The sequence below is a fragment of the Cryptomeria japonica genome, chromosome 5 (genome assembly GCF_030272615.1).
Source record: "Cryptomeria japonica chromosome 5, Sugi_1.0, whole genome shotgun sequence".
Classification (NCBI taxonomy): Eukaryota; Viridiplantae; Streptophyta; class Pinopsida; order Cupressales; family Cupressaceae; genus Cryptomeria; species Cryptomeria japonica.
In genome coordinates this window covers 694,160,446-694,232,534 of record NC_081409.1, presented here as the reverse complement: position 1 = coordinate 694,232,534, position 72,089 = coordinate 694,160,446, and the positions used below count along the sequence as shown (strand labels likewise).

At 32.6% G+C, this 72,089-nt stretch overlaps 1 protein-coding gene and 3 pseudogenes across 1 annotated transcript; 1 reads left to right on the top strand and 3 right to left on the bottom strand.

Moving 5' to 3' along the window:
- The first annotated feature begins 35,102 nt into the window (after positions 1 to 35,102).
- On the top strand, positions 35,103 to 42,175 carry LOC131876083 (ATP synthase subunit beta, chloroplastic-like; annotated as a pseudogene).
- A 1,003-nt stretch (positions 42,176 to 43,178) lies between these two features.
- Positions 43,179 to 43,487, bottom strand: LOC131042541 (antimicrobial peptide 1-like). Its single transcript, XM_057975857.2, has one exon. It carries the CDS (start codon positions 43,485 to 43,487, stop codon positions 43,179 to 43,181), a length of 309 nt encoding a protein of 102 aa, XP_057831840.2.
- Positions 43,488 to 56,812: 13,325 nt separating this feature from the next.
- LOC131876082 (ATP synthase subunit beta, chloroplastic-like) lies at positions 56,813 to 61,512 on the bottom strand (annotated as a pseudogene).
- A 1,561-nt stretch (positions 61,513 to 63,073) lies between these two features.
- LOC131875652 (ATP synthase subunit beta, chloroplastic-like) lies at positions 63,074 to 64,017 on the bottom strand (annotated as a pseudogene).
- Positions 64,018 to 72,089: the final 8,072 nt, after the last annotated feature.

The window sequence follows — 72,089 nt, the reverse complement described above, 5'->3', positions numbered from 1 at the left end:
CCTCCAACCTTCCATGGTTCATAGATGGCTTGTATCCCTTGTCTGGCCTAAACACAAGTTTTATCAGTATTAATGAGCTCAAGTATGCTCCTCACCTATCTCTTTGTCTTCTTAAATGCCTATATTAGTGCTTGTTTCTAGTTTTTTTGTTGAGAATGTCCTACCTTCTCCTATGTTTATCACTACTCCTCTTGTGGAGGCCAATAGTCCAATTATTGTATCACCTCTTCGAGTTGAGTCACCTGCTTCCTCTACAAAGGCATGCTTGTTGGACTCTCCAGAAGATATCTCAATTATCTCTATGATCTTTACATGGTCGTTGACTCTTGCATTTGTTGAGCTTATGGACATAGATGTTGATGTTTCCTTATCCCTCACTCTCGCTATTGGCAAGGTGCTTCAAGTTGCCCTTGCATTTGTTTCACTTTGGTCTCTCCCTCCATCCCCATATGATCAAGAGTGAGAGGATGATGACCTGAGCATTGAAGGGTTCTAGGATAGTCCCTTCTTTTTCTTGTATCATAGTGTGTGCAAATGGTTGTATTCCCCTGTTCTAACTTTACATGTTTGTTCCATCTTGGAGGACCCAAGCTACTTCGTAGGTGCTTGGAAATAAGAGTTTGACTATCTTTATTTGTTTCTCTCTCCTAGAGGACCTGAGTTACTCATAGGTGCTCTAATCTAGGGACATTTATGTCATATACTTTCTTTTATCTATTATCTCTTTCTTCTATCTATCATAAATTACTTCGACATTCGAGGATGATGTAAAGCATTGGGGGCATTTAGGCCTTCTTCCATGTTGACATGAATTTTTATTTTATATTTGTCTTCATGTGCTCTTCTTCAAGTCTAAGAACTTAGGCATTACATTGAAACACCCATCTACAACTATATTACTTATTTTATTTCCCTACTATGGGTTTTAATGCCAAATAATAAGATCCCCCAATGCTCTTTCATTTTTGATGTTATGGTTCTTATGTGTCATATGCTGAAGATGACATTCCATAGAAACATCTCACTATGTTGACGTGCCACAATATTTATTCTCCTTAGAATGACATGCCTTTCTTGCATATCAATCTAAGAGGGTTCTATCATATTTTCATAATCCACATTCGACATTTGTATCTATTTATCTTAGTATTCTTGTTTGCCTTGGTGGGGACCAAACAACTTGATCTCTTTATCTTGTTTCTTTTGGTGGGGGCCAAACAACTTAATCTATCTATCTTGTTACCTTTTATGGGGACTAATTAGCTACTTATCAAATCAATCTATGATCGCCTAGTCCCATGGCTATATAGCATAATACAACTTTCTATCCATATTGGAAAAATATTGAAAATCATCACCCTATTATATGGCTATCTAGCATAACACACTTTCCTATCCATACTGGCACGATACTTTTTTTTTTTTTTTATCTCAGTAGCTGCTATTGTATGTCTTTTTTAATAGGGGTTTTCCTCCATTTACCAACATTTGTTTATATTATGCAATCTTATCTTTTTTATGTCTTGTCCCTTCTTTGCCTAACACATTAGTCTGCAACTCACATGTTTATAATTAAACAACTTAGCAAAATCTAACTCAATCTCAAGTTTATCTCGGTGGGGGGTAACTTCATTCAATCAATGAATTCTACTTCCCCTTCATGAATTTCAATAGCATCTCTCTCTACTTTAGCTTCACATTTATTAGCAAAGATATGCTCACTAAAGTGGGGAAGAAATGTAACTTCAAAAATTTCACCCATTACAATTCCACATCACATAAGAACCTTTTAAGTTGATTGAAGTCATTCGTTGACTTATTTGTCCTCTTGTCCATGTGGATTTCCTTGTCAGCTTAGATTTTGGCATTTAGCGACCATGCTGACCAGTTGACCAATGGACTCTAGCATGCCACATAGATGTTTGCGCACTGCACTAGCATCCTATGAATCTGACAGTTCATAGGTGTCCATTTGAGCATTACACCTATGCTTAGGAGAGTTCATAATGCCTCTATCTATGGTGCCCAATGCCAAGATTCTATTTGGAGTCTATATCTCATGCATTTTGAGACTTTGTTGAGGATTCTAGATCATTTTGAAGTTTCTTGACCTCTTGGTATCCATCTTTTCCTATCTCACATGGGTCAACATTGTTACATCTTCATGGAGATATCATGGTGTTGTTTTCATAGGTGTTGGAGGGGTGTTCACTCTCTTTTCTTAGTCTATTTACCCATTTTCTTTCATCCAACTTATATATTATCTTAATTATCTATCTTTTACCTTTATCATTTTATTTTCTATCATTGTTGTCTGGGTTTTCCATGGAGGTTGAAATATCAAAATGGGGTTCTAACTAAGGTAGGCCTATAAACACAACCCCCAATATTTTTTTTCTTATTTGTGTGCAGGTTTGTGATTGAGGGAAGATGCCTATCTTGCAGGAGGCTTCATTCATGGACTGATAGTAAGCTTCCTTTGTCTTTTGTCATCTTATTTTAGGGTTTAGCATTTTGTATCTATTTGTTTAGTTTATTATTGTATCATTTGTTTAGTAGTGTAGTCACACTTGTTTCTTTCATACAATTTTTGTACTTTGTCCGTTTAGGAGGTTAGTGCACCATCCTGGTGTCCCAATCCTACATGCTCATCTCGAAGACAAAGGCTTAATAGAGTCATTCAGAAGTTTTACTTATTATTTATCTAGTATTGTACTTTGCATCCCCTGGCTCACTTTCAACACCAACTTAAGTGAGGTAGTGGCAAATAGTTTATTCTCTAAGATTCATCATCTTAGAGGTAACAAATTATGTCCTCTATAGAGAGGTCCCTTGGCAAAATGAAGTTTTTATTTACTATGGTACATTTGTGAGAACAATGTAACAAGGGAGGGGAATTTTAGAATAATTATTTCGTATTACATTGTTTTTGGTAGTTATGCAGTCATTAGTTCACTGAATACAATAATTATTTTACCATTGTATAAATAGGTCGCATTAGACATCAAATAAACATCAAGCTGAAATACTAATATTTATTCAAATTTGTTGACATTTGATAAAGATAAATAATGTATAATTTAGTTGTTGATATTTTCTAATTATACAGGACTACATGGGCTCAAATCATAGACCTTCTTGGCAAAATGGATCAAATTTCTTATTACCAATATGATTTCAACTATCACATGAAGACTACATACTTTTTTATTGAATTGGGCTCTTTCATTAAGTGATAGGAAAATTAGTTAATCTTCCAATCTCTTCTTCCAAGAATGATAATAAATGGCTCCATTTACTTCAAGTGAAATCTTTCTATAATTAATCTCAAAGTGCATCAAAAGTTTCCCTTGACTTTGGTCTATCATGCTTCAACATAGATTTTCCGAGAGAAGTCTCTCACACCCCAAAATTGGAATGATATGAGACTCAATAAACCTCAATGTCCATAGAGAAAAATAATATATTTTTGAGATTCTTATAGTATACTCATTATGTGTTACATTAAATGTCCCTAAGATTGACCATATCGGCTAGATCTAAAGCTCTAATCAAATAATTAAACTATACCTTTTATAATGTCATTATTCTCCAAACTCATAGAATAAGAATCAATTATACTTTTTGGACTAAATGAATGAATAAAATCTCCTAAAAACTATCATTGCATGTGTGAACAAGATGCTCTACCTAGCTGAGCTATAGCCCTTCACCGTTTAGTCTTGAATATGTACTAATAAAATAGACCACTTCTATCAAGATAGATAATATTTGATTTAATAATTCTAATCCTAGTTACAAGGACCTATATTTTATATCTCTAATTATACCTATAATTTCTTCTAGGTACAACTTTTTTAATGATAATAAATAACTCACTCAACTTAGTGGTTAGAGTATCAATTTTATATAGTCAGAGTCATTGATTCAAATCCAATAGTAGGTAAAACTTATTTAATGCGATTTATTACATAGTTACATCAAATAACTTTTACTATATTTTAAAAATTAATTATTTTGATTTATTTTAATAATGAATTCATTGTTGGATTATTATCAAAGTTAAACTTTACAAAGAAAGATTTACTAAAGTTATAACTCTAAATGATTATTGACTAGTCAACTTTTTATAGAAAATTTATAATATCCATTATTTATTTATTAGTTATTCCAACCAATTCTTTTTTTTAAATTATATACACTTGTAGAAAAGGACACAAAGATATATTGCTTAGATCATGGGCTCATCACTAGACGTATCTTTCCCTCTAGGTAAAATGCCTAGAATTTACAGTTACTTGCTAGTTAAAGATAGGGATACAATTGGTTAGCTAATAAGTTTCACTTATGAGGTGAAATAACTATTAGGAAATAATATGGTTATATCTAGAGCTATGAATGTTATATATGGGTTGATTAGATGAATAAAAGTTATTGTTACAAGTGGTTCACTTAGTTTACTAGATGGAGAAAATACTCTTAAGAGATTTTTAAATGTCATCGGAGAACCCATTGATGAATTAGATCCTATAGATGCTCTTTGAATATCTCATATTCATAAATATGCTCCTACCTTTACACAATTGGATACCAAATTTTCAATCTTTGAAACATGCATTAAAGTAGTAGATATTTTAGATCCTTACCTTCATGAGGGAAAATTTGGATTATCCAAGGGAGCTAGAGCAATTAAAACAATGTTAATTATAATTTTAATTAACAATGCTGAGGCTCATGGAGGTGTCTATGTATTTAGTGGAGTAGGAGAACATATCCATGAGGGAAATGATATTTACAAATAAATTAAAGAATTGGGATTCATTAATGAATAAATCATATCAAAATCAAAAGTGGCTTTTTCTATGGTTAAATGAATGGAATACCAGGAGCTTATATGAGAGTAGGTTTAACTACTTTAACTACGACTAAATATTTCCTAGATGTTAACAAAAAAGATGTAGTATTTTTTATTAATAACATCTTCCATTTTGTCATAGAAGTATTAGAGGCATCTACACTATTAGGTGTAGACTTCCACAGTCGGTTATCGACCAACTCTTAACATGGAAATGGGTTTTTTATAAGAGAGTATAACTTCTACTAGGGCAGAATCTATAACATCCATTAAAATATTTATGTACCTACAAATGAATTGATTGATCTGACTCCTACTATAAAATTGGCATATTTAGATACTACTAGACTATACTATCGAGAGGATTAGCTACCAAAGGAATCTATCTAGAGGTAGATTTGCTAGATTATATGTCAACTATTGCAAAACCTTCTATTATAGGCAAAGAACATTATAAAATTGTAAAAGGATTTAAACAAACTTTGTGACATTACAAGGAACGTAAAGATATTATAGCTATTTATGGATTAGATGAAATATCAGAAGATGATTATTTAATCATGGAAAGAGTAAGAAAGGTTGAATGGTTTTTATCACAATGAATTTTTTTGGAGAAGTGGTTCCTTTCTTACCATTACAAATAATTTGTATTATTTAAATATCAAAGGGTAATTTAACAAGTACTTCAAAATAATATGAAAAATCATGGACTATGGAATGTAATCTCCAAAGATTTTTTAGCAGAATAACACTTGGCATATATAATACACCCAGTTCCTTCTCAAGGATTTTCATAACTTTGCTATGGAAAATTTTGTCAGGCATTTGCAATAGGTGTGTGAGTCATTATATATATCATCATTAAGACCAAAATTCATTGAGTTATCTAATTGTTAACCCAGCCATCATATTTGTTTTCTATTTTGCATGGTTTAATTTTTTTTATGATTATTTTATTTTAAATAAATGGTAGTAGTTAACTATTGTAGTTACCCACATACAAATTTGCTACCATATTAAACCTAAAGCTAAAAGGTAAGAAATATCACTCTCAAAAATGTAAAAAGGTTGAAAATAGGGTAGAAACCATTTGTTATTCATATATTCAATGATAAATTACTACAAGTGAAGGAGATGTATGATTCAAACAATGAATGACCAAATATTTAAAAGAATTGTGTCTAAGATAACAAGAAAAGTTGAAACAAGACCAGATATTATTTATTCGTTATGTGAAAATCCATAATTTTTGAAGATCCAATTGATCACCAGTTTCTTACAATGGGTTGAATGAAACCGAATCAATATATTCAATGATAAATTACTACAAGTGAAGGAGATGTATGATTCAAACAATGAATGACCAAATATTTAAAAAAATTGTGTCTAAGATAACAAGAAAAGTTGAAACAAGACCTGATATTATTTATTCGTTATGTGAAAATAAATAATTTTTAAAGATCCAATTGATCACCAGTTTCTTACAGTGGGTTGAATGAAACCGAATCAATATATTGGTTTCTAAAACAAATAGAAAATGTTTTTCAATGTATCGCTTAGGCTGTAGAGGACTTGTTGGATCCAAGAATAATGAATAGGTCATGTCAACTTGTACATCAATTGCTCCATTGGTTTGACAAAATTATAAGTAACACAACTAATAAGAATTAGGAATGACTACAATAATACCACAATATGAAACAAATTATTTCATTTCCCAAATAAGGCTCAAATAATATAATTTTAAAGAGTGGTCAATGGTGCAAATGGAGAGATATTTCTCAAAAAAATGAATGATTATACAAAATAATGCTTTGATGCCAATATAAAGAATACTACAACATTGTCTACCAAATCCGAGCCTTTTTTTTTTGAGTTTTATTGGTCTAATTTTATTTAGCTTATTCGTTTATTTCGTTTAGAGCTTAGTCAATATGAACTTGTGAAGTTGATTAATTTAATAATTTTTAAATTAATTACATGCCCCTAACAAGAGACGCTTCATTAAGTCTCAATTGGACTTAATGAAGTGTGATGTTGAAAGAAACTAAATTAGAATTAAGTTCAGCAGATATGTTATTTTCCTCTTAGAGATCCTCGAAGTTTTGTGCCTCTCCTTCTTTAGGGGCATTTGGAGGTCTTCCCTTTCTTTGGAAAGATTCTACTGTGGATCTCTTTTTGGTCACCTCTTCATCTAATTGGATGCTTGGTCTAGTTAAGAGTAGGTTGTCAAATACTAAATTTTGGCTTTTTAATATTTATGGGCCTGTTGGGGTAGTGTAAAAAATGAAGCTTTGGAAATATCTAGCCTTGATTGCTTCTCCTTTGTTGAATGCCTTCTTGATTGTTGGGGGTGATTTTAATGAAATTTCCTATATAGAAAAGAAAGATGGGGGAATCATCCCTAATAATTATCTATTGCTGACTTTTGCCCCTTTGTCAGTAATTTGAAATTTAGTTGATTGTAAGCCTCAAAATGGTCCTTTCACTTGGACTAATATGAGGAAATATTTTTGTCAAATTGCTGAAAGATTGGATCGGTTTTTGGTGTCTGACAACTGGTATTATTCTGGTCAGGAATTATTTTCCTCAGTTTTACCTTTTTCTGATTCAGATCATTTTCCTATAATGCTTTCTATACTTGAGGATAGGGCTCCTAGGAAGCTTCCTTTTAAGTTCGAGCCGATGTGGTTCAAGGATCAATCTTTTTTTCCTTTATTGAAACAATGGTGGGTGTTTACCCCATATATTGATGGATCAAGGATGTTTCAGATAGTTAAGAAATAGGCTTTTCTCAAAATAAAATCAGAGGTTGGAATTCTTTTCATTTTAAGAACATTTTTGGGAAAAAAGATAGGATTCAGGATGAAATAGAGCAGATTAATAAGATTATCTTGAGCATAGGTATGACTTATTTGTTTTTGGATAGGCTTAAATCTCTCACAATTCAGTTGGAGGAAGTTTTGGCTAGGGAAGAATCTTATTGGAGGCAGAAATCTAGGGATCTTTGGTTATCAGAGGGGGATAGAAATACTAATTTTTTTCATTGTTCAACTAAGTTAAAACACCAGTGTAATAGAATATCCTCTATTATTGATTCTTATTGGAAGAGTTTATCAGATGAGGATGATATTGCTTCTAAAGCTATAAATTATTTTAGGTCTTTGCTCTCAGCTGAGCTTGTTTTCTTAGACAATACTTTTGTAAATTTGGTCCCCTCTTTAGTTAGTCATGAGGATAATAGGATTCATATGGCTCCTTTCTCTTTGGAAGAGTTAAGTGGGGTGGTATTTTCCATGCACCTAGAAAAGGTGTTGGATCTAGATGGGTTTATAGCTTTATTTTTCAAAAGTGTTGGGACTTTGTGGGGAATGATGTTCTATTAGCCTTAGAAGAGTCTAGGTGGAATAGATCTATTTTGAAGGAAATTAACACTACTCTTATTGATATTATTCCTAAAGTGGATCATCCTAGCTCTTTTTCTAATTTTTTCCCTATTGCTCTTTGTAATACTTTATACAAAAATTTTACCAAGGCAATTTCAGCTAGATTGGCTACACTGCTTCCCAAGATTGTTTCCATTGAACAAGGTGGCTTTGCACCTAGTAGGGAAACTCCGGAGGGTACAATTGTAGCCCATGAGGTCCTACATTCCATTTTGAGATAGAAAATTCTAGTTATGATTCTGAAACTTGACATTCTTAAAGCTTATGATCAGGTTAATTGGCAGTCTCTTGTTGTTGTATTGAAGCGCTTTGGATTTTCTCATTGTTGGATTAAATGGGTTTTTCTTGCATTTCTTCTGCTCAATTTTTGGTTTTGATTAATGGGTCACCTTCTGGGTTTTTCTCTTCCTCTCGGGGGTTTAGGAAAGGGGATCCTCTTTCCCTTTTTTTGTTTATAATTTTAGAAGAGGCCTTAAGTAGGGCCATTTCTAATGGTTCAACAACTATTCAGTGGAGTGGTATTAGAATAGATGGTTATCCTTCTTTGCAGTCCCATTGTCTTTTTACAAATGATACTCTTATTTTGGTTCTTCTTCTTTGATAGAGGCTAGAGTAATCAAGAAGATTATTACTACTTACTCTTCTTTTTCCAGTCAGAAAATTAATGTTTTAAAATCTAAGGTTTTCTTTTTTAATGTATCCCCCTTAGTCAAAAATAGGCTTATTCAATTTTGGGGCTTTCAAGTGGGTAACTTTCCTTGCAAATACTTAGGAATTCCTTTTTTTGTTAGGTCAGATAAAGGTATCTTTTGGGATAAAGTGGTGCATGCAATTTCTTCTAGAATTTCTTCCTGGAATCGTAAATGGCTCACATTGGAAGGTAAGATTCTTCTAATTAAGTCAGTAGTTCATTTTGTTCCTACATACCTGATTTCTATCTTGAAAAATCCCCCCAAAGTTATCGAGGATCTCAAGCAATCTCTAAGATCCTTTCTTTGGAATGATAACATTGGGGGCAAAAAGAAGCTTCCTCTTCTAGCTTGGGATAAAGTTTACCTCCCTAAAGAGTTGGGAGGTGCAGGTATTCGAGGTCTAGTGTTCCAGAGTAAATCATTGGGTGCTAAGCTTGTTTGGAAATTATATAAGGATCCATCAAGTAAATGGGAATCCATTATGTTTACTAAGTATCTAAGGGGAGCTCCTAGAGAATAGATTTTTCGTAGCCTCTTCTCTTTCAAAAGGTTCAGCCTTTTGGAATTTTCTGGTTAGTTGTAGATTGGTCATCCTTCCGCATCTTTCTTGGGTTGTCGATAATGGGAAGAAGGCTCGATTTTGGGATTAAGTCTAGAATGGTCATCCTGCATTGTCTTCCATTCGTGATTGGTCTCTACTATCTGATATTCTTTCTGATCTTTGGGGGGGTTTTGTTGCTGATTATTTTATCACTGATTCTTTAGGTCCTTATCTAGTATCCTCATGGAAGTCTATTGCTTTCTTTCTAATTGAGAATGAGCTTAGAGTTTCTTTTGAGGTAGAACTTCAAAATAGAACTCTTGTGTTTCAAAATAAAGAAGATACTTTGGTCTAGATGAAAAGTGCCTTAGGTTCCTATTTAGTTAAGGAGGGGTATAAATCCTTGTCTCAATCCTCTTCTTCCTTCCATTGGCCGTATCAACTTTTTTGGCATTCAGTGTGTCTTCCTAAAGCTAGCTCTTTTCCTTGGTTGGTAGTTGAAGATAGAGTCCTAATCGAGATGAGATTGGATAGGCTTGGGATTACTACAATTTTTCCTTGTGTGTTTTGTGGTTTTTTTATGGAAACTATGGATCATGTGTTCTTGCATTGTCTGTTTTCTTTGGAATGTTGGTATTGGTTATTTGGAATACTTGGTTGGTCCTCTACTATTATTCCTAGTTTACTATAACATTTTTGAGCTTGTCCTTTGTTGTATTCATCCTCATTTTACTCCTCTATTTGGATTGTGGCACCTTCTATAGTTATTTGGAGCATCTGGCTAGAGAGGAATTCTAGAATTTTTAATCGTAAGTCTGCTTCACTTAAGGAGGTTATTGACAAGATTCAATCCTCCATTTCTAAGGTGGTTCTTTCTTATATCTCTAAGAATTAAGGACATCATCATTTAAGGGGACTCAATGTTGATCTTTCAATCGGTCTCTGCTAATAAATATGTCTCTTGGCATCTGCAGTACTTATTAGAGCACAACCTTACATAGTTGAAGTGTTTTTCTACCTTTACTATATCTCATTGTTATATGGAGATAAATGTTATTGCAGACTACTTGGCTAATAGGGCTGTTGTTGAAGGCACAGAGTATTTGGAGGTTTCCCCCCGAGATATCCTTGCCTCTTGTATTTGTATTCTCTTTTAAAATAGATTAGGCATGGTTGTAGCCTGCATTACACTCCTTGTTGGGTGTGGTTTTTCTTTCACATGTGACATTGATGAGGGTGTTGTCTGCCTTATGGTAACTGCCTTGTTAATGGCATATGCAGGAATTATCTTAGCATTAAGCAAGGAGGGTGTGGAGACTGCAATTGTGTGCCCTGCATCCCTCCTATTTCGTTTGGTATGTAATGTATTTGTTCTTCAGAGGTTTGATGTTGCCTATTTCTCATGTTAATATTCAGTTTTCTGAGTTTGGTAGTTGTATGAGTATTCGGGCTTATCAATCTTATAACTCATTACTTGTATATCTATGGTATTGTGTGGGAATATTCCTTTCATTATAACTTACTCTTTGGTGGTTTCATGTGCTAATCATTTTGTGATATGTTGGGGAGGATGTCTCGGGTATCATTGCTTGAATGTGTTCATTACTTACTATTCACTTGCTTGATTATTTAATGATGATTTCTTTGGGTTACTGTTTTGGGTAATCAATGGGGGTCATGTTTCGGTAACATCGCTTTGACTCATCCTAATTGGGTGATTTCATTCTACTAGCCTAGTTTTTTCTTTTCTGACATATGATTATGTGGAACATTCCTTATTTATCAGTTTTTGAAGTTGGTCTCTGCACATTTGAGGAGGTCTCACGTGTGGATTTGATATTTCTCATAATGCTTCCTATGTTGGAATGGTATTTATCGGGGCTCTAATGTTGGCCTTCTCATGTTTCTTTCTTCTATGGTATTGTTATTTATATGGTAAGATGTTCTGTTTTATATGGAAGATCTTGGTTAGGTTCAACGGTTGGTGGTTGTATTTAAGATCTCTGAATTTGCAGTTGGTTTGGTACATGAGATGGCTTCTCATCTTGTTTCTCTTTTCTTGGTTGCTTCTGTGGGAATTTATGTAGTTTGGCTTTACTTTGGCTCCTTGAGGTCTTCAACATCCTCTCCTTCTCCTTATTTGGGCTATATTATGTTTACTCACAATGTTTGTATTGGTAGAATCTCTTATTTTGATTTCCCTTCTACACTGTGGTATCATTCTAATCAGTGGCTTGGAGAATTGTCTTTCATAGACAGGGGTGGTCCAGCATTGAGTTTTTGGCTGATCTTCTAATTTTTTGGATGGATATACTTCTTCCTGAGTTTTCACTCTATCATGTGTCTCTCTGTATGCCTTCTCTAGCAGCTTCCTTTATATCTAATGAGGCTTATGTAATTGGGATGGGTTTTGGATGAATTATACCAATGGGCTTCTTGTAATGGGTAGATAGGCTTGTGTTACTTGAGCAATACTGAAGGGTTTTCTTACTGATTCTTTCCCTTAAGTGCTCTTTGAATCAAACACTGTAAAAAATAATATTTATTAATATATTTAAGTGATTTTATCCACTTTTATCAAAAAAAATAAAAAAATACAAAAAGATCCAATGCATCACCAAATCAATAGATAAACCAATACTTTTTTTTGTTTTAAATATCACGTCTTCAATAAATTTAATTAAAATTCTTTAAATAAAATATTGTTTTATTCTTTTATTATTAATTATTTATAAATTGTTATTTAAGTTTTGAACTTAAAACATTAAAATAAATTTAATGAACTTAACTAAAATGTATTTTTAATTTTTATTATTATTTATATGCAAAATTCTCTTTTAAGATTTTGACTTCAAATCTTCATAAATAATAAAAATTTAATACTTTTAAGTCATCAAACTCAAAATATACCTCTAAATAAAGCTTTCAATTACAAAAGTGACATACAAAATATAACTCTAAACAAATATTTCAATTACAAAGCTGACATACATACGATATAAAAGTTATCGATCAATGAATAGACCAGATGCAAATCATACGAGATTTGACTGTAAGAACACCACAGCAAAGATCAAATACTAAATTTAACAAACAAACCACACCAAAAATCAAACAAACCACACTATAAAATCCCCGACTCAACTCCTTCTATAATAGACACAACGACAGCCACACGAAACAGTGCCTTTATTCATAGTAAGCCATCGTTTCAAACTTTCTTCCTTGTACTCTGGAAAATGTGTTTTTTTATAGTTGTTTTCGTTTTAAGCGAGCTAAATTGATTATTTTTTTTCTTCCCTCAGTAGATATTATCGTTATCAACTTCTTTTGACAGACAGATTCTTGGTGCATTATTGATAACGATAATATCTACTGAGTGAACGAACAAAGTGAAACCAAGAATTTAAGAGTCCCATTCCTTTGTATCATTCGCTGATTATAAATACTCCATGTCCAAGTCAGTATTTTTAAAATGCAACAGGTGTCTCTAAAAGAATATATCTTGAGTTTATTATATATCTATTGTTAAATATATAAATTAATTAAAGATTTAATGAAATCTTATTGTTAATTAAAAAATTTCAATAATTTAATAAAATATATATATTTTTTAATTTTCATAGTTCATAAATATTGATTATGAGTTTCCTTTTAAATCTAATTTTAAGACTAATTTTTGTTCCAATTTTAACTCTAACTATACTCTAATTCTAATCTTAAATATAGCCCTCATTGTAGTATAAACATAAGCATAATTCTCAAGGTAAACCTAGCATCAATTTTTATTTTTTTTCAGTAATGGCAAAGATAAATTTTTTTATAACTTTATAACAATATATTCAAAAGATAGGCATCTGAATATGTCCATATTATCAAAATTAATAAAGGGGCCAGATAGGAATCAATCCCTTACAAGAAAGAAAGCATTCAAAAGGAGGGTATAAAGTACATTTTGTAGAGTAGCAACGGCTGAAAAAGAAAAGTAGTAACATAAGATAACAAAACGTACCAAATTCTCCCATACACTATGTAGAAGGAGAGAAGGTAGAGCTAGTAGAGCTTGAAATTGAACTTGATCCCCCTTCGCGACCACATCCCCTACCACGACCCCTGCCCCAGAGATGACCAACACCCCTACATCTTTCTCGAGGACCTACTGGTCCCCTGCCATGAATTGGACTTCCACTTTCACTGCTGTCTGAAATAGGCTGAATATTTGGTTGAGGTTGACCAGATAGAATCACCGTATCATTTGGCTCTAGGGGAGGGATGAAACCATTGCTAGTCACGTATTCCTTAAACTGTTGCTCCATCATGATGTCCTTTGGTTGATGGTCAAGAACTCTCCACCTCATGAACTCAATTTCTTCCATTACATTATGTTTATTCTTTCCCAAGGTTTCATCCTTAAGGTCCAATATTAGAGGATAGAAATTGAACGATTCCCCATATTTATATTTTGCAAAGACATCCTAAGGCCTTGGTACAATAGAACATGACAATTCATAATATAAAACCTTCTCTAACCCACCCAAGAGCAAAGGTGACAACCTTTGAAAATATTGCATCAAGAACCGAGGTAACAAACATCAAGGATATCTATGTGTTGTCCTTGTAATATTCAGACCTATCGAGATGACCTTGCGCCAATATCATCTTGGTAGCCAAGAAATTAAACTAGAAGGGTTGATTTCCCATAAAGGGCTATTAATTCCATCCTTGGGTCTAATTGGCCATCCTTGAAAAATTGAAATCATATCATTAGGGAGGTTACTGATCGATCCTAGTTTAGCACAGAGCCACCTCCAACACCTGGATGAGAAATGGAAATTGAGAAGGAGATGACCTAGTGTTTCCTCATGAGCCTTGCAGAGTACACATTCTTGAGGGACCTTTAAAACCCATTTTCTTAAATTTTTCTGCTATTAGAATTTTATTTCTTGTGGTAATCCAAGCAAACACCCTAGCTTTTGGAATGATCTTCCTACTCCAAAAGAGTTTATGATTAATTTGGTGGTCAAAAGGTTCCATTTGGCTATTAAGAAGGATATATCCATCATTGGTTATATATTACCCTGATTTGGAAGAGTCCAAATAAGAGAGTCTTGGCCATTTCTAAAAAACCAATAGCCTATTTTTTAAGATATTTATGAGCTAGTAAAATTTGTTTGTGGGGAGGGGAAGTCCCTCAAATATTTTCCAATGCCATCCCATGGGGACATTACTTGAGAAAATAACATAATCCTTTATGAGAGCTCCCCAATTGTGTATTAGCCAAGCTCTTGTGGTATGGATATCAATTTGGCTATCAATACTTGGGTACCCACCCCATGAATCCTCCTAGAATAAAAAAGAAGAACCATCATGGACATTCCAAGATATGTAGTCAACCACTATAGGTTTTCATTTGGTAATGAAAGTCCAAATTCTTGACCCTTTAGGCAAATTATTCATTCTCAAGAAATTGGAGGAAAGACCCACCTCTATATATTTTGCATGCATTAACCCAACCCATCTAGCTAAAGGATCTTTGATTATCTTACACACTAGCTTGGCTTCTAGAGTTTGATTATGCAAGAATTGATGTTTGATACCCAGACCAACCAAATTATTTGGCTTGCACATTTTATCTCAGACTATAAGAGCAATTATGTCCCTATCTTCTGAGATTTACCAAAAAAATTCCTCATTTTCTGAATAAGAAAGGAGTTCATACTTGAAATAAGGGCAAGGTAAGGGAGGAGATATATGAGAAGGGTTGAGATGGCTTCCTACAACATAAGCAATTTGCCCGCTCAAGACAACTATTTGCCTTTCCAAGAGTTTGTGCTCTACTCCAGTTTAGACTTTAAAGGATCCTAGAGCTTAGAATTATGCAAAGCTCTATCTATTGTGGTTCCAAGATAGGTGCAGGGAAGGTTTCCCTTCTTGCATTTGAAGATATTCATAATTCTTATTTAAGAGCTGGAGGAGGTGGAGAAAAAGTATATTTCTAACTACTTTGCATTGACCAACTGACCCAAAGCCTTGCCACAGGAAGATAAAATTCTTTGGAAATGAGCAGCTTCCCTAGAATTTGCCTCCCCCAATAGGATATTATCATCAACAAATTATTGGTGTGTTGCTGAGAAGTTTGTAGTTATTTTGATGAATTTTATCATACCTTTCATATGCATGTCTTTGATAGTCCTACCCAAGGCCTCTACCATTATTATGAAAAGAAATGGAGAGAGGGCATCCCCTTGTCTAATACCTTTAGAGGAAGAAAATTATTCCTCTAGATCACCATTGATAAGGATGGAGAACCTTGGAGTAGAAATACATTCAAAAATCCAATTGATCCACTACTTGTTGAAGCCAAAGGCCTGCATGACCTTGCAAAGAACTCTCCAACCCACATTATCATAAGCTTTATTAATGTCCAACTTGATTATCATCCCTAGTTTGTTAGTATTCTGGATAGTGTGGATTGCTTCTTGAGCAACCATTGATCTTCTTGGTGAGAAGCCTATTTGTTCTTCAGAAAAAATATTTTCTATAAGCGGTTTAAGCCTATTGGTGAGAAATTTTGAAAGGATTTTGTAGATTGTGTTGCATAGAGAGATTGGCCTAAAGTCTTCTAGCTTAATCATGCTCTCCTTCTAGGAATTAGAGCTATGAAGGCATTATTAATTTCCTTCGAGATATGACCTGAATGCCTTGCCAATTCAAGTGTGTCTACTAAATCATCTCCAAAGATATTCCAGAATTTCTTAAAAAAACTCGAAGGGAACCTATCCGGGCCAGGGGCTTTGTCAGAAGGGACCTGACTGAGGGCCAATGAAACTTCTTCCAATATAAATATTTCATTAAGACTTTGGTTCTGATCACTTGTGATGACTTTTGGGACAACCAAGAGAAATCTATTTCGATCTCCAAAGCTAGAGCCTTCCACATTATTAAGCATATTGAAGAAAAAATAAAAAATTTCTGACCAAATGGTCATTGAATCCTTAATAATTTGATTTCCTAATACCTCAATCTTAACGATTCTATTAAGGGACCTTCTATGTTTGGTGACATCGTGGAATAATTTCGTGTTCCTATACCTAGCTTCTAATGATTTTTCCCTTGATTTCTATTGCCAAAAAAAATCCTCTTTAGATTAAATATCTTCATATTCAGCTAGCAGCTCTTTCTCTCTCACAATATTTGTCTATTTTATATTGTCTTCGATGACTTTTTCATTCAACTTCTCTAATTGGGATTCTATAAGGTTTTTGGTTGGAAATATGTCTTTGAAATGATGAATGTTCCATTGGAGGAGTTTCCTCTTGATGTATTTCATCTTGGATACAAAACAGTATAATTTGGACCCCACAAAGGTTGCTTCCTTCCACCATGTATCAATAAGAGATAGAAACTTAGGATCCTTCATCCACATATTCTCAAACCTGAAAGGGGGTTTGGCCAGAAAACTCAACAACAAAGGATAATGTTCTAGACCTAAAAAAGTATGAATATTTCAATCGAGAGAGAAAGGGAGATTAGAGAAGTCACACTATCAGAAAAGCCTATCAATATTCTGAGCAATATTGTTAAACCCTAACCTTTTGTTATTCCAAGTAAATTTGTTTTCCCTAGATTCCACCTCAAGCAGCCCATTTCGATCAACCCAATCGTTAAAATCTTGCTAAGATCTACCAAGTCTAAGAAGACTCGCTCTTTTATCAGACAAGATTCTGATAGTGTTGAAGTCCCCTCCAATAAATAGATTTCCTCCTTGGCAACGAGAAATGATGCTATCCAAAACCAACCACAAGGCCCATGTCAGAGTAGAAGACACAACACCATAAACATTGATCAGGAAAAAGGAAAATTTGGGATCGAGGAATTTAACTTCTACAAATAGCCAATGCTTATCTGAGGTAAGTCTTTCAATTTACACCACAGATGGCTTCCAAAGGATAAGTAGACCACTAGATGCACCTTCTGCTCGAGCTAATTCATGTTTAAATTTTTTGAAATGATTAGCAAATGAGGCTACTGGATGGGAGTCAATTTTGGTTTCTTGTAACATTAAGGTATATGCATTAATAAAAAGGAGTATCCTTTTGATTGAGTGGCCTTTGTTACAGGCATTAAGGCCCCTAACATTTCAGGATAAGATTTTCATTTTTGTTCAAGAAGGGGGTTTCCCTTCCTTACTCTGAGAATGTCTATGATTTTCACTTGGCCCTCAGCTACTCCCTCCAAAGATCCATCGTCACTAAGCTATTTCTTTCCTCTCTTAGGAGAAACAATGCCAAAGTTAGGTTTTGGAATGCAATCATATAGCTTCTTGATCCCTAATTTTCTTTTTTCTTTAACCTTGGAGTACATGGTAACAAGGGGTGTTTCCATAACCTTCTTAACATCTTCTTCATCTTGGAAATAATTATTAAGTAGTGACTAGATATTTGAAGTAACACCATAGTCATGAGAAACAAAAGGCAAGTTGGGAGAAGCATCCAAGGAATGAGGAGGCTCAAGCAAGAAGTTAAGTTACCTGGGATTGGGAGATGCAGAGGGAGGAGATGAATGCCAGTTATCTTTATGAGTGGAATAGTCCTCAAGGATCATGGGCATCCTTAGAAACCTCAAGTTCTTAGATAATATCCTCTCTTAAGATTTCTTCTTCAGAAAGAAGGTCCGAGAGAGCTTGAGCTGAGGAAGGATTCTTAGATTTCAGAATGCCAACTTCAATATTTCAGGCTCTTTTAGTTTTTATTAACAATATTTTTTATTTAGCTAGAAAGACTTTTTTGAAGCCCATTTTAGGAAGCTTTGATGTAGGAGTATCCCTGGTTCTTGGCAATCCTGCATCAACCAAAAAGATTTCCTTTCCAGTTTGTTTTCTATTTTGTAGTTTCAACATTTCTTTCTATATTTTTGTTGCATTGGCTCACCGGATCTTGTGGAGATGGATTTTTCTTGAGGACATGATCATCTTTGTTATTCCTAAACCATGGAGCATTTGGATCATTTACCGACAAGTTAACGATTCCGGATTCTGAGACAGTTTTCTGGCACCAAAACCGTTTGGACCTATTTGCATTGATAAATCTACCAGATCCTTTCAGTAGCTTGCAAAGCTTACTTCATTGATTTCGATGTTCAATGGCATGTGAATGACCTTCACTTTCATCCACACATCATCCTTTATATTTTACAGAGGAATCTCTTTGGCGAAGGCCAACCTGTTGGTTTTACATGTTTGATCTTGTTCTTCGACATTTATTCCCTTTTTGGCCGACCGAATTCCCTTGGATCATATAAATCATTGTAATTGAGATTTTAAATTTTTTTCCAAGGAAGTCATATAGAACATAGAAAATAGATATTAATATTTAAAGATCCGGAGTTGACCAATTCTGTACTTGAGCATGTATGTAGCATGCCAGTGAGCCGAATCTTGTAATCTAGATGTTACTGCTTATCTGTAATCAGTTTTCATGATCTAATTCATTCAGATATGCATTGTCTCCATCATATCCTCTTGTTTCTATCATGTTTACTCTTGCTACCCATTCCAAATTCATCTCTTTGAGGTCCGTCCTAACTAGTGACTGCACCAAGATTCCTCTTTTTCCTATTCATCTTTTTATGAACAACTGGAGGAGAAACATGACCTTCAGACATGATAGGGCTATGGGGATAAGATGAATAATTGGGTGCCAACTTGGAATGGGCGGGGGCTTCAATTTTCACAGTAACATCTTTCCCAAGATCCCTCCACACATTTGTCACTTTCACTTTAAGAGCGACAGGCATAGTCATAAATTGCACTTGAAAAAGAGAACCTAAAGAACCATTCATTGACATGCCAGAGGTAATTTAGTTCCCCAGTAAGCATTTCCTTAGATACCTTCTCATCAATATTTGAACTTTCTTTCCATCTACCCACCTTAGAAACAATTTATAATTCCCCATAAAATCCTAAATCCAAATCTATGTCTACATAAATATTAGCAACATACCCTTGAAAGCCATTAATAAAATCATCTTATATACTTAGGAGAGAACCCAAAGCATCCCCAATTTTTAGAAGGGCTTCAGCACACTAAAAATCTGAAGGAAGGCTAGCCAAACTAAAGCACATAGCAGATCTCTTGATTCTATAAGCAAAGGGGTTGAAACAAGGTTTCTAATCTAAGAAATGAAATGTTCATCCTAGATAAAAACTAGGACTACCGTGGAGAATGGTTGGACTCATTGGTTAGACTCATTTACCTCTATTGTAACTATAATTGTAATGAATTAAAATTGAATGGTTGGACTCATTTACCTCTCATAAAATAATTAGCATTCATAAATGAATATTTTTAATAGAAGTTGGTGATATAATTTTTCTTTTTTATTATTGATAAAATTTTAATTAAAATTAATAAGAATTAGCATGTTTTATTAGGTAGCTTGTTGTACTTCTTTAATAATAAAAAAATATGTTAGTACTATTTGATCATTAAAGATGAGAGGAAAGGAGAACTAATATTAATGACCCACATAAACTACTATTTTTGTTAAAATATTTACCTTATAGCCAAATTTAGGTGCACTATTACATGTGAAAATAATATTTTTAAGGCTTCGATGCCTAGCAATAAAATTAAAATAGATTCAAATCATTTGTCTATCAAAATAAGAATAGATTAGAATTTTAATGTATAAATGAATAATTGGACTCAATTGTCTTTGATCAAATAATTATGCATTATTTTTTAATAAACATTTTAATTATTTCTAATTTCCTCTCATCAAAAATTTTTGCATACTTTTAAACAAATAAATTCTTCTTTCCTTATATACAAATTGATTGGTCACTTCTTTATAGATTTTGTATGTCTATACATTTTTTTCTACAACATTTTGACAAATGTAATATGGTTGCAGGCAATCTATTCTCAAATGTTACAAATCACGAGTTATAAAAATTTAAGCCAATAAGGATAAAATAAGCAAGAAAATCCAGACAACATGAATCTTATTTTGCTTTCATTGATTTTAAAATATGCCCCTCAAATAAATACATTAGCAATGGTCAAGTCTCACATAAAATATTCTTTTTGTAATTCTTCATTAAAAAAAAATTCTTCATTCTTCCTTAATTGATATATCTAATTATTGAATTGTTCTAATTGATTATTTATATACTTGTTAGCTCCAACCATTATAGTGTAAGAAAGTATTTAAAATTAATATTATTAAAAAGTCTTCCCTAATGGTTATGCATAAGATGAGCACATAAACAATTTTGATACAACAAAAGATGAATACATAAACAATTTTGATACAACAAAAGATGAATACATAAGCAATTTTGATATAACACGAGTTAATATAAAAAGACTACTCCATTCAAAATGCTTAATAATTTGGCCACTATAACCACCTCATATATTTTTAATGAATCTCAAAAGAAAACTAAAATAGGCTGGATGTTTGGATAAACTAATTGCTCATACAATTCTATAGAAAATAATTTAAAAAAAGCTTCAAAAAAGTAATAGGTACCCAAGACTATCTTTGAAAAAACTAAGAAATTCATTGCACTTGTATACAAACCAAAAGAAATAAAAAATTTTATGAATAAGCCAAGGTGCCAATAAATAGTCATATTTAAGATTTTCTAAGTGTAGAGCTTGGCAGTATTTAAATACTATCCCATGAATAGATACATCTTTTCATTAATGTATGAAATTTGTAAAGCATGCCCAATAAAATATTTAGCTTGGGCATGGCAAAGAAAAATATGATAATTTTTTAATAAATTTGCAGAAATTTAAATTTTAATGTTACATGTCATAATTAAAAGCTTTAATTTGAATTTCACTAATGCTAAGGACTCGGTAAGGAAGCAAGACTTTGGCCTTCGGCTCGTTAACTCCAACTTGATTTGCAATTTTTTGAATAGCGATCTACTACCATGGATTATTTAAACTAAGCGACCAAATTTTCTTGATTAACTAATAATGCTAGCTACGAAAGCCTGTATGAAAGAATGTTTTGTAACATCCATAATGTTGTTCATTTTAGTCTTGTAGAAAATTACTAACTTTTGAACCACATTTCAAGGAGGTAACAAAGTAACACATTAAGGGAATATAAGATGGTGCTTATTAATTCTACAAAATATTATGAAACCTATTTGATGCTCCTATTGTCTATCTGATTCATGGGCAATTAGCCAGAAATGAGACACCTCGTGAAATATCTACTTTGTTTTTCTTTAATTATTATTTTTATTTGAATTGATACTTAAATAAAATAGGTTAAAAAATTAGAGAGCAACATTAAGACAATTGAATCATCATATAAGCAAATAGACTTCCAACGAGAAGCCTACTCTATTGGCCATGACAAAAGAATAAAGCTCAACCAAATGTTAGATGAAACTGCAAGGAACGAAAGATTCCTCCCTGAAATGCTCGCCAGTGTATCCAAAATGAGTATCATCATCTTCTTCTTGTCATACATTCCCATGCCAGATAGATATCGATCCAGATTCATGGTGAATTTCCTAAGCAAGAAGCAGAAGCAATCACTAGATTATTACAAATCCTTCAAATTTAATGGTGAGGAAGTTGCATCTTTGCCACAAAGCTGTAATCTTTCTTGTCAGAGAGAATACACATCAAATCCCACTAAATACATTGTAGGTAAGGGCTACCATACTTGCTTCAACATTTTAAATAGACTCAGTCATACAAAAGAATGCTTTCTATCTAAAAGAGAGCAAAGAAAAGGACACGACATGGGCTTTCCCTGTGAATAGATAGATAATTACATAAACAAATCATTTTCCTGCATATTGAAAACTAATAAATGTTTATATAAAGATATGTTCCCATCTTATATGCACGCGATAAGGAAAGTTTCTCTAGTTGAGGTTCATATTTTGCTGTCTCTTCTATATATTATAATACTTCTTTTAATATAATTTTTGATTAAGGATAAAACCTGTTTTGAGGGGACCCAAAACCCCATACAACAGGTTTTGAAGGGACCCAAAACCTTCAGATTTTACTAGGATCTAGAACCCCAATACTATACTACTAAAGGATACAATCTAGGAAAATCAGCAACCCAGGCTCAACCAAATCACAAAAGAAAAATCATTACAGTGCTAGCTGAAAAGAAAAGAAAGCTAAAGCCTTACACAAGAGATGACTAAACAAGAAAGTCCAAGGGTTTTATCAAGGGTCCCTTAACCTTTAACAAAAACCAGAGGATTTTTCAAACCCCAATATCCAAAACCTTTGCAAATAAGGATCCCAATACCAAAACAAATAGATCCACGACAATAAGTATTAAGTAACAATCTGGAACCAAGGAGTTTCGAAAGGCTCCTAAAACCTTCATGTTGGGTTTTGAAGTGGCTCCCAAAACCAATAAAAATAAGCCAATAGGCACTAGAATAGTTGAGTTTTTAAAGGTTCCCCAAACCTTCAATTAGGGTTCTGAAGTGGCTCCCAAAACCAACTGGATGAAACTCACAAACAAAAACCAACTGAAAGTTAGTACCTTTCTAGCAAAGCTCATCTCCTCCTCAATAGGACAAGGCCCCACCTCAATAGGGGCAGAAAAGACGCAGACCTTCCTCAAATAACACAAAGCTCCATCCCATGAAACAAAGTCCAACAACTAAAAGACAAGACCATACTGCATAGCTAGACAAATGGGTTTTGAAAAGGCTCCCAAAACCTTAAGCATAAAAAGAGTCATATGCCAGTCAGACTCCAAGCAAGCACACTCGATCGAAATCTCCACCTCAATAGGAGAAAAGGGACAAAAACCTAGCAGCAAGGAGATAGGAGCTATCTTTCATCTAGCCTTAGAAAATAGGGCATCCACAGCCCCCAAAACGTTCCATCTAATAGTACTCAGCCAACAACTCTTCCCCTTAATAGAAAGGTGCACCACCTCCATAAGATAGGTAGAGAAGAGCGAAAAGATGAAACCCAGACCCATGGAAGAGCTCCTCTTGAGAAACATAGGAAGAATGAAACACCCACAACCTTCAAGAGGACACCCAAAAGAGCAAGAAAGCAGGGTCAAGGAGACCCTCAAAATAGACAACGCCTTTGAGGCAAAGACCTCTAAAACAAAATAAAATGAAGTGGGAGATGCGCATAGGAAGCAACTGGTCCATTCCCACCAACAAATCCAGAAGCCAAGGGCCCAATGAAACCACCACCATGCCAAAAAAAGAACAAATCTTCCACAGCCGCAACATCAACAACAAAGAGATCCCTAGACCGAGTGTCAAGCACAACTACCTCACTCTCCTACCAAACCTACAAGAAAAACCCACCACCACACCATCAATCCAAACTGCACGCCAAAATAATAGCCGCAGAAAAAGAACGATGGTCGAACACATTACCACAGGGAAAATTAGGGTTGCACGCTTCACCCATGAGGATGAGGAGCAGGTCAAACCCACGAGGCTCAAAAGAAACTCTAACACCGACCTCAGCTGAAACACCACCATAGAGACCAGTTTCCCCAAAGGGAGAACAAATAACGTAGAAAACCCTACAAGCACCTAAGAATGCAGAAGGGAAGGAGAAAAGGGGCCACATAGGCCAAAGAAACTCCGACAGTCTCCACACAAAGAAGACTAGCCATCACTTCCAAACATCATCATCTTCATCTTCACCTTCACCGCCATCTTCTGCAACCTTTCCTACCTCACCACAACCTCCTGAAACTCTAGCGCCACTTCCACTCCTTCTCCCTGCCATTCCTCTAACTAGTTAGATCTTACTACTTTTAATATAGTTACTTTATATATATATACTTAACAAAGGTGTATATTAAGATTGTTTTGGATTTTTTATATATATTTTCTTTATTAAATGTTTCAAATCATGTTTCTCATGACTGATCATAAATGGTAAATGGTAGATGAAAAAAATAGATGGATAGTTTTGAAATGATTTTCATATTGGATATTAAAAAATTCAGGTCAATTTTATGCAAATATTGTTCTTAGGTTGTGTCATTTTTTTCTCTAATGAAAGGTTTCGTTTGGTGAATTAAGAGAGAAAATTGTTTTATTTAATTTTAATTAATTTTACTTGTTAACAAGTTTATGTTATAATTTTAGTGAATGCTATGATATTTTAAATAGACGAGGATGAGATTTGCTTTATGTGATTTTTGCAAAGAGATTATATATGACTCCTATTCATGCCCAACATTAATATGATGATATTAAAATAAAATGAAAAATCATAGTATATTTGTTTAACATGATAACATTGCAAAAGAAACTCACTCTCCCATCCTTAACATTTTAACTAATTTTTTGTATTGATGTAGCTTTGACTCTTTCTCTCAAGGCCAAAAGATTAAATAATAATCATAAGGCCTCTCAGATTAGGGAAATCGATTGATAAAAGGAAATAACAAGTGAAAATCTAACAATAAAAATGGGAATGTATAAACAAGGTCTTTTGAGAGAATTTTTTTTCCAAGTATACATTTCATCATATGATACATCATTGAAATACTTCTTAGATTGTGATAAATTATATAGTTTTAAGATACTTTGTCAAATAGAACAATTGTGTGAGGGAATATTTAATTAAATCAAATAGAATTAGCTAAAATTAGTATATATTTCTTAAATATATTTAGTTTAAAAAATGGAGATATTTATATTAACAGTTATTAGTTTTTTAGTTATTTTATTTTAAATTTTTATCTTTAAGTGTATATTTATTGTGTCTAATTTTTATGTACATAATTATAATATGATGGTTAGTATGTGCTTGTGTAATACTCATATTTCATCTTGGGTATGTTTCTATTTAAAGTGTGATATTGCAAATAATATTAATTATAACTAAAATATTAGAAAAATATAATTATTCTCACTTGGGTACAACAAATGATGATATTTGTTCACTTTGACTCAAGGTACATAAATGCCATCATTACCTCATCAGTTCTTGATTATCAATAGTTGTCTTCTGCCTTTGTTTAATCAATGTTACCTTTATCTTAGTCATATTGAGTTAAATAGTCTACTAGTTAACAGTTAAATTCATTATTTATAGACTATTAACTCATTGAATCATGCATTTAAAAGGCATGTTATATGTAGTTCATCCATCCATGTGATGAGGTTAATCTATTATTAATTTTCTCAATTTTGAAATAGCGTTATATGTTGCATGTTAAAAACCTCATTTCCTCTATGTTTTATACTAAATTTATAACTTTCTTCATTCAGCTAAATCCAATCTCATGTGATTGGAGTCACATTTAATATGAAATTATATGAAAGCCTTATTGAATTTTGGATCTTCTGCATATCCACTAAGGATTAATAAATTTTATTTGAATTTTCACTTAAAAGGATTATTTTTGGTGATTTTTACATTAAGGAAAAGTCCATTTTATCCAACATAGCTAAAATACTAAATTATTTTATTTCATCCAATTTGGACATGAAAAAAATAAAAATTGTTGCATCCACTCTCTTTCCATTTGTGAATAATGTATTTTTAAAATAAATTTAAGCAGGTAATAGCCTTGTGTTCGACATTAGGGGTATGGTTTCTTATCTGCATTTAGTATCTGTAATGGATAAAAATTGAATCGGGTAGTATTAGGAGCTAACATCACTTTCATTTATACATTTGAATATGAAAGCACCTAAATGAGTAGTCCTTCTTGGCTAACTCTTATGAAAGAGAGTCAAGTACTTCTAGGGCTTCTAATCTTTCGCTACTATGAAAGGGAATATGCAAAATATAAGATAATATAAAACTATGTTGCGAAGATGAAAAAGAGTGATTATGAAAACAAGAACGATAGATTGATAATTAATAGAACTGAGACAACAAGTATAGACCTCAGACTATAATTCTAATTTGCAATGATAATAAAAATAACTCATCTTGAATTGATAGGACCAGGGTTTTGTATGCCCTGGTCTGCGAAAGAGTGGAGACCTACAGACTAGAGATCTGATTCTTGAGACTAGCTAGACTAAGATTCAAGAAATTGACGCAAAACAATGAGGATCAGGGAATGGAGTGCGCTTGTCTTGGAGGACTAGTGCATGGGGCACCTTGGTCCTTGAAATCTAGGCCTAAATTATGAAAACTTGTAATTGCATACATGAGAAAAGAAAGTGGGGTTATCAATATGGGTTTTCCTTTAGGTCAAATCCTAGGTTTGCAATTAGGCCTAATTAAAATAGAAATTGAAGTTAATTAGGAAAACTTTCTTTTGAGGGCAAGGCTGAAATGCTTGAATGCAGATGATTATACCTTCAATAGGTGATGCAGTTCTTTTAGGATATGTCCTTCATGTGTTGATGCAGTAACATGATAAATCACATAAAATGCATCATGCCTTGATGTAGTTTTGTACTCCTTGAATTAGAATTTCTCTTAAGGAAGAATAATTTTTTATTGATTTGATTATGATGTTAGCATAAGATAAGATTATGAAAATGAATTAAGAGGAATGCCTTATATAGGGATTTCATAATTAAAATCAACATTATGCTAACTTAAATTTGATATATTTTTGTATGGAGTAGGATTTTCATTAGATAGTGTAATGGGTAGAAAAATTAGGGTTAGGGTTAAATTAAGATAATACAACCACTAAATGGCCTAATTAACCCAATTACATTGGGGGGGAGAGGAATCTAATAGATCTAGCCTTGAATGAAAAATATTTTGATAAAATTCTAGGCCCCCTTGATGGGGATTTCTCCTCCTTGAATTGAATTGAATTGAATTATAGAAGATTAGATCAACATAGGTGAATATTGAAGCATTCTGATAGAAACAATGAGCTACATATGTATAGAGCCACCAACCTAGATCTGATTATAAGAAGATGTTTAGGTTCTATTCCCAAAAGTTCAACCTGATTTTTCAGGACCAGGTAGTATCAATTCATCATGGTCCTCCAAATTTTTTTGTTGTCGATAGCTAAACCTATTCATCTCTATGAATCTTGTTGATCCTCCCAAATGTAGCTCTATGCCTATTCTTTTACATAGTGAAAAGGGGAAATATGTTAGGAATAGTTTACCTTAGGTCAAACCTTAGTTTTGGAATTAACAATGAAACTAAATTGAAAGATGTAAATGAAATATTGTAGTAATGTACTTTCCTTTTGAGGGAAAGGCTGAAAATGAACAAAAAACTAATGATATAACTTTAATGAAGTTTTGTTTGTCTCCACAAAGAAATTAGGTTATCATGTAGGTTATCTTCATAAAATATAGAACATGAATGTCATCGCCAATGTTTGAATCTTGACTTCACGTCTGCTCCAATGCTAGATAGAAGATTGATTTCTTTCTCACTTTAATTTTCTAGATTGTAATCAATATCTTGAATTTAGATACAAATTGAATTGCGGTTAAAATGAGAGGGATAGACCTCTTTTTTATACTTCCTAGTCAAAAATCAAATTGAATTTCTGACATGAGCTAACACGGGATCTAGGTCCCTACTAAAATTAGTTGTCCATTAGGACCATGGTGCTAGCGCCATGGTCCTAGAAATTAGGGCTCTAGGATCAAGGGAAGATACTGTAAATAGTGAAAAAAATTGTTTGATATCTGGTGTGAGTAGAATCAGTGCTTTAGTCAGGCCTTGGAAGTCATAACACGTAAAGTGAGGACAAAGTAAGGGCAAATTATAGATGAGTACAACTTAGGAGACTACATTTAGCCCCCACTTTAGAGGGAGTATGAGACTAAGCATACTCACGGTAAATACAAAGGTCTGCATTGAAAACTTTCATCAATAAATCAAAGAGACAAGACACACTAAGCCCCTAGGGACTTTAGGCTACTCTAATACCAAGATAAAAGGGGCATCATAAAAGAGTAAAGGGAGAGAGCACATGACTACTAGCCTAGTAAACTTTTCTTACTATGAGTCATGAAAACTAAAAATATTAAAATACAAAGCAAAAGGCTCAGTTTGCAAAGCAACTTGAGTATTGAAATATACAGTAGTCTGTGCATAGAGTGTAACATTGAGGGAAGTGTATGTGCCCACGTTAAAGCGATTGCATACACCTTATCAGGAGAAATTGATTCAAGGTAGAATGCATCCAAAAGAAAAGCACGCTACCGCAATGAGATGCCCTAAAGAAAGGACAAATGAAAGGATAATGATCACAAAATATAAAACACACATAAGGGATCGACCAACTCAAGGGTCGGGATTCTCTTATGATAAATAATTTAAATCAAATATATTTATATGGAATTGACCTCATCTCCCAAAGATAGTGGAACTACAAGTACAATGGAAGAAGACCACATGCATCTTTTGAGTCAACATGGAAGAGACCAAAAAATTTCTCAATACTTTGCATCATCCCCAAGTGGACAACACAAGGGACAACATGCCTCTATTATAAAGGGTTTAAAGTCCCTTCAAAACCCATTCATCTCTCTGAACTCTATCGATCCTCCTGAATATAGCTCTATACTTGTTTCCTTCCCATATAAATAAAGTAAAAATTGTTGAGAATATGGGTTTGCTAGGTCAAATGCCAATTTGGAATCAACCTTGAACGAAATTAATGCAAATAATGAAATAATTATTTAAGGGAATATAGCTCAAATCTGTATTTATTATTGATGATGCAATTCTCTTTGAATGTAATCACAAATGTTGTATGAAATGGAATGGCAAATACAAAACCCTAATCACACACACATATATGCTTGCATGAAAATTGACACGACTTTACTCCACAATGCTTGATGATGAATATGCAGCCTTGAAGATCTCTAAAAATGCTTGATTGTGGATTCTTCATAGGTGCATGAATACTTTAGGTAGGGTGTAGATATAAAAAATAGTTAAAAGAATAGCTTTATATTGGGGTTTCTAGGTAATTTACTAATTAGGTTAACCTCCAATAGCACCAAGAGTCAAATTGGTACAGGAGCACCTTGTCACCAGTTATGTCATGATTAATTTAATAAGTTTTTGAGTTTATGATTGTCTTTAATTTAATTTGGATGTAATTCAATGCATGATGAGTCATTTTGTAAGGCAATGTCACTCATTTGTAACAAGTTGCTCAAGTTGAGTATTTGGGTCCTAATATGGTCAAGGAGGTCAATCCTGTGTAAAAGAGCCATTTAAGGGTAAAGAGGAAGTTAAAAAAAAATTTGACTCTATCTAAATGTATATGAAGTGCACAAGCAAAGATTAGGGGTCATATTTATCAAAATGTCAAAATTGTCAATTGTGTCAAAAATGTTGTCAGACACAAATTACATTATAAAGTTGAAACCCAAGGATATAATTGGTCTTGAGAAGTTTTAACTGCTATATGGATGTGTGGGGGTTATAAAAACCATCATTTGGTCGAATCCAATGGGTGTGTGTAAGATTGGAGGAAGGAAATGAATAACATTTGAAGTTTTTACACACTCCACATTGTTTTCTGGGTATTGCAATCTAATCATTCATGTTTTTCTTTATGAAAAATCATTTCTCTCCATTTTAAATTTATTGGATATGATAATGGAATGAGTTAACTTTTTTTTCCATTTGGTTTCATTTAATTTCAATCATTTTCAAGCAAGTTATGCAAGATTTATTGCACAATTTTTGCAAAGTGTCACTAAAATATTTTAATTGGGGTTTGTGCAAAGTGTCACTAAAATATTTTTATTGCACAATTTAAAATTGTTGTAAATTTTGCCTTTTATAGAGGATTGAATTATATTTCAAATTAATTCAGTTTCAATGTGATTGGTTAAGTATTTTATGAGATATTTGATGTCCTAGCAGGCTAAATGGTGAATTTTTCTGAGTTGAATATGAAAGTAAGAATAGGTCTCAGTACGGTGGGCATACATCCAAAATTAACTGTTGGATTGTTTTCAATTTTAGATATGATTTTACAAACCTAATTGCCTACAACCTCAATATAGTGATCTTCAATATATTTTTGGGTTTGAAAGTTATTTATAACTGAGTACGGGTCTATCAAACTGTCATTAATTGGGACAGCATAATACATTGTTTGGGTCTTGAATAATGTTTAAAGGGTTATAAATGATATGAAAGATTTAATATTGGATTGGTTGGTTGATATTAATCTTGTTAGATGCCTCAAACATATCAAGGTTGCATATTGATGATTATTTTTGGTCATTGAGCACCCTAGGATTGGGACTCCATGATTGATTTGGGGTTCTTGGTTGGTTTTTCATGATGCTCTACATCAAATTGGTATCAGAGTGCAACAAAGTATTTGGGCTAGGAAAGTTGTTTATGTTGTGTTTGGTTGTAGGTGTTGGATCCACCTAACTATAGAGGAACAGGTTGAGGAGAGAACCTGGTTGTGGTTGCCAAAGGACTAGGGAGAGAGGAAAAAGATACTCATAGGTGAGGCAAAGGAAGTATGAGTTTGTGTGTGTGCAGTAGGAGAGGTGGATTCCTGAGCAACATTTTGAGTTGCAGCCATTGGATATTCCATGGATGGGAGTAGTTTAGAGATGATTACCTTTTTTAAATTGGTAGCAGCAACATGAGGATAATGAGAGAATGATGAAAGGAAGAGGCAGAGATAAAGATGAAGATGAAGACAAAGACAAAGTTTCAGTCCAAGACACAAAATTTTCTTGCAAGTTGTTTCCAAGAGACTTGAAAAGATTTTAAGGTCGACAGTATGGTGCAGGAGTACCTTGTCACCAGTTATGTCATGATTAATTTCATAAGGTTTTGAGTCTATGATTGTCTTTAAGGTCATTTGGATGTAATTCAAGGCATGATGAGTCATTTTGTAAGGCAATGCCACTTATTTGTAACAAGTTGCTCAAGTTGAGTATTTGGGTCCTAATATGGTCAAGGAGGTAAATCTTGTGTAAAAGAGACATGGAAGGGTAAAGAGGATCTAACATTTTGTTTTGAGTCCATCTAAATGTATTTGAAGTGCACAAGCAAAGATTAGGGGTCATATTAATCAAAATGTCAAAATTGTCAATTGTGTCAAAAATGTTGTCAGGCACAAATTGCATTATAAAGTTGCAAACCAAGGATGTAATAGGTCTTGGGTAGTTGTAACTACCATATGGATGTGTGGAGGTTATAAAAAACCATCATTTGGTCTAATCCAATGGGTGTGTGTAATATTGGAAGAAGGAAATGAATAACATTTGAAGTTTCTACACACTACACATTTTTTTTCTAGGTATTGCAGTATGATCATTCACATTATTATTTATGAAAAATAATTTGTCTCCATTGGAAATGTATTGGATATGATAATGGAATGAGTTAAATTTGTTTTCCCTTTTGTTTCATTTAATTTCAATCATTTTGAAGCAAGTTATTCAAGATTTGGTGAAAACTGTCAAAAACCCCTCCAAATTGGGGTTTGTGCAGAGTGTCAATAAAATATTTTGATTTCACCATTGAAAATTGTTGTAACTTTGGTGTTTGATAGAGGATTGAATTATATTTCAAATTAATTCAGTTTTAATGTGATTGGTTAAGTATTTTATGAGATATTTGATGCCCTAGCAGGCTAAATGGTGATTTTTTCTGAGATGTTTATATGAGTAAAAAAGAGGTCTAAGTACAGGGAAATAAATCCAAAATGAACCGTTGGATGGTTCTCAATTGTGGATATGATTTTAGAAACCTACTTTTCTACAGCGTTACTGAAGCGATCTTCAAAATATTCTCGGGTTTGAAAGTTATTAATAACTGAGTACGGGTCTATCAAATTGTCATTAACTGGGACAACATGATGCATTGTTTGGGTATTGAATAATATTTTAAAGGGTTATAAATGATATGAAATATTTGATATTGGATTGGTTGGTTGATATTAATCTTTTTAGATTCCTCAAAACATATCAAAGTTGCAAATTAATGATTATTTTTTGTCATTGAGCACCCTAGGATTGGGACTCCATGGTTGATTAGGGGTTCTTGGTTGGTTTTTCATGATGCTTTGTATCACAAATCTTAGTGAGGAGACATAGCACCTACCCCATTTCAAATTTGGGCCACTTTAAGGGAGACCATGGCATTTTATGGTGTCATGGTCGAGACCAAGACATACCACACTGTGGTACTACTACAAAGGGGACCAAATTAAGGTACCAAGGATGTGAGTACCCCACTATGGGATCCACAATAGGTTGTACATGACATCAAAGTTCGGTGATAAGCATTAATTAGACCTAGAGAGGGGATGAGGATAAGACACACTAAAGTAGGGACACAAACATGAGGTATAAATTGGACTGTTGATGAGTTACAATGCTACATTTAGCACTAACTTGAATGGGAGTATGAGGATATGCAAATATTTGCGGTAAAGTATATAAAAAAATGAAAGAGAGAAACAATTAGGAGAGAGATCAAAAGGAGATAATAAATCACCAATTTTGAGGAATAGAGTCCCTAACCTCACATAATCTCATGCAGGGACACACATTGCAAGGGGTTAGCACTAAAAATAAGACCTCAAGTCAACTAGGTGAAGAGACTTTGATATTAAAAGTGCCTCAACCACTAATAGAATTCATGAAATGCCATCACAAGAACACAAGCGATCACATAATAATGGAAAGGGAATGCATTAAATCATGAACTATAAATAGAAAAGCTATGAGCTCCTGATGAGAATAAACGAAAGGAGAATAGATATCACACTCTAGTTATGTTTTTCTAGGTCATCCAAGTTATGGAGGAGAGTGAGAATTGTATAGCTATGGTTTACTAGTTCCATTCATCCTACTCTCTATGAAATTATCTTGTTTCAGGTGTTAAGCATCCCATATAAGATTTTATTTTCTCTAGTTTCGAGCATACAACACCTATGTAAGACATGAAATGGAAATTCAAATGCGTGTCTTCTATTGAGAACATCTCATGTAAGATTTTGTTTTCTCTAATTTTGAGAATGTATAATCCCATGTAAGACATATATAAATGTTGTGTCTAGTTTCGAGAATGAATCATCTCATGTAAGAGTTTGTTTTCTCTGGTTTTGAGAATGCACGCCCTATTTAAGACATGTAAAAATATAGTATAATATCATACAAAGAGGGTGATATGTATGTCCCCCTTAAGATGTTAATAAAATACCCAATAATACCCAATAATACCCACCTTCAACACCAAGGAGATATCCTTTTAGGAAAATACTTGCAATAAAGTAGATGAAAAGATGAAAGAGAGGAGCAACTAGGAGTGAGATCAAAAGGAGATAAGAAATCACTAATTTTGAGAAACCAAGCCCCCAATATTATGATCTCAACTCAACAAAATCTCATGCAAGGACACACGACACAAGGGGTTAGCACTAAAAACAAGACCTCAAGTCAACAAGCCAAAGACATGCCAATAATCAATGTGCCTCAACCACTAATTTTATTCTTGAAATGCCATCACAAGAATACAAGTGATCACATAAAAAGACGAAGGGTGCACATCAAATCATAAACTACAAATAGAAAAGCTATAAGATCATTATGAAAAGAAAAGAGAGAAGACTGGATATCACACTCTAGTTATGTTTTTATAGGTGATCCATGTAGCAGAAGAAAGTACAAATAGTCTAGCTATGTTTTACTATTTTCACTCATCATATTGCGTATGCAATTATCTGGATTCAGGTGATAAGCATCCCATATAAGAGTTTTTTTTCTCTAGTTTTGAGCATGAAACAACCTATGTATGACATGAAATAACAATGCAAATGTGTGTCTCATATTAGGGACATCTCATGTAAGAGTTTGTTTTCTCTAGTTTCAAAAATGTATAACCCCGTGCAAGACATATATAAATATTGTGTCTGGTTTTGAGTGTGACATATAGATGAACAAGATATATCTTGCACTAAGTGTAAAGGAAATCCTTGGGGGAGAAGAGATATTTTCTCAAAAAGCCTCCAAGAGTAGATTTTGAACAAGCATAGTATCTTTTTCCAAAAGAAGATAAGGAGAGAAAGAATGCCTACCTTCTTTCTTATTGCTAAGTGGAAGGGATTCTTGAAAAAGGATGGAAAACTTCTGACCTAAAGTGAAGTGTTTGTTTATAATAGATACAGATGACCATGTGAAGAAGAGGTTGTAGTCAAGGATACACACCTCTTGAAGAGATAATCCTTGAGAAAACAACAAGTTAACACAAGGAATGAGGTCAAATCATAAGCAAACAACACTCAACATTGGAAAAGTGGATCCTTAGAAAGGATAAGAGAATCTATACCCTTTAAGTCTAGGAACAATATGAGGTATTATACAACCTCCAAAGAGAGATTTATTCATAAGAGATGTAACATTTCAAATAAGGAATAGATCCTAAAGAAGGAACACACATGTAATAGCATGAAGTATAATTCTATGCAAGAAAGGACATCATGTTATGAAAAATAGAACTCATAAAGGAAAAAGTGAATCCTTACATAGAGGAAAGAGAAAGAAAATTATGATTTCCCCCAAGCATAAAGACAAGAATATAGAGAATATTATGTTTCTAACTAAGTATAATTGTACCTAAAATTATACCACCATGAATGACAATGAGACCCCTAAAGGTAAGCTAACAATGTCACATAGTCAGGAGCAACATAATAGGAACTAGAATGTTTTCAATTAAGTGAAAAGCTGGATTTGAATGGGTCCCAAAACCCTATTACATAAAGATAATCAAAAGATAAGATATTAAAGACCAGCTAGATAGAGAAAAACACAAAAAAGAGTCAGCTGGAAAAGAAAAAAAGCCAGAAAGAAGACAAAAGAGGCAAAGGGACAACACATAAATAACTAAAGGACAACCACAAGCAACAAACCCTAAGAAAGGTTTATGATAAGCTCTGCTTCTTCTTTCTCCAACTGGACCATAGAGGCAGCAACGCTCTTCAGTTCCTCCAGCTCCTTGGCATGTTGGGTCATCTTCCTAGTACTAGCTCAAGTTCTTTTTCCATGACCAGTAGTCCCCCCTCCAAGAGTGAGATCCTTATCCTCGGTAGCATCAATAGTGTTTTTTTCCTGATGGGTCTGCTCCAGTTTGCTAATCATCACACTGAAGTTGTCGGCAGAGGCTTTCAAAATTTTTCAGCTTTCTTTTCCAATTTTCTTCACGGTGTTCTCATGATTGAAAACCCGCTTCTCCCGATCATTTAATATAGCCTCCACAACCTTAAACTGGGAGCCATACAATAGGAACTAGGATTTTATTTGAAATGATGATGGGAAATATGCCATTCATTATCACATGTTACTTTGATGAAACCTAAAACAATATTTTATTGTATTTTAGTTTGCAAAGCTTAACATTCATTAGTAGAATGGACAAGGGTTGTATGATACACAAAAAGCATAATTCTAAGGATGTTGTCTATGTTTCCTTCTTCGTTTAAGCCAAAGAAGAGAAATTAAACTAGCGTGAAGGAGGTCATCCAAAACATTATCTTGTTGTAATGCCGTACTAGAATGAGAAGACATGGATTGGTGAGACAATAGAGGAGAGGATGTTGACAAAAGAAGAGGCCGAAAACCTAGACATTGTTTGGAAAAGTGTGATGTAGATTTCTTATGATCATAAAAACTTTTTTGCACACATCCTAAACCATGTCCATTGTATCCATGTGTAGATGTTAAAGTTTATAGAGGAGAGGGTTAATTATTAGCATCAAAATCTAAAGATCCCCCATAACTATCAAGACTTGTGTTCAAAGTATAGGTGGGATTTTTTATAGAAAAAGCATAGATAAAAGACACAAAAGGCTCCTTCAAGGCTTAATGGTCTCTTTTTGCACCAAAATGTCCTCATGGGTAGGAATATCTTTAGGAGAGAAAAAGAGTGAAATAAGGGAGCCTAAGCCATTATCACATCTATTTAATAAATGCATCATGAAACTAACTAAATGAACATACAATGACAATAATTTTCTTTTTAGGATTTTTAGGATTTTTTCAATAATGTAAGTATATAAACAATGATTGAATGCATATAAATTTTAAGATAACATGTCATAAAAATCAAATCTGAAAATGTAATTGAAAAATTATGCAACCCACAAGTCAAATTTGACAAAATAAATTAGGGTTTTTATGAAATTAACTTCTAAATATATGTAATTTAATTGCAAATAAGATATGTGAGTCAAAATTTTAATTTCAAAATTAAATGAAAATCATATCTAAGATAATAAATAAAAATTAAGAATGAAATATGTCAAGTTCACCAAAATGTAATGGTGAAAATTAGGGTTTTACCAATTAAGGTAACAAAACCACTAATTTTACTTGAGAGACCATCATATTGAAAGGGTGATGGACCTAATACATCTAGGCTTCCTCTCATATTTTGATTATTACTCTAACTCAATTTTTTATTCATCTTTGTAACATTACTTCAATCAACGAACTTCTTGAATTATTATTTCATTTCTTGCTCTTATTTTCCTTTCAAAGCACAATGCTTTGAAGGAGTATAATAGGTTGCAGGGAGTATTGTAGCCTATGAAAGATAAATTGAAAGGGTACAAGATTGGAGATGTTTTAAAATTAATAGGTGAATAGAAAAATGAGCATGAAGTTTATCATAAGGAGCTTGTTGATGATTTGAGCGAGTATGATTAGATGCAAGGTACACCTCCCCCATGTTTCTTTAAAAATGATGACAATCTAAAAGAGCGGGAGGAGTCAAAGAATGAATTAGCCCAAATGTTGGCTAAACTGTTGAATTTTATATGTGATAAAGACAAAATTATAAAAAACATAGATATTCAGTTGTAATGGGTGTTTTCACTAGAGTTTAGAATGAGATATCTCAATGCTTCAAATGGTATGTATTGCTATTAGGAATATACTGACCACTTGTCTTAGTTAAATTTTTTCTTGGCCTGATCTACATGAAGAATTGATGTAATTGCCTGTGTTTATTGACAATCATAGCATCTTGCTAGACCTATAAGTCACGGGTATCTATCAAGACATAAAAGGAAAAAGAGCATCGTCAACATGCATCTATCACTATGAACATTCACTTTGTTGGTTTTTTAAATTATCTCTTATGTAATTATAAAAGTGTGTTGATTAGTTAATCTTATATTGACTCCTCAAAAATCATTTCCTTAGCACTTAAGACTAATTTCATGTGAGGGAGAGTCAAAAAATTATGTAACTAAAGAATGTGAATGGTCTAAAGTTCTCCTTCAACTTTTTATATGAGGGAAATCAGAATCATGTAGAAAAGATTAGCAGTTGTTGTGGCATGCAATATTATGTAAATTTCTAATACAACAATGGAAAATGTGCATTAATTTGGTGTTCTAAATATGGTATCGTTTGTTAATATAAATTAAGGAATAAATTGAATTATCTCAAAATTGTATTTTTTTTCATCATATGAATCCATATATCAAAGGTATTTTTGTTTACCATTGTGCTTCCATTCTTCTAAGTAATCTACTTAGTGGGTTTTCTCAAGGAATAATTTAAATCTAGTAGAAAGATTGCAATGATGTTGAGGAAATAATTAGGATAAATTAGTAGAATTTTATGGTTGAAATATTTACATGTTTATGCAATTGATAAACAATTAAAGTGATAAATAATCTGAATTTAAGCCATTAGATGAACACATATTAGAATTAATAATTTGACTCTGTTTCCCTAGACTAAGGCACCTATCTATATTTTGCAAAAAAAAAAGAAATAGATCAATTAATATTTGTATTTAAGCTGTAGGATTTAGTTTTATTTTCAATTTTGTGTTTCAATTCATGCTAGTGCCAAATACAAAACAAAGCGGATATCGAATTTAGGTTTCAGTCAAATAAACCCCTAGTGTAATGTGTAAGGTTCTATCTACTATCTATCAATATTGTTTAATATTGTAAAGAAATCAGATGATAAATTATAGTTTATCTGCCAAGGTTTTGCAGAGCCTAAAGTGTAGGGAATGTTAGCAACCTTGGTTAAATCGTATCAATTGGCCAAATCAAATATTGAACCTAAGCATAAAATTTACCTTATCTTTAGTGTTTGATAATCTATTGTTTTGAGAGCCAATGTAGGGATTGTAATTTACTATAAATTTCTAGTTTTCATCCAATGATGAAACTATGCTCATCTATTTTTTTAAATGTTGGCAAAGAATATTATATTTCCCTTCCAATCTATTGTTTTATTTCTCTCTTTGAAAGAAGCTTTTTCTTTCCATAATGATTCAGTAAATTTATATTAAAACATAGATAGAATTTAAGATGGAGTATTGATCTAAATGATGATTCATGATACAAAAAGGACATACCCTAAGAAGAGATAGAATGGAGGTTCATACCCCTTTATTAGGGCCATATAAATGATTAATAAAATTAAGATTATGAGGAAAAAGATTCCACATGTAGCCATAAAGATATTTTGTAACCTCATAAGGGCCCATTTATATAGATTGGACATAGAAGCTTTTACTATGTCTTAACATGCTCATGAAACGCTAAATTAGATCAAGTATCCCATTTTTGGGTATTTAACTATTATCTTAGCTTATGATACATATTAAATTATTCCCTACCCGTATATAGCTACCAACTATGGTATCATATGTGAATTAGTGGATTTCTCATAGGTCACACTATTGCATGTGCAACTATTTTTATGGTAAGAGACTATAATTTGACTACTGAATACAACAATCTTGTATACCATGTTATGAGGCATCATGATGCAATTGTATGACACCTCAATTGGGTATATGTTTTCTTATGTCTCTAGAGTTTTTGTCTATATATGCATAATGATATTATGAGTTCTTGAGGATGTCGTGCAAATATGTTTATAGATAGTTTTATCCAATTATAATTAATCCTTGCCTAATGGATACAAAAACTCATACTTTAGCACCAATTTTAATAGATCTCGACACAATATAAAGCACTAACATTACTTGGATGGTGCTAATTTGATAGTAGTAGGTGTTAGACTTCCTTTGTTAGATAGTCCATTAGGAACTATGGATTTTTTAGTACATCATATTCATTCTCTTACTATCCATCTGATTGTATTAGTATTACTTAAAGGTGTTCTATTTTCTCTCAATTTTCATTTAATTCCCAATAAAGAGAATCTTAGTTTTCGTCTCCCTTGTGATTATCCTAGTAGTGGAGAAACATGTCAAGTATCTACCTGAAATCATGTATTTCTAGTTTATTCTAGATGTACAACGTAATTTTGGTAGTAATACTTTATTTTAGTTGAAAAATATAGTCTGATGTTTGGTGTTGTATAAGTGATTAGGGAGTGGTAACTCGTACTATAGGAGGAAACTTTGCATAGAGTTCTATTATAATTAATAGGTGGTTACATGACATTCTACGGGCTCAATATTCTCATGTAGTCCAATATTTGGGTTCTTCATTATCTGCATATGTTGTTTTATTCTTAAGTGCACATATATTTTTAACCTATTGTTTAATGTTCATATAAAGTGATCATGGATATTGGAAGGAACCTATTGAATCTATTATTTGGACCCATAATAAATTAAAAACAAAATATTGCTATCCAACTTAGAGCCTTGAGTATTGTCCAATGACATGTTGTAGGAGTATCTCATTATCTTCTTGATGGAATCTCTACAACAGGGCTTTATTCTTAACAAGAATTCTTATAGTTAGATAATGATTAGGAGGATTTGAAAAGTATTGTACTATGAAGATCTCTAAAGTTATTATAGTTCATAGAGTCCAAAGAATCATTTTTTGAGATTCTCATATTGTACTCATTATGTGTGACATTGAATGTCCTAAAGATTGATCATATCAAATAGATCTAAAATTCTAATTAGATGAAATTTAAGCTTTACAATTTCATTGTTCTATCCATTCATAGAGTAAGACTCAAATATATTTTATGAACCAAATGAACCAATAAGCTCTCCTAAAAACTATTGGTACATGTGTAAATGAGGTGTTATACCTAGTTGAGCTATATCCATTCATAGTTTAGTCTTGAAAATATACAATTAAAATAGACCACTTTATATCAAGAGATAATATTTGATTTAATCATTCTAATCGTAGTTAAAAGGACACACTGTTTATAAATCTAATTATACCTATAATTACTCATAGATATGACGTTCTCTATGATACAAATAACCCATTTAACTCAATGGTTAGAGTATCAATTTCATATAGTAAGAGTCATTAATTGAAATCTAATAGTAATTTATTTGATTCAATTTATTACTCAATCATATTGAATAATTTTTACTATTTTAATAAATTAATTATTTTCATTTATTCTAATAATGAATCTATTTTTAGATCAGTATCAAAGTTGAACTTTATAATGAAAGAGATTACTAAACTTATACCTCTAAATGATTATTGACTAATCTACTCATTTCAAAGGATTTCTATATTTTAACCTATTTTTACTACTATTAGCAACTGGAATCAATATACTTTGTTTATTTATTATGCTAACCAATATTTTTTTTTCCAATTTTTGCACTTCTAGAGAAGAAGGCAAGGCATATTGCTCAGATCATTGGCCTAGTACTAGATGTATCTTTTCCTCCACATAGAAGATAAGCATGTAATTAGTCAACCAATCATTCTGACTCATGAGGTAAAACAACTATTAGGAAATGATAAGGTTAGAACTATAGATACAAATGATATATAGATTGGTTGATAAGGGGAATGAAAGTGATCAATACAAGAGGTCCACTTAGTGTTCCAATCGATGAATCTATTCTTAGGAAAAGTTTTAATATCCTTGGGGAACCCATTCATGACTTAGGTCCTATAGATGCTTTCATAACATCTTGTATTTATAGATCTATTCTTGCATTTATACAATTAGATACCAAATTTTCAATATTTGAAAAATACATTAAAGTCGTAGATATTTTATCTTATTGCCTCCATTAGGAAAAAATGGATTATTTAAGGGAGTTAGAGTAAGTAAAACAATGTTAATTATAAAATTAATCAACACCATTGCTAAGGATCATGAAGGTGTCTATGTATTTAGTGGATTAGCGGAACATACTTGTGAAATAAATGATATTTACACTAAAATTAAAGAAGTCAAAATCATTAATGAATAACTTGCTTCAAAATCTAAAGTGGCTTTGGTCTATGGTCAAATGAATGAAACATCACCTGAGCTCATATGATAGTAGGTTTAACTGCTTTAGCTATGGGCGAATATTTCCTAGATGTTGAAAAACAAGGTGTACTCTTATTTATTAATAATATCTTCCACTTTGTCCAAGCACGACTAGAGGCATCTATGCTATTTGATGGAATGCCTTCTGTAGTGGGTTATTAGCTAACTATTGGCATGAAAATGGGTTCTTTATAAGAGAGAATAACTTCTACCAAAGAATGATCTATAATATCCATTTAAGTTATTTATGTACCTTCAAATGACTTGACTAATCTAGGTCCCAATACAAAATTTGCATAATTAGATGTTGTTCTTGTACTATTGAGATGATTACCTATGCAAGGGTTTTATCTAGAGATAGATCTACTAGATTCCATCTCAAGTACGCTCCAATCTTTGGTCATAGGCGAAGAGAAATATGAAACTATGCAAGGAGTTAGACAAAATTTGTAACATTATAAGGAGATTCAAGATATTATAGCTATTTCTATATTAGATGAAATATTAGTACATGATTATTTCATCATGGAAAGAGTCAAAGAGATTGAACAAATTTTGTCACAACCATTTTTTGGATTAGTGATTCCTTTCTTATCATTAGCAAGAACTAGTATTATTCTATTATCATAGGGTAATTTAACAACTAAGTCAAAAATAGTATCAAGAAGCATATATCGTGAAACTTCAATCTCCATAGGGTTTTAAGCCAAATAACACTTAGTACATACAATACACCTAGTTACTTCTCAAGGATTTTCATAACATTGTTGTGCAAAAATTGGATATGTATTTGTAATAGATGTGTGAATCATTATATCTATCATCATCAAGATGAAAATTGATTGAGTTATCAATTTTTTTTCACTCATCATAAGTCTTTGTATTTTGTATGCTTCAGTTTTTTGTTACAAGTTTTGCATTTAAAATAAATGGTAGTAGGTAACTATAATAATTAGCTACCTATAATTATTGTACTATATTAAACCTTAAGCTATAAAATAAGAAGTATCACCCTTAAATATATAAAAGATGGGGAGATAAAATGAGGTAGAAATCATTTTTTATTCATTCATAGATTGATAAATGACTATAAGTGAAGGATACGTACGAAACATATGACAGAAGATTAAATATTAGAAATTTGTGTCTAAGATGACTAGAAAAGTTGAAACAAGACTAGATATCATTCATTCGTTATGTGAAAATCCATAATTTTTGATGATCGAATCGATCACTAGTTTCCTACCATGGGGAAAATGAAACCCAGTCCATAGATCTATTGCTAAAAGAATAAAGATCAAATACAAATCTTACTGAATTTAATAAACAAACCACACCAGATAAAAATCATGACTCAACTCTTCCTATAATAGACACAATGAGAGGCACACAGAACAGTGCCTTTATTCATAGTAATACTCATCCTTGGATAGCAACAGTTGTTAAGCACACATTATCAGCACCCAATGATGAAGCTATTCCACCCAAAACTACTGCACTCGCGTGTATTGACGGCGAGAGTAGTATCTACTTGACCCGTGCAATCATTAGAACTATAAAGATACACAGTCTGTCCGCTGTATTGAAAATTATATCCTGCGTGGTAGCCTATGCCATAACACTCACCACAACCACCGAGAGCCTCACCCGGGACGTCACACCCAGGTCCTCCCCACGCACTAAAAGTACTACCCACACAAGGCTTTAAAATGAAGAGCCATACAAGCACTACTCCAACAAATTTCAGTACGCTAATTTTCTCCATAACGTTACAAAGCAATGTATTTGACAGATCAAATGTTTACATGTGCTGCAGAAGAAACTGTGCTTTGTATTTATAGAGGAACAGTAGCTTAAATTTTGTTGTTTATATGGTCAAGTTGTTGCTTGGCTACGGGAAACGTCTCTAGTATGGTTCCTTCTGCGTTTCCAAGGCCTGCAACTGACTTTTTTCACTGCATCGTATCTTCCTTTTATTCTGCAAAATGTGTTTTTTCATAACTGTTTTCATTTCTAGCGAGGTAAATTGTTTTCTTGCACCTTCTGACAGTAGATATTATCCCTCTCAACTTTGTTTGACAGACAGATTCTTATTTTTCTTTTTCGCATGACAGACAGATTCTTTTTTTTTCTTTTTGGCATGACAGGTAGATTCCTATTTTTCTTTTTGGCATGACAGGTAGATTCCTATTTTTCTTTTTGGCATGACAGAGAGATTCTTAACGTATGTAAAAATTTAATACGTAAATTTTTAATCAAACTAATTTTGGTAGAGTGCTGGGACTTCGTGTACGTCGTCCAGATAATATTATAAATTCAGTACATTTTTAAACAGTAAAATATTACAGATAATAATATTATTAAATTTAATGGTTTCATAGGCATCTTCAACAGCCACAAAGTGGTAAACTACGTCATCTTCAATAACAACAACTGTCGTAGACATTATCGAAATCGTTAGTGATGCTAAATTAAAAAATTATCAGCACTGCATGAGGTAAGCGTCCCCGGTCCCAGCTTCGGTACGAAGGTAAGAAAACAAAGCCCTTTGAATAAGATGAAAATGGCGGGCTTATAAAGATTGAAAATGTCAATCTGTAAGGTCAACTCGATTTAATTGTAAACAGTGAGTTATAGAATTGCCAGGCGGATATAGAATTTGAGTCGATTATAAATAGTTCAATAGTTATATTAATATATATTTATTTTATAATAAGGGAACTACTAATTAAAAGCAGTCCCCTTACATTGAACAGGAGCCAATCACTTTTGACTGGAGCTATGAACTAATGAAACCACTTTTTGAAAAGCTCATCTTCAGATTTATCTATCATTGAATCCATCTCTTGTCATTCCTCCTTATCACTCCAGCTGCAGCCTCCTTATAGCTCCATAGTCTCCTTATTCCTCCATCTACAACCTCAACCATGTGTCAATCTCCTTATCCCTCCATTATACTTATCTCTCCATATTACTCCTTATCCCTCCATTGCGCCCTAGGGACAACCCCATTATCTAAATACATTATTGTCTTTTAGCAATTAAAGTAAATTATTTATATATTATGTACAGGTATGAATTGGCTTGGCAAAGAAAATTTGACAAGTCTAACATCTTACCAAGAATTTCAGTCCTCCATTTTCGTCAAGCCAGTCTTTTTAAAATTTGACAACTGTTGTATCTAGTTTTGTGATCTACAACATCTTCCCTCTACACACCACTATTGCATAGTTTACCTCTCAAGTCTTGTATTTGTGAATAGAAAATCCTACTTCCAACATACTTACATCATGACTAGGCCTGCATATGCTTTTAAATATGATGTGAGTAAGATACTATTAGTATATGACCATATAGGTAGATACTCACCATTATTTGACACTCGTTTTTTATTATTGATTAGAAACCTATTTTTGTTTCCAATCATAATAATTTCCTTCTTCTCTAGATGTAATAGCTACATTTTGTGTTTTTTTCAACAAGGATTCGTACTTTTGAAATTTTAATAGTATTATTTGTTTATTTTGAGTGTTTTATTGTATGAATATAAAATATAATAATAAATATTTCAGTAGCTACATCGTTAACATTATCAAAGCATGTATCTATATACTTGAATGTTTTGTCTTGATTAATAAATTTCCAAGAGATTAGTTATCCTATGGTAGAGGGCTAAGACAAGCTAACTCTGTGTCTTCTTAGGTCTTGAAAAAGAAAATAAAAAAAAATATTAACTCTAGAGATTAATTAAAGGTGTCAAGCCTTCTTTGTGTCTTTCCCCTACTACCAATCAATAATTTGTTAATTCAATAGTATCTTTTTTGGATTTTATCTATCTCAAAAATTAGACATTGGATTATATGCTAAAGCCTCTTGGAAAAATGTTAACTATAACAAAAGTAAGTTGTATTTTATTCTATACTATGAAGCATGTGATTGAAAAAGATGTTAGGATATTATAAAGCTAAAGGGCATATTTTTCTTATACCTATATTGGCATACCTATGATTAATAAAGGCCCACCTAACTACTCTATAAGTATTGTTGAAATATTTAATAAGAAACTTTTTTGGTGGAGAGGAATAATTCTATGTTAGATACACAAGGTGATGCTCTTGAAATCCTCCCACCATTATATCCCTATTTATTATCTCTTTCATTTTTAAGTCTCCTTTTATTTTTTATAAGATTGAACAAGTCTAAACAAAATCTCTATGGATGGGCGCTAAAGAACACTCTCGTATGTCTCTGGTTAGTCACAAAACAATGTGGCTCTCTAAAAGGATTGAAAATCTAGGAATCATGAAACTTCAATTCTTCAACAGATCCATGCTTGAGAAGATAGGGTATAACTATCTTGACGGTAAAGATTATGGGAAGAATATCAAATCTAAAATATCAAATCAAATTTATGCTTCTATCACAGACAACCCTTTGGTATCCTTCTTCCTAATTTCACAATATTTCTCATTCAATGATAGAAATGTTCCCACATCTAACTAATACTTAGATTATGTTTCAGGTCTTCTACATAGAAGTAGTAGGTTCTTGTCTTACCACCATCAAGACTAGATTTACCCTTTTTGACAAACTTGGCAATATAATTGTTACTAAGAGTTACATCTACACCTTCAAATTTTATACAATCTATAAATTTACTCTTATGTCCATTCATGTGACTTGAACATTTGGTAGTAGCGATCACCAATATCTTTCCTTTTGGGCATGAAGTCTAGTCTAAGCCACTAGAAAAATCTCATTCTTCAGCTTTTGTGGTTTATTCTTCCAAAACAATTTAGAGTTACTATTCTAAAAAACAAGATTGTTTATTTTGATTTTCACAATAAAATAACTCAAAAAATTAATTCTATGGTTCCTTAAAATATGAACATAGTTGTTACACTTAGAAAAAATGATATTAAAATAAAATAGTGGATAAAACCCATTTTTGTTAACAAAATTATTCCTTCTAAATGGACCTTTCATACAATAAACAAACTTGTGGAAAAAATGAGTGCAATAAACATAGTAACTAGATAACTAATAATCGAACCTATTATGGAATCCTTGTCATCTTGATTCTTTCTTCTTGGATATCTCTTTCTATCTTGAGCCATGAATGAAACCATCATTTATGTTTCTACTTTCTTCAGTTGTGACACCTTTTTCTAATTTTGAACCTATAGACCTTTTTTTTTCTAAATATAAAGATTTTGACATAATAGATCACTCTACACTTTTCATTTTTGTTCTATAGTAAAACCAATTCCGATTTTGATATGGCGTGATCTCTTAGTTTCAATAATCTAAACCAATATCTTTGTACTCTTAAAAAATCATCTTCATTAGATCATTCTCTTTGCCAAGATCTTCTTTCAAAGCAACAATCTCATCTTCTAGTTTCTCATAGTTCATACCTTTATTTAGTAGTCTTTCTATTAATACAACTCTCTAATCGTGTTTCCTTATTCTATCTGAAATTTGAATTCAGTGATCAGACTCTCTTCTTTTTCAAGTTTCTCATTGAAATTTTGATTTTTTTTTTAATCTTCAACTATCCTCTTCTTTATACCCTTTAACTCTTACCTTGTTCAAAGTGGTTCTCTCACAAGATTAGTTTCATCATCATAATCATCTGGCCTAATTTTTGTATATTTTTTTAAGTAGGTTACAAACTTTGTAAGTTACAAATAGGACCGAAGTAGGTTGGTTGGATAAGTTTAGCTATATAATTATACTTTACATTGTTTAGATGAATACATGGACCCATAGGGCTATGCAATTAAAACCCTCATTTTTATCATACAATTAGAATTTTTTTTCTTTTGGCAAAAGACATTAGGTGTGTATATAAACTTTTATAATAGAAAATGCATACGATTAAAGAGTAGCTATGATTTTGATATTCAAGAGAAAACAACCCAAAACTACTACGAGGAGTAAGATTGTAGCATAATTTCTTCATGAGCTATTATAGTATGATTTCTAGGAGAATTCAATAGATATGTATTATAGCCCTTATTTTCTATCGTCATCTACAAAGTGAGGATCATTAACATATACACAAGATAAGAAAACATAGGATAAAAGTAGTCTTCCATATAAAAAATAGACACATGGAAGACTTGCATCTTTTGCCAAGCTTCCTAGAAATAATGCAGAAGACTAGAAATAGAGAAAGGCAAACCAACTTAGTAGGCATTGAATATCATGGAGGATATGCATTGCCATGAAACATGTGATTTGAGAGCCCAACACATTAGTGTTGATACAATTATAATATTAAAATAACTCTTTTATTAATTTGTCAATCATTATCTTTCTAATTATTATTTGTACACATTTATGGTGTTGGGATATTTTATTTATCTATGAATTTGAATCAATAATAATAAACATATTTAATTGAGTTGTATATTGTATTTAGTATACACTCATGATAGGTAGACATATGTTTTATGGATTATGGTCACATTAGAATATTACAATTTTAAATTTTAACATTTTGTGAATACTATTTTTTTTAAACATAGAAGTTTATGACATGTTAATTTAGCATCTCATAGTTTCATATTCAAGATTCACTTTTTTATACTTTTTTGAACAATATTTTTTAAGTTAAATAGTGCATTTTTTTTTTTAATTAGGGTAAAATGGGTTTTACACGGACCTGAAACCCAGATCCAAACAACATAAAATTAAGTTAGTAGCAAAGAAGACAAAAAATAATAGCCAAACAGTATGAGAAACAGGGGAAACACCCAACAAAAAAAGAGAAACCTAGACAAAACAACCAATAGTACAAAGAGAGGACTAGCCAAGAGCTTGGATGAACTCAAAAAATTTTTGGATTACACTCTTGTTAATTTCCTTGACCTCCTCTATGATGAATCTCGTGGCGCTCCTCTCTTTATTCCTCTTCTAGTCCTTGTAGAGGGTCCAATTGAAACTTGCATCTCCACCCCTTGATAATTTTTCTCCAAATTATTCTTTGATGACTTGGCAATTGAAGGTAGCAAACTACTAGGGCATGTGATGGGACACTCGACTAAAAAGTCCAAAATTCCCTCATTCTCAACAAATTGAATTTTTCCTCCACACTTCTCTCAAGGGTCAATGTGAGCATCATGACATGTGGCTCTTGGTTCAACTTATCCTTCTAGCTTGTAAATGTAGGAGGAACATCTTCAACCTTTCTCTCCCTCATCTCAACTAATTTAATATTGACAATTTAAACTATCATTATCAATTCCTAACCATTGATCTTTGCCACCTTGGATCTTAGACATGAAAAATCTATTAAACAAAGCTTTGTATCCTCATTTCAAACTAATGTGATAAATAAGAAAATTAGAGAATCAAACTACAATCTTAGAGAATCCAAACATCCATTAGCAATCAATAGTGTCTTTGGGTTTAGTATAATATCATTTAACAAATTTCTGTAATTGCATCATAATATCATAGCTTTCATCATCTTACTTTTAGTTTCATCCTTGCATATCACTATCGTCATAGCAGCAATATAAATTAATATTCATTGCATTTCATATGCCACATAGTCCATTCAGCTCATTGGCATCTTGAATCAATACTTGTGCATTCAAAGAGAAATCATCAACAACAACATATAAGGTTAATAGGACACAATGGAACATGCATAAAGGTATAGATTTTATAGCTTACTTGTTTTATTTGTTTCATTGGTGATTTGGTTACTTTGTAGGATTTTAGTCTTATGGTAGCTTGTTTATTAATCTTATAGCCTTTACTGATTTCCACATCACATTTTTGGCACCCACTATGGGGCCTAGCTACAAATTTTACATAAAAAATAGAGTTTTTAAAGTGTTTATAGGCATTACACGCTGTTTTGGTGCATTTACATTCCATTTTTGCACATATGTTATAGAGAGAAAAAGTCTTAGACTACAAAAATTTTGTTTAAAAAAGCTCTATTTTAGTGCATTTATTTAGTCTTCTAGTGAATTTGTTCAGTATTTTAATGCAATTGTAGCCTAGTTTAGTGCAGTCATAATCTATCTAAATGAATTTGTAGTCTATTTTACCACATTTATAGTATTTTCTAGCGTATTTGCTTTCTATTTTAGCACATCTAACCTTTTTGTAGCACATTTATTATAGTTAGTAGTATATTTTATCTAATTTTATATTTTTTCATCTAACTCTTCTTGAAGTTATTCACAAACATTCAAGACATCGCTTTGAAAATATTGACAATTGTTTTATAGGGTTTTTATTGTATTTAGATCATAATTTTTAATATTAATACTTGTATAGTTAATCTAGGCACCTAGTATAATTAGGAGGAAGTAATTTGATCATTCATTCTTACATCTATTTTCACATAGTATAATCTAGGGAGATAATTTGAATTTTCTTTTCCTTTTGATTTATCGTAATAGGGCTTTTGTATATTGTGTATTTGGTTTTAGCATAATCTCATCTAGCTAAATCTAAGAGGATTAATAAATTAGTATATTTTGTGTTTATAAGGTGGCAGGTGTATGTTCTCCCATTGAAAAAACTTGGGTGACCAAAAAGTAGACCCATATATTTACTGTCCTCTTAAATACCATTTAGAATGTTTGCCTCCTATGGTGTGCTACACCTAGTGAGAGGGAACGACCTAAGAGATACTAATCCGAGCATATATAAAAATAATTGTTGGGGTAACAAAAGTCATGAACCACCTAATTCCTCTTTCTATATCGACCAAAGTTTCCCTTAGTATCCTTGTGAAGCATAAAAACCCTTGTTCCAAGGGTTGGGAAAACTCTTAAATGAGCGATCCACCTCATGTATAGACATTAGATTACCCTCACTTCAAACTAGACACTTTTACTTACAGGCCCCCTTGACTCACCTCTGCAAAGTATGATAATTTTTAGTGCCACATACCCATCTAGGTGTGGTGGCATTTGAGTTGAAGTAGATTCCAAGAGTGGGTTGATATATTGTAGTTAAGTCATTTACCTTAGGATAAAAAGTGTTTGATTTGTCTCTTCTTGTGCTATACTAGTGAAAACTTGAGCTTGCTTTTTAGCCATGAACATACACTCATTGTTTAGATTAGGAAAAACAACTATTTTGCCTTATTAAATATTGCATACATTCTTTTCATAAAATAAAAAAATCATCCAAAAATATAAAAAAAAATAAAAACATTTGACCAAAAACATAAAAAATACTAAAAAAACAAAAATTGAGAATAACAATGCATTTAACATATCTTTTAGCACATTTGATAAGTATTTTAGTGCATACAAAGTCTACCATTTTAGCATTTTTGAACCTTGTTCAGGTGCTTTGTGATCACTGAACTAGTGCATTTGAACCTTGTTCTAGTGTTTATGGTTTAGCACATACACAACTGTGAGAATTAAATGAGATTTTTAAGGAAACAAGATTCACAATTTTACATACCCATTTCTACTAAGAACTAGTTTTTGACATCACAGAGCTTACATAGAGACACTTAGGTTCACTTTTCAACATCTACAGATTCAAATCATACCTAGTTACATAAAATATACAACACGGTTTTAAAAAGTTCTCATCATTTCAACACCAACTTGGTTAGTTGCCCCTATCAGGTTTTATCATCTTTCATCTAGGAGCTAAACTAGAAAAATCTTGACAAGATTAGTCTTATCTTCGAGGGATCTATCATTTCACTTGACTCGCTTTGGATCAATCATTGATAAATTTTTATCATTATTCAAGGTTAACATTTTCACAATACATTGAAAAACACTTTTGATATCTTGTCTTTCACATCTTCGTTACATCATTCTTCAAACTACATTTTGTTAGCATTATGTTGTGTGTTCTCATCGATGTCAAATGTTGTGTTCAGAATGTAGTATGTTGAGAAAAAGTGTTTGAATAAGGTGTGTTGAGTGTTTGGAAGTTTCCAAAATTTACTGGGTGTTATGGCTTTTCAAAATATGTTATTTAGAGCTATTTTTTTGTCTAGATTGGTCAAGAGCTCAAGGTTTTTGGACCAGAAATTGAAGTTGTGTAATAGAAGTTATATAGCATGCATATAATATTTTGGGTCTAGCTTTGGTGATGTATGTAACGTGTTGTCATGTTTCATGAGGAACAATGTAATAAGGTCTACTTCTCATTCCTTCCTACCAGTGAAATGTTTAGTGGAGACCTATTTTAGATCTCTATCTTAGCCAACATTGAGGATTATGCTTTTTTGGAGATAGTATATATAGGTGTATGGTCTGATAAGTTGAGATGTGGTGTTTTGTGTTGAAGACATGTGAGATTGACAAAAGCTAGTTATTATGTTAGTATAGTGTTGCGGATTGTTACTAGAAGAAGCTTCGATTGTGAAAACTATATTTTTTTGTGGTGGATTATCTTTATCTTTCTGTGTTCTCTCATAGTAAGCCTTTCTAGGCACTGAGCCTTTTTGGGCAGTGAGCCTACCTATAGCGAGCACCTTGGTGGTGAGCCATCCCTTTTAAAAATCACCTTAACCAGTGTCACCTTAATCATAGTTTATATATTGAGAGTTATAATTCTCCATGCATTTTCCCTTCTTACGTTTTCCACAGAATTTATGATGTCTCGTATCTAATCTATTATGTGTGTATGCTTTCATATTTAATCTATTTTGCTAATTGTTTTGGATTTTTGAAATAAGATTAACATAAAATTTTACTGTCAACTGATTTAGCCCTGCCTGCCCTTTTAGTTGCCAGATATTTAACACAATTCATCCAATCTATACACACTCAACTTTACATAATAAAAAAAAATCTTGTGTGGTTGAAACTAGGGCTCAAAAGAGAAACAACAAAAGAATGGATTTATTTGGAAAAGGTTTAACACATGTATATGATCCAACCAATATTTTTTAAGAAACTTCAAAACAAGGACATGAGTCTTGTATTGATGATGATAGTGATATATATGAAGAACATGTTCTTGAGGCTTCACGAGGCCCAAAATTTCATAGGCTAATGGAAAACATTATGGAAAAAGATCAACAAAAATATCTCCCTATTCTTAGTCAACAAGGGGTAAAACTCCCACATAATTTTGATGTCTCACAATTGAAGGGAACAACATAAGATGAAATAAATAAAAACAAAAACACAAACGCAAATAAAAATACAAATGAAACTTCGACAAATACCAAGAACAAATTTAAGAAAGAGAAAAATCCTTTTTCTAATCCTCTACGTACACTTGTGCAACAAATCCAAGATTTACAACAACTTACAAAGATACAAACTAGATCATCACCAAAGAAGTACTCACTAGAGGATACATCTCCATTCCATTTTGATATAAGTTTAGTTCGGTTTCCTTTTCTCCCGAATTTTGAAATTCCAAAATTTGACAATTATAAGGGGAAAGGTGATCCACGTGACCACATTAGAGAATTTTGTGCTACTTGCTTAGATGTCACTCATAATGAGATGCATATAATGCAATTTTTTCCAAAGAGACTAAGAGGCCAAGCTATAGAATGGTTTTATAGTTTACCACGTGGAATCAAAACCTTCAGTGAACTAGTGGACAAATTTATAACTCATTTCTCCTACAACATCAAAAAATGGCATCTCAATGTTAGATATTTGTAATAATAGATATAATAATGGAGAATCTTTTACTAGCATCTTTCAAGTAAGTGTCCTTATGACATACCCGAACAACAAAAGATAGATATGTTTGTCCACAACTTGAGCATTGAATTAAGTTATTAACTACAACTTCAATGTCTCCCTTATTTCAGCAAGGTTATTGAGAAGGGACTTATTATAGGAAAACCATTGATAGCTAAAGGACAAATACAAATTTACATGGAAGCCACTAGTTCAAACAATAATAACAACAATGAGAAAATAAGATTTTGGACTAAAAATAAGAATATTGTGAATGATAGTGTGTACATGTTCAACATATTAAACCAAAACAACCTATCTTCAATCTATCAAGTCCACAAGGCAATAAAAACAATCAAAACAACAATACGTTTAGACCAAAAGCTCATGATTCTCTTCATAGAAAATTCACATTGTTGGGAAAACTAGTTGAATCTAACTTGAAGAAGCTTCTTTCAAACAATGTTATCACACTTCCTAAAACAAGAGATTATGAACTCATCGTTAAACCATCATTATGGAATAATTGTGATTATGAACCCATTGTTAAACCATCATGATGGAATAACTGTTAAACCATCATGATGGAATAATTGGGTAGATCTTAAAAACCATTGTGTCCAGGTCCATGCAGGAGCTATAGCAGGGTACTATGGCTAGGTAATGGAATCCATTGAAAGCCTCATGACTAGAAAGGGGAGAAACTGTGATAATATCAAACAAGTCTTCATCCTTGCAATCTCCACTTTTGCTAGAGGTGGGGTGGAAAAAATCAAGAGGTCCAAAACACTGGATATCAACACCAGAGGCCACTGCATTGCAAGGCTGACTAGGAGAGGACATTTGATTCTCCTCAAGGGGAGAATTTTTAGTATTCTCATAAAGGTTCAAAAAGAACACTTAACTTTTTAGATAAATCTAGAGCTTTGGTTCTCCCCTTTCAGTTAGCGAGACTGTTTGTCTTATGCAACCTTTTAATAGGAAGTCTCTTGGTCTTAATATCCTTTAGTATGGAATGAACAAGGGAAACATTACCATTTTTAATTCCACTAACCACAAATGGCATAGGTTGAGAGACAACATTCTCCACTGATGAGGAAGGAAGGACAACTTGAGAGTCATTGGATGAATTAGCCACATTTATCCCAACAATCTCAATCCTCCTAAAATTCTCCAAAGCCAATTTCTATGTATTCTTCCTTCTAACCTTATGAGCCTTAAGATGAATAAATTGGTCCCAATCCGCCTTCTTAGACTCCCTAACTCTAGACGGTGAGATAGTGATGGTGGAATGGAGGGGTGGGTCTACATTAAACCCTCCCAAATTCAGGGAACTATCCAAAATATGGAGATCAACAATTATGATAATGGTTGTAGCTAGAACAACATCCTTTGGAGAGTTGAGCCACTCAAAAATTGGCCCTTGAACATTGTTATGAATCTCATCAGGTGCACTTGAGAGAGAATAGGCCAGACCAAAATGGGGGACCCCTAAATTACCAGAGTCTGGAGGGATAGCATTAGGGCCTCCTGTGGGTTTGGTAGGAATTGTCCTTTTAGCAAGAAGAGGGCAATTCCTATGGATATGCCCATCCCATTTGCATTAAAAAAAGCATTGATGCCACTAAGAGCTTTGATGATACAGACAAAGCACTCATCATCTATGTTAATCTTAATGAACCTGGGAGGGCCTTTCCTCAAACTAATAGATATGAGAACTCAAGCATTCATGTGAGGGAAAAGTGTCTAGCCCTCCCCACCGATTCTAGCATTTGCAGAATAAAATTCCATAGCAAGGGGAAGAGATTCTCGACCACAATCCACCCAGGGCAAGATAAAGCCATAATTTCGACCTCAGGCGATCACTTGAGAGCCCTAAAACTACAGTTCTCTATTGACCAATATTGTCTGAGCCCTAAAGGTACAGTTTTCTATTGACCAATATTGTCTCTCTACCATCACCAAAAATAATGAAAAATTCTTTTGAATCATACTACAAAATGAATACTAGAACCCTAATTTTTTAACCCAAACATTTTTTAGCCATTAATGTAAAAATCTATGACTGAGGCATTTACCAACATTCACAGTTACAAGAAAGATAGCAAGATTCTTTAGACAAGTTTTCTTTTCATTAATTATAGAAACCATTTCAGGGTTAGGACAAAGCCTTGAGACAACAGTGGCAGGTTGCTTATCTCCTCCTGCGTCCATTTGTCCATTACGTTTTGTTTAGGCAATAATATTGGATTCGAATTTTGCCAACTCGGGAAGAGAAATCGGAGCCTTAACCAAAGCCGCTTTGAATGACTTAGAATCTGATGGTGGGATATCATTAATATTACAAGCCCCTTCAATTAGGTTACCGTCCATTCTAGACAGCATCTTTCAATAGGATATGACACGTTTAATGCCCCGACTCCCGCTCACGTGGACTGAAATCCACCCCAACATAGAACAAGAAAGCAATAAATGCTGAAAAATCAAAGGGAATGACAAGCATATTACCTGGGTGGAGTCTAAAGACCTCCTTGGCAGTGAGAATTGACCCCTACAATGGGGTTTCCTCGCCCTGCTCTCAATTGATTAATCAAAGTATCATTTTAAGAAAATGACATGTATAGTAGTTAATATTCTTGTGCAAATTTACTTTATTTCGTAATAGGACAATAATGTAATTAGATAATATATAATATAATATAAATATACCGATGTTTTGAACTATGAATCAACGGGTCAAAATCCATATCCAACTGCCAATTGCGCAGACAGTTATAGATGGTAGATACATGTTCTCTTTGTTGACAATTTGATCGTGCTGCCTTTACAGATTGACATCCGAAAAACCCGCCATTTCCTTTTTATCCAAAGTGTTTCCTTTATTACCTGAGACGTTGTACCCGATGCAGTGTTGATCCATTGCCAAGCTTCTAACGTGGGAATGAACATGGACAAAGATTTATGAATAGATATGAATAGCTCCATTAACGCTTATTATCATGTCTATGCCAGTTTTTGCTATTGAAGATGACGATTATTTTGGCTAATAAACAACAACGAGAGCGATAATATCTACTCAGGGAAGTTGCTAAAAAACAAGTTAGCTCGCTACCAACGAAAACAATTGTAAAGAAACATATTTTCCAGAATAAAAGGTGCATAGTTTGAAACGATGGCTTGAAAAGATTTGTTTGCAAGCCTTGGAAACGCAGAAAGACGTTACGCGTGGCTAAGCAACAACTCATCCAATTTTTAACTTGACCATAAAAACAACAAAAGTCGAGCTATCGAAACTTGCTCTTCCTCTATAAATACAAAGCAAAAATTATTCTGCTGCACATGCAAATACTTCGATCTGTGAACTACATTGAATTGCAACGTTATGGAGAAAATTAACGTTTTGAAATCTGTGGCAGTATTGCTTGTATGGCTCTTGATTTTAAAGCCTTGTGTGGGTAGTTATTTTACAATGTGGGAAGGCCCTGGGTGTGTTCTCCCGGCTGAGGGTTACGCTGGTTGTGATTGTTTTCTCATATCCCAACACGGAGGATATAAATTTGTATACGAAGGACAGCCTGTGTTTCTTCATAATTCTTATGATTGCCAGGGTGCAATACATACTACTCTCGCTGTCAACACAACCGACTGCACAGGTTTTGAGTGGAATAGCTTCATCATTGGGTGCTGATGATGTTTGCTTAACAACTATTACTGTCCAACGATGAGTATAACTATGAATAAAGGCACTGTTTTCTGTGCCTCTCATTGTGTCTATTATAGGAAGAGCTGAGTCAGGATATTTATATGGTGTGGTTTGTTTTGTTAAATTTAGTAAAATTTGTATTTGATCTTTATGATTGTAATGTGTTCTTAGGGTCAAATCTAAGTAGGATTTGCATCTGGGATAAACTAAATTTGATTTTTTTATAATTTTTTTTAAGTTTTAAGTTTAAATCTCAAAAGAAAATTTGTAAATAATTAATAATAAAAAATTAAATTGAGAGAATTTTTAATTAAATTTATTTAAGATTGATATTTAAAATAAAAAATTCTACTCGTTTGATGTGGTTGCATTGTATTTTATTATATTTATTAAAAATAATTAAATTGATCAAATTTATAAGCTCATGTTGACTAGGCTCTAAATTAAATAAGAGTATAAGCTAAATAAAACTTAGACCAATCAAACTTGAGAAATAAAACTCACACTTGGGAAGCAATGCTGCATTGTTTTTGTACAAAATCATTTTTTTTTTGGATAAATATTTCTTCATTTGTACTGTTACCAAACTTTGACACTAGACTATTTGACCCATATTTATGAAATGAGATAATTTGTTTCGGATTATGGTATTATTAGAGGCATTCTTAATTCCCATTAAATGTTTAAATTATAATATGATCAAACCAAGGAGGAAATTCATTTAAAAATTGACACGACCTATTCATTATTCTTGAATCCAAGAAGTCTTTTGCAGCCTAAGCAGTAGAATTAAAACCTTTTCTATTATTTTAGCAACTAATATATTTATTGGATTTTATTTGCCCCATGGTATGAAATTGATGATCGATCGGATCTTCAAAAATTATGGATTTTACCATTATGAATAAATAACATCTAGTCCTATTTTAAATTTTCTATTTATCTTAGATATAGTTTTTACATATTGGATCCTCCATTGTTTCAATCAGAAATCTCACTCACGTATAGTAATTTACCATTTTATTAATGAATAACAAATGGTTTCTTAACCATTTAAACAGTCCCTATTTTTTAATATTTTCTAGTGTGACACTTATTATTCTTTATCTTTATATTTCATATAGTAGTATAATTGTATTTAGATAACTATTATACTTACCTACTACCATTTATTTTAGACAAAATAATTGTAACAAATTTGTGAACCATGCAAACATATGATGACTGGGTGAAAAAGTTGATAACTCAATCCATTCTTGTCTCAAATTCTGGAGAAGCAACTAGGCATATTGTATATACCAATTGTCATATGGCTAAAAAATATCTGAAGATTGAAGTTCCATAGTTTGTGCTTCTTGATACCATTTTTGAGGTAGTTTTTAAAATACCTATGATAAGAAAACAAAACAAGTTCTTGCTAATGGTAAGAAATCAACCTCTACAAAAGGGGTTGTGACAAAAATGTTCATGTTTTCTTCTGCTTTCCATAATTAAATGATCGTCTTCTAATAATTCACCTAATCTAAAAATACCTATAATATCTTATTTTTTTTATAAGATTGTAAAGTTTGTTTAATTCCTTGCATAATTTTACAATGTTCTTTTCCTACAAACAAATGTTGGAGCATATTTTACATGCAATCTAGTGGATGTACGTCTAGATATATCCCCATGGTTTCTAATCCTCTTTATAGTATAGTAGTAGCGTCTAAATATGCAAATATTGTAGCATGAGCAAGATCACTCAAGTCATTTGAAGGGACATAAACTACTTGAATATAAGTTATAGATCCTTCTTTGGCAGAACTTATTCTATCATATAAAGAACCCATTTTTATTTTCAAAGTTTGTTGATAACCAGCTATGAAAGAAATTTTGCCTAATAGTAGAGATACATCTAATATATCTTGGACAAAATAGAAGATGTTATCAATAAATAAGAGTACATCTTATTTATTAATGTCTTGTAAATATTTAAAATAATTAAATCTATTCTAATACAAGCTCATGGTGGTTCATTCATCTAACCATAGACCAAAGCTACATTTGAATTTGATTACTCCCAATTCTTTCATAATTTTCTTGTGAACATAATTTCCTTCATGGGTATGTTCTCCTACTCTACCAAATACATAAACACTTCCATGAGCCTACGAAATATTGTTAATTAATTTCATAATTAACATTGTTTTACCTACTCTAGCTCCATTGAATAATTTCTGCTCCACAAAGGTAAGGACCTGAAATATCTTCTACTTTAAAGCATGTTTTAAAAATTTCATAGAGACACTGTTTTTTGTGCCTCTCGTTGCGTCTATTGCTATCCAACGATGAGTATTACTATGAATAAAGGCATTATTTTGTCTGCCTCTCATTGTGTCTATTATAGGAAGTGCCGAGTCGGGATTTTTATCTAGTGTGCTTTGTTTGTTAAATTTAGTAAAATTTGCATTTGATCTTTATTTTAGATGTGTTCTTATAGTCAAATCTAGTAGGATTTGTATTCGGCCTTTTGACTGATCCATAATTTTTGTTTAGTGAAATGAATCAAATTTGTCTGATATAATATCTATGTCACCTTTGTAATCGAGGTATATTTTGAGTTTAATGAAGTAAAGGATTAATTTTTTATTTGTGGAAACTTAAAGTTCAAATCTATAAGAGAATTTTGCAAATAATGAGTAATAAGAAAACAAAAATATATTTGGTTAAGTTTAATTAATGAAAGTTGATTTTTTATTTGTTAATGTTTTAAGTTTAAATCTCAAAAGAGAATATGAAAATAATTAATAGTAAAAATAAATAAATAAAAATTGAGATAATTTTTATTTAAACTTATTTAAGATATGATATTTAAAATAAACAAGGGTATTGGTTTTTGTACTAGTTTAACAATACGTGGGGTTGCTTTGTATTTTTGTTATATTTATTAAAAATGATTAAATTGATCAAATTTATAGGCTCATGTTGACTAGGGTTTCAAATAAATAAGAGCATAAGATAAATAAAACTTAGACCAATCGAATTTGAGAAATAAAACTCAGATTGGGTGGACAATGTTGAACTATTCCTCATATTGGCATCAAAGCATTATTTTGTATAATTATTTTTTTGATAAATATCTCTTCATTTGGACTATTGACCAGTGTTTAACACTAGACTATTTGGGCCATATTTGTAATATGAGATAATTTATTTCATATTGTGGTGTTATTGGAGGCATTCATAATAACTACTAAATGCTTTACTTATAATATGATTGAACCAAGGAGGAAATTCATTTACAAATTGACATGATCTATTCATTATTCTTGAATCTAAGAAATCTCTTGTAGCCTTAGCAGACAATGAGATCCTTTTCTATTCTTTTGAGAAACTAATCTATTTACTAGGTTTCATTCACCCCATGGTATGGAAATGATGATCGATTGAATCTTAAAAAATTATGGATTTTCCAATGAATGAATAATATCTAGTCTTGTTTGAACTTTTCTAGTCATCTTAGATATATTTTATAGGTATTGTATCATCCATTGTTTCATTTGAACATCTCCTTCACATATAGTAATTTACCACTTGATGAAAGAATAACAAAATGATTTCTTACCCATAAATGTTTGAGTTAACTACTATCCAATAGAATGACTTGAAAAAAAATGAATGGGACTGGTGGGGGAGGTAGGGTTTGTAGTAGTGAGAGTGATGCAAAGAAGTAGAAGATGATGGCGATGATGGAGATGGGGAGGTTGCCCATGGCCACTTCACCCCTAGGTGTGCTATAGTTTTGGCTTCTCAATGAGCTCTTTCTCGGCAAGGCCTATTGGGCCCTTTTGTTACCTCCCACTATGGAGTTTTGTCCGTTTTTTGTGATTCCAATGATGGCGGGTACTAGGTGCCCTTTTTAGAGTTTCTAAGTGAGGTGTCCTGTACCTTCGATGAATGTTTGAGGGTTACTTTAGTAAAGTGCGTCACAGAGGTTGGGACTCTATGTGTGTGGGGATTGGATAAACCTTAGTGTTTCTCTGCCCCCCTTAAGCTATGTTTCTTTGGTATGGCTTGTCCCCATGATATTGGGTGTTTCCCTGATGGAGGTCAAACACCCTCGTATGACCCTCTCTATGGACTAATGCTTTCTCTACTAGGTGTTGATACCCATTGTTCTCTTGCTCAACGTTGTTGGGGTTCGAAGGAGTTCTTTTGACCCCTTTTGTTTTATCCTCTTGCGATTTGCGATTTTGTTCTATTAATAGGTTATTTGGGTCTATGACCGAGTATGATAGGGTTATTTTGATGGCAAGGCCTTTCTTGGTTATACCCATGTTGATGGTTGGACTCTTTTCTTTGGCCTCTACCCTGCTTTGTGGGGGAGTTTGTTTTGGCCTATATACCTTTCTTTGAGAGTTTCCTATGTTGAGGTGATTACTTGGTGGCCCCATTTGTGTGATGGATCTTTCAATTTAAGGATCCTCACTCTATTGATGTGGATCCTATTTCTCCTGCATGTGCAATGTGGGGCGTGCTCTTGGGAGATTGTTTTCATACCTCTTGTACTTTCTTGGGAAATGTTTTTCTTGGATGGTTTTGGGGAGTGGTTTGTAGAGTACTACCTTTGGATATTTCTTAGCTCTATAGTTTGTGTAGGTCTCATGTTTTCTATTTTTGTCTTTATTTATGGTCACGCTATGGACTTTTCTCCCTATATGTGCTAGAAGGATGCTAGCAGTTTTAAAGGGCCTATCCTGGCCTTACTCTATTTTTGGTTAGGGTATGGTTTTTTGGAGTCCTTCTTGCCCTTTTTTTTTTCTTTCTAAATGGACTCATATTCCTAGTTGGGTTCTATCTTGTTTGTCTTCTATGGAGGTGAATCCTACCTCTATTGAGGTGGGTTGTATGTTAACAACTTCTCTAAGGGGATGGGATATTTGGCTAATGTTATTCTCTTTCCTGCACATCATATAGGTTGGGGAATCACCTATAGAGGAGGGGTTATTCTTGTAGAGGGAGGATAGAGGCTTCTCTTTGTGGTATTATTTCAACGATTGTTGATTGACTACAAGATGGAGGTTCATTTAGGGTAACCTTTAGTCAATATTCTTCTATACTACTTCAGAAGTTTGGTTTTGGGCACCTTGTTTTTTCCCTCCAAAGTTAGGGGATCCTTTTGAAGATCCCTGAAGGTTCTAGGTTCCTTTTAAGAAAAATCTCATTTGTAAGTTTCTTTGTATTTGGGTTAGGGCCCTTTCTCTACTTACCTTAATAAAAAAATGGTTTCTTACCGATTTAACCTCTCTTTATTTGTTATATTTTCTACGGTAACACTTCTTATTCTTTATCTCTATGTTTCATATAGTAGTAGAATTCTATATTGATAACTATGATACTTACGCACTACCATTTATTTTAGATAAAAGAACTGTACTAAAAACTTGAACCATGCAATATAGAAAAACATATGATGGTTGGGTGAAAATTTTGATAACTTAATCAAGTCTTGTCTCAATGATGATAGACATGATGACACACAAATCTATTGTAAATGCATATTCCTTTTTTGCACAAAAATGTTATAGAAAACCTTGAGAAGCAGTTGGGAATATTGTATGTTCCAATAGTCATTTGGCTAAAAAAATATTAGACTATTGAAATTCCATAGTTTGTGCTTCCTAATATTGTTTTTAAAGTAGTTGTTAAAATACCTACAATAAGAAAATAAAACAAGTTCTTGATAATGGTAGGAAATAAACCTCTACAGAAAGGGTTGTGACAAAAACTGTTCAATTTTTCTTCTTCTTTCCAAAATTAAATGACCACTTTCTAATAATTCGTCGAATCCAAAAATATCTATAATATCTTTTTTTTTTTAATAACATTGCAAAGTTTATTTAACTCCTCGCATAGTTTCATATTGTTATTTGCCTACGAGAAAATGTTGGAGCATACTTTACATGGAATCTAGCAGCTGTACCTCTCGATAAATCCCCTTGGTATCTAATCTCTTCATAGTAGAGTAGTAGTAACTAAATATGCAAATATTATAGTAGGAGCAATAGCAATCACGTCATTTGTAGGAACATAAATTGCTTGATATAAGTTATAGATCATTCTATGGTAGAAGTTATTCTCTCTTGTAAAGAACCCATTTTGATGTTAAGAGTTGGCTAATAACCCGCTAAGGAAGGCATTCTACTTAATAGTGGAAATACCTATAATGTTGCTTGGGCAAAGTAGAAGATGTTATCAATAAATAAGAGTACATATTTTTTATTAATGTCTTGTAAATATTTAGCCATAATTAAAATAGTTAAATCTATTATAACACGAGCTCATGGTGGTTCATTCATCTAACCATAGAACAAAGCCACTTTATAATTTGATATATTTTCTTAATTAATTATTTCTTATTCTTTTATATTTTCCTTGTGAAGCTAATTTACTTCATGGGTATGTTCTCCTGCTTTGCCAAATACATATACACTTCGTTTAGGCAAGGAAATGTTCCTGATTAATTTCATAGTTAAATTTGTTTTACCCTCTCTAGCTTTGCCAAATAATCTAATTTCTCCTTCACAAAGGTAAGGAGCTAAAACATCTACTACTTTAATGCATGTTTCAAATACTAAATATTTGGTATCTAGTTGTGTAAAGGCAAGAGCAAATCTATTAATAGGAGATGTTGTGAGAACATAAATAGGACCTACACCATCAATGAGCTCCCCAAGAACATTGAATATTCTCCAAAGAGTAGTTTAACAAGCTAGAAAACTAAGTGGACTTCTTGTATGAATTATTTTTATTTCTTTCATCAAACCATCTATAAAAATTATATCTATAGCTCTGACCTTGTTATTTCCTAATAGTTTTTGTAGATCACAAGTCACACTTACTATTTGACCAATTGTATAGTTATCTTTAACTATCAAGGAATTGGAATATCTAGGCATATTACATCAAAACAAAGATATGAATAGTATTGAGCCAACTTTTGCACAATTCATCATATGTTCTTTTCTACAAGTGTAGAAACCAGAAAAATAAAATGATAGGTTCTCATAAAAATAAATTAATAAATAAAGGATATTGATTCGAATTCCTAATGCTAGCAAAAAAACCTTAAAACTACAAATGCTTTGTAATAAGTTGATCAATAAAAAATATTTAGAGTTATAACCTTAGTAATCTCTTTCTTTTTAAATTTCAAATTTGAGAATGATCTAAAAATGGATTCATTATTTCAATAAATGATAGTAACCAGTTTATTAAAATATAATAAAAGTTATTTGATGTGACTGAGTAATAAATAACATCAAATAATTTTTACCTATTGTTAGGTTTGAACCAATGTCTCACTATATCAAAGTTATACTCCAATCACTAAGTTAAATGGGTGATTTATTATGATTAATAGAGTCATACCAAAAGATAATTTAGGTATAATTAGAGATATTAACAACATTCCCTTAACTAGGATTCCAATGCTAAATTATATATCTTCAAGAATAAAATCTGAAGGGCTATAGATCACCTTGGTAGAACACCCTGTTTACAAATGCACACATATATTTTTAGGAGAGTTTACTAGAGAATTTGGTTCATAAAATAGATTTGAGTGATGTTTTATGAATTATGATATAACAATGACATAACAAAGATGAAGTTTCATTTGATAAGAACTATAGATCTAGTTGATATGGTCAATCTTGGCAACATTCAATGTCAAACATAATGATTACAATATGAGGATATCAAAAAATAATTCTGCTCACTTTATGAGCTTTGAGCTATATGAATTATCATCTTATTTCATTTTTTTTGGTGAGAGACTCTATTTGGAGAGTCTACATGTCTATGTTTGATAGACAAATGTCAAGAGAACCTTTTGAAGCACTTTGGGATTTCTTTTGAAAAAATATCATTTGAACAAAATGGAGCCATCTTATTATCTTCTAGAAGGAAGAGATTGGCAAAAAAAAACCTTTTTTTTTGTTTTAGTTAATCAAAGTGTGTAGTGCAATAAAAATGCATTATGGGTTCTTGGAATAGTTCAAACTATTTTGGTTATAATAAATTTGATTTGTTCAACTAAAAAGGTCTATGATTTGGGACCGTATAGCCCTCTATAATTAATTTTTTTTATATATTAATTCTCTCTCATAGTGTCTCTCTGATCTAATGATAATTGTAAGTTCAAAGGAATATAATTTATTTTGTTTCAATCCAAAAAATCGAAGATATTTTTAAAGCTAAAGAAAACAAGAAAATATGACCGAAAGGTAAGAAGAATTTTGAATTATAAATAGTAATATTCTTTTTACTATGACATAGAGTCTTATACGCCAATATCTCTATTATATAGAATAATAAAATAGAAACTATGTTATAATGTCGGCACATAATAATTTTATGTGACGATTTCATATGTTCCATGTGTTGATTGGTACCTATGGATTATAATTGAGCTCCATGATATTTTTTTATTTTTTAGAAAGACATAGCATCCTTTGATTTCCCCTTAAGCATTTTAGTCCAATATTTGTGTGTTGAGGACAAATGAAACCTCCATACTATTTAGTAGAACATTGTAAATGTCACATGTCTACCATTTCACTACCAAGATATGCATAAAATGGGAAATGATAAATTTTTTTCCCTTTTTTGAATACAATATCAAACTAGATATTTTAGTTTTATCAACTACATTATATATTAACTATTGGTATATTTCTTATTGATTGGATTTGGAATAATTCTTCCAATGATAATCTTCTCAGTGGGAATTCTCTTTCCCCTCACCTTTTATCTAAGGAGTTGTGGTGGCAAACCTTTTTCTACACTTGGTGGAGTTTATAGAAAGATAACAATAACAAAGTTTTTAGAGAAAGAAGGCATGGGTGGGAAGAAATCACCAACAAGATTATCTCTAATGTCAAGGAGAATATGGTTTATTTTATAAAGAACAAGAATTCACATTTACCAATTCCTATGAACTGGGTAATAATTAAATTGTGGGACATGAAGCTGATCCTTTTGTACTTTATTGCCCTTCCAAATTGGTTTCTATAATATTATCAATTGGACCCTCCCGATAATAGTTAATTGAAGCTGAATTTTGACGGGTCATCTAAGGCCAACCTAGGTCAACATGGGAGGGGGTGGAGTGATTATAGATTCACATTGCAACCTCATATTTTCCTATGTAGTAAATTTTGGATTTAAAACTTTAAGAATGACTGAAGTGGCAACTATTTATCATGGGTTAATCATAGTGAGGAAAAAGGTGCTTAAGCGTAACATTGTTTAAATTGACTATAAATACTATCATGATTCACAAAGTGGTGGCAAAAATGGACAAGAAATATAACCCTCTCATTTCAAAGTGTTATCTTCTCCTTCACTGAGAGAATTCAAGTTTTTACACATGAAATGGGAGAGAAACTATGTGGTGAACAAGTTGAAGGGCATGGGTAGATATGCTAATGATTTTAAAATTGGGTCAACTTGCACAAAATCTGAATTAAGGCTCGTTCCATTCTTTTGAAGGACTCGTCACTTAAGGATGAATAATTCCAATGTTGTATTTTTTTTACTTCTCTTTATTTCCTTTTCCTTTCCTTACTGGCTCCCTCCAATTTGGAAGGATGTGACTCTATTAATGATGAGGTACTTCATCTTGGATGGCAAGAAAAGAGCATTCCATATGTAGATTTTCCCATGTTAAATCATCTTCAACATGGAGTAAGAATGATTTCCCCTTTTGAATTATATTTATTCTTTGTCTCAATCTATTTTCAAAGCCATTGAAAAGGGTGTTGGCATTTGAATGAAGATTGCATTAATTAAGTTTAAGTATTGTCATTTATGTCAATTGTAACTAGAAATGGAATTGTTTTGGAATCGGTAGTTGAGTAAGTGATGGAAACTAGTATTACTATGGAAGCATTGAGATGAACCAGTAAACCTACTTGTTGATATGCCAAACCCTAACCGATGGATCTTGGTGAATCGGTTGTGTTAATTTATGATCAAATGGTTATTGGAGATGACTATGCCATGTATGCATGATGCATGTGATGAGTTTCAAGTGGTTTTTGGTGCATACAGATAATTGTTTTATCTTGGGAATGAGAGAGTACATTGCATGCAGTAGAAACCGCATGATCAGTTACAAGAATCGATGAGTCGTGATCAAGGAGTGGTCAAGGTTGTCTTGTACAATGTGTTGATGATTGCTATGTGATCTAACGATCATATTTGAACCAATTTTTTTGTAATCTCTATGAGATCTTAGGGTTTTGATGTGTTCCTAACATATTATTTTCCTTATAAGGTCGATAAGTTATTTTTTTTTAGTCTTTGAAATTTTGGTTAAGTGTTAGTGTGATTGATTGTTGAACCAGAAGGAGTATCTACAGTATGTTTGAAGGAAGATAGGAGCATGAAAAGGATTAGATCAAGCAGAGTAGTTCTATTTACCAGATCAGCAAACCCTTGTTGTTCTCTAACAATTAGAATAGTTAAATCCCTTTATGAGGTAAGATTTAATAGGATTAGTGCTATCTAAATCCTCTCACCAAGTGATCGACTAGCTTAGATTTCAAATCCTCTATCGAGGTTACTCCTAACATGGTATTGCTTCTAATAGGGCATTATAGTCAATACCTTAACCAAGTGGTCCCTAATAGCATCTATTCCTAATGGGACATTTTTGTAAAAGATTTAGCAGGCTTAGCTCCTAATAGGGCTTTTCCATGTCAAACATCATTGTGTCAAGTGGTGAATGGTTTTTTTGGTTATGTTTTTGATATGGTTAATTTCATTAACTAATAAATCCACTTAGATATATTCAGATGACCGATAGTGATATGAAAATTGCTTTAAGTGATGTTAGTAAAGTTATTGGATGTTTTGGCTAAATGGTTTGAGAGTTTCAGATTTGTTATTCTATTGGTTTGTTATGCCAGTCAACCACTTAGCTTGACAGTGCATTTACAGTTTATTGCTCAGTATTTGAACTAGTTAGTTCAGTGATTGATTTGTGAGTTGGCTTTTGAGTTTGGTGAAATTTTAGTCAGTTTTTCATCTACTGATTCACCCCCCCTCAGTAGTTATCTAGGTCTGTATTGATTCATCATATCATCAATTGGTATCAGAGAATTCCAGGTCCTCTAGTATCTAAGCCTAATAGCTTGAGGTAAAGATCTATAAGAACATGATGAAGAAAGAAGGTCTGAAGTTTAATAGAGAAAATGGTAAGCTATGAAGTGATAGGATGAAGATATATATCAAAAGATTAGGAAGTTAATATTGGGAACACGTTGTTACCAAATATACCTTTCCTAGTGGGATTTTGTCAGATGATCAAAAGAAAGAGAAACAAGAGAATAATAAGGCATTGGAGTCCATTATCAATTTCTTGTCTGATTTAGAGTATGTTTATGTCCATGGTCTGGAGACTACTTGTGATGTATGGAAGAAACTTGAGGATATCTATAGTGGTGATGAGAATGTGAAGATTTCCAAAGAAGAGAATCTATGAGGTAAATTGGATGACATGCGGATGGCTGAAGGTGAGAATATTCAACAGTATGGTCAAAGGAGTAAAGAGATAGTTAGTGACATTAAAGTGGAGGATACCACCATGGTTAGTAAGGTGTTCATAACCCTTCTACCGATCTACACTATCTAAGTCGCAGCCATTCAATAACTAAAGTCTATTGATAAAACTAAGGTGACTCTTGACTTGATCATTGGTAAAATTATTGCATTTGAATAAAATGGTTATGATAGTAGTGCTCAGAAATCTGAATCTACATTTAGAGCTTCAATTTCTAATCTACCTATGAGGAAAAGAAGAGAAGCCTATCACAGTTATGAGTCCAGGTCCAACAAAGAAGTTGATGATGAAGACAGTCTGATCAATCTTGAAGCATTGTTGGCCAAACAGTTACCTAGAGGTACCACTAAGTACAAAAGTAAATTGCCTTTGAAGTATTTTGCATGTAACTAGATTGGATATATTATAGCTAACTATCCTAATGGAGACAATGAGCACAAACAGGAAAAGTATAAGAAGTACAAAGGCAAAGGAAAAATAGATTGACTCATTGTAGTTGATGGTGGAATCACTTATGAGGAATTTAAGGGAAATGTAAATAAAGACATTGTCTTTGTTGCCATTAAAAAGGAGACAATGGATCAAAATGCATTAGTTTTGCATATGGATAGTTCTAATGATTGGATCATAGATAGTGGTTGTTCACACCACATGACCGGTGACCGGAGTAAATTTCTTACTTTGAAGGAATCTAATGGAGGATTTGTGAGATTTGGAAATGACCCACCCTACATCGTAAAAGGAAAGGGAACCATCTCTCTTAATGGAAAGAGTAGTGAAGATGATATCTACTAGGTTGAAGGATTAAAGCATAATCTTTTAAGTGTCGCTCAGCTCAATGACAGGGGTTATCCATTGGAATTCAAGAATGGCATGTGTAAAATCTATGCGACCGAAGGTGAATTGATTGCAACTGGAAAGTAGATAAAAGGTAACCTATTTCACCTAAATCCTTAAGTGAACAATTGTTTAATTGCTAAAGTAGATGATAGTTGGCTTTGACATCAGAGATTTTGTCATATAAATTTTGATAACCTTGTCAAAGTCAATAAGAGGTTTTCCCCAGTTGGGCAAACTTGTGAATGCTCTATGTAAGGAATGTCAGTTAGGAAAAGATGAGATCCTCAACTTTTAAGAGAAAATCTTTCTCAGCAAAACATTTGTTAGATTTGGTTCATACAGACCTCTATTGACCAATAAGGACTAGAAGTATTTAAGGTGATAGATATTTTATTATCTTCACTGATTATTGCTCAAGAATGATGTGGGTCATATTCTTGAAGGAAAAAACAAAAGCCTTTAGTAAGTTTAAGGTAATCAAGGGCTTAGCTAAAAGGGAAAGTGGTAAGAAGATAAAGTGTCTGAGAACTAAACAAGGAGGTGAATTTACTTCTGAGGAATTCACTAGATATTGTGAAGACAATGAAATCAAGAGGCAACTTTTTGTACCTAGGACACCACAATAGAATGGTATTGTAGTGAGGAACAACTAGTCAGTTATTGAAGTAGATAGAATGATGTTGATACAAGGAGGTGTAGCAAAACCTTTCTAGAGAGAAGTTGTTTGTACAACTATGTACACTAGGAAACGGATAAAACTCCTTATGAATATTGGTATGGTAGGTTGCCTAATGTCAGTTATTTTAAGATTTTTGGTAGTAAATGTTTTATTATGAGAGGTTACTATGTTGCTAAGTTTGATGCTAAGAGTCATGAAGGCATATTTCTTGGTTACTCCACCAAGAGAAAAGCCTACGAATGTTACAAAAACCAGACAAAGAGAATCATTGAATGTGCTAATTTCTAAGTGGATGAATGTTCTGAAGATATAGGAGAAACCAATGAGGAGAAGAAGGAAGATGAACCTTAAATCCTAATTTTGGAACCAGAACCGGTGAAACCAAAAGTTGGTGAAGTAAATATTGTAGTACTAGTTCAACCGAAATAGGTAGATTCTGCAGAAGATGAAAATATCGAGGAAGAAGAACCTGAAGATAACAATCACATTATTTGAAGGTATATAAGACTCAATCATAATCTTGATCAAATTATTGGAGATAAATATGCTCGAGTGTTAACCAAAAGAAAAATTAGAGAGAATTCTTGTATGATATCCACTATTAAGCCTAGAACTGCTAAGGATGCCTTTGGAGATGATCACTAGATCAAGGATATGGAAGAGGAGCTTGACCAGATTGAGAAGAACAATACATGGACCCTAGTACCCAAACCGACGAACAAAAATGTAATAAGTACTAAATGGGTATTTAGAAATAAACTAAATGAAGATGGAGTAGTAGTCAGAAATAAAGTTAGACTGGTATGCAAATTTTATGTACAGGAATAAGGAGAAGACTATTAGAAATAAACTGGTATGCAAATTAGAACAAAAATGTAATAAGTACTAAATGGGTATTTAGAAATAAACTAAATGAAGATGGAGTAGTAGTCAGAAATAAAGTTAGACTGGTATGCAAATTTTATGTACAGGAATAAGGAGATGATCACTAGATCAAGGATATGGAAGAGGATCTTGACCAGATTGAGAAGAACAATACATGGACCCTAGTACCCAAACCGACGAACAAAAATGTAATAAGTACTAAATGGGTATTTAGAAATAAACTAAATGAAGATGGAGTAGTAGTCAGAAATAAAGTTAGACTGGTATGCAAATTTTATGTACAGGAATAAGGTGAAACCAAAAGTTGGTGAAGTAAATATTGTAGTACTAGTTCAACCGAAATAGGTAGATTCTGCAGAAGATGAAAATATCGAGGAAGAAGAACCTGAAGATAACAATCACATTATTTGAAGGTATATAAGACTCAATCATAATCTTGATCAAATTATTGGAGATAAATATGCTCGAGTGTTAACCAAAAGAAAAATTAGAGAGAATTCTTGTATGATATCCACTATTAAGCCTAGAACTGCTAAGGATGCCTTTGGAGATGATCACTAGATCAAGGATATGGAAGAGGAGCTTGACCAGATTGAGAAGAACAATACATGGACCCTAGTACCCAAACCGACGAACAAAAATGTAATAAGTACTAAATGGGTATTTAGAAATAAACTAAATGAAGATGGAGTAGTAGTCAGAAATAAAGTTAGACTGGTATGCAAATTTTATGTACAGGAATAAGGAGAAGACTATGGTGAGACATTTGCACCAGTTGCTAGATTGGAAGGTGTTAGGAATATACTTGCATTTGAAGCATTTATGGGATTCAAACTATATTATATGGATGTGAAGTCAACATTTCTTAATGGAATACTAGAAAAGGAAGTATACATTAAATAGCCAGATGGTTATGCTTTAACTGATGCAAAGGATATGTTATATAAACAATACAAGGCTCTATATGGTTTGAAGTAAGTACCAAGAGCATGGTATGA

Bases quoted from the DNA above. Each gene is read 5' to 3' on its own strand.
- LOC131042541 (XM_057975857.2), bottom strand. From the start codon at position 43,487: ATGGAGAAAATTAGCGTACTGAAATTTGTTGGAGTAGTGCTTGTATGG.